Source organism: Carcharhinus amblyrhynchos, chromosome 28 (genome assembly GCF_965287045.1).
Source record: "Carcharhinus amblyrhynchos chromosome 28, sCarAmb.v2.hapA, whole genome shotgun sequence".
NCBI lineage: Eukaryota > Metazoa > Chordata > Chondrichthyes > Carcharhiniformes > Carcharhinidae > Carcharhinus > Carcharhinus amblyrhynchos.
In genome coordinates, this window is record NC_137351.1 from 476,485 (window position 1) to 548,573 (window position 72,089).

At 42.6% G+C, this 72,089-nt stretch overlaps 1 protein-coding gene across 4 annotated transcripts; it reads right to left on the reverse strand.

Annotated features, from left to right (window-relative positions):
* Window positions 1-17,853: 17,853 nt before the first annotated feature.
* On the reverse strand, window positions 17,854-48,452 carry mapk6 (mitogen-activated protein kinase 6). Of its 4 annotated transcripts, none has more exons than XM_080214204.1 (6): window positions 48,021-48,452; window positions 36,076-37,276; window positions 23,052-23,196; window positions 22,295-22,459; window positions 21,668-21,869; window positions 17,854-20,373 (listed from the first exon to the last, which is right to left on the reverse strand). In XM_080214204.1, the coding sequence occupies exons 2-6, from the start codon at window positions 36,628-36,630 to the stop codon at window positions 19,239-19,241; spliced, it is 2,202 nt and encodes a 733-aa protein (XP_080070330.1). In that variant the 5' UTR covers window positions 36,631-37,276; window positions 48,021-48,452; the 3' UTR covers window positions 17,854-19,238. The 4 variants fall into 4 exon arrangements, with proteins under 4 accessions (XP_080070330.1, XP_080070331.1, XP_080070333.1 ...); XM_080214205.1 differs by lacking the exon at window positions 48,021-48,452 and adding an exon at window positions 44,445-44,556; XM_080214207.1 differs by lacking the exon at window positions 48,021-48,452 and adding an exon at window positions 42,759-42,777.
* Window positions 48,453-72,089: the final 23,637 nt, after the last annotated feature.

Genomic DNA, 72,089 nt, shown 5'->3' on the forward strand with positions numbered 1-72,089 from the left:
ATTGGCACTAACTCAAAGGAGGAGAAATTAGGATAGATGGCTAAAAGCTTGGTCAAAGAAGTAGCATCTTAAAATAAAGAAGAGTTAGAGATGGTGAAATTTAGGGTTGAAATTACAGAGCTTAGGACCTAGCTGCTGGATGGCATAGCAATCAATGGGGAGGGGCAAGGTTGGGATGCGCAAGAAGCCAGGGTTGGAGGAATGTTGTAGGGTGGGCGAAGGCTACAGAGAAAAGGAAGAAGAATAAACTCTTGTCTGATTCTAAGAGAGGTGCTCCATGAATTGCATTCAATATATAATGCGTGTTTCAATTGCACCATTAATTTTCAGTTTTTAAATTGCCAATGCCTCCTTGCGTGCATCAATCTGATGGGCTGGACTTTAGGGTCAGTGGGGAAGCAGCAATGCTCACTGCTGCCTTCAAAGAAAGTTGCAAAGGTCTCGGGATCTGTATAGCATGGATTTTCCTGACACCAGAACAGGCCAACTGAAACCAGTGTCTGGGACGGGAATCTATCTTTAGGATTGAACAATTATGCAATTTTGACATTACATAAATGGTTAGCATTGCTGCCTCACAGCGTCAGGGACCCGGGTTCAATTCTGGCCTCAGGAGATTGTCTATGTGGAGTTTGCACATTTTCGCCATGTCTGCTTGGTTTCCTCAGGTTTTGTCCCACGGTCCAAAGATGTGTGGGTAAGATTAATTGGACATGTTAAATTGCCCTTTAGTTTCAGGGGGAATTAGTCGGATAAATACATGGGATTAAGGGGATTGTGCCAGGGTGGGATTGTTGTCAGTGCAGGCTCGATGGACCGAATGGCTTCATTCTGCAGTATATGGATCCTACGATTCTATGGTCAACATACTCAAACCAGACCATGTTAATTTTGCTTACAGGGAGGTTTACCAGCGCTGCAGTAAAGAGACCTTAACTTTGAATTTAAAATTCATGCACTTAACCATATGCAAGCTGCTGTGAGTTTTTTCCTGTGTGTTTACTGCGTATCTCATTTACCAATGGCAATATCAGGTGCAAACCTGTTGTAGATTAGACAATGTATCTGTAAACTGTAGCATCTGGCTGTGAGTCATCTGATGCTTTGACCGAATTACGTCATCATCTCCCTGATAAGAGATTGCAAACTTTTCTCTGTGTGCGCAATGAGCGGCTATTTGTTGATTTGATCGGGCTGTCAGCCAAGTAAAATGGTAAATTAACAACCATGAAAATTGAGAAGAATTGAAAAGTAAACCTAAACTTTAAAGATAAGGCAGGGGTGCTGCTTGTTCAATTATTAGGAAAGCCAAAATCAATGAAATCTTTTCACTGCTGATAACCACTGAATAGGTGTTTGACATTAAGTTTCCATTTAAATAAATAGTAAACGTCAAGGCCATCACACAAAAGCATTATCAAAAGTCTGATAAAACATATCTTCGTGTACATCCAGTAATTTCATATTTTATATTGAAAGAATGCTTTAACTGAGGGAGAGTGAGTGTATGTTTTAGAACATAGAAAAACTACAGCACAAACAGGCCCTTCGGCCCACAACTTGTGCTGAACATATCCCTACCTACTAGACTTATCTATAACCCTCTATCTTACTAACTCCCATGTACTTATCCAAAAGTCTTTTAAAAGATCCTATTGAATCTGCCTCTACCACCGCCGGCAGTTGATTCCATGCACCCACCACCCTCTGAGTGAAAAACTTACCCTTGACATCCGTCTGTACCTACTCCCCAGCATCCTAAACCTGTGTCCTCTTGTGGCAGCTATTTCAGCCCTGGGAAATAGCCTCTGAGAATCCACCCGATCTACATCTCTCAACATCTTATAAACCTCTATCAGGTCACCTCTCATCCTTCGTCTCTCTAAGGAGAGAAGACCGAGCTCCCTCAACCTATCCTCATAAGGCAGGCCACCCAATCCAGGCAACATCCTTGTAAATCTCCTCTGCACCCTTTCTATGGCTTCTACATCCTTCCTGTAATGAGGTAACCAAAACTGTGCACACTACTCCGAGTGGGGTCTGACCAGGGTCTTATAAAGCTGCAGCATTATCTCCCAACTCCTAAACTCAATCCCTCAATTAATGAAGGCCAGTACACCATAAGCCTTCTTAAGTGCTTCAGGCGTGATAGGGGTGGGTCGCTGAGAGGTGGGGGAGTGGCGTTGTTAGTTAAGGATTGCATCATAGCAGTGCAGAGGGAGGGAGGTATAGAGGATATAGGAATCGAGTCACTTTGGGTGGAGTTGAGGAATAGGAAGGGAGATGTTACTATGTTGGGTGTGTACTACAGACCGCCCAACAGCCTGAGGGCTGTGGAAGAAGGGATAAGCAGGGACATTCTAGATAAGTGCAGGAAGAATAGGGTGGTGGTAGTGGGAGATTTTAATCTCCCCGGGGTAGATTGGAAGGTGCCGAGATCAGAGGGTGCTGACGGGGAGGAATTTGTACAGTGTGTAATGGAAGGATCCCTGGAGCAGTATGTGGATAGCCCGACCAGAGAGGGGGCTATACTGGACTTGGTTCTGGGGAATGAGCCTGGGCAGGTGGTTGACGTTGAAGTAGGAGAGCAGGTGGCTAACAGTGACCACAACTCTGTCTGGTTTAAGATATTAATGGATAAAGATGAAGCCTGTCCTAAGGGGAGGGTGTTAAACTGGGGGAGGGCTAAATACAACCGGATTAGGCAGGATCTTAAAGATACAGACTGGGGTAAGCTGTTTGATGGCAGGTCGACGCTGGGTATGTGGGAGTCTCTCAAGGGAAAACGAAAATCTTTGCAGGAAAGACATGTGCCGGTCAAGAGGAAGGATGGGAAGGGTAGGATTAGAGAGCCGTGGGTAACTAGGGATATTGAGGACCTGGTCAGGAGGAAGAGGGAGGCGTACATTAGATCTAGGCATTTGAGGACAGAGATAGCGTTAGAAGAATACAGAGAATGTAGGAGAGAACTTAAAAGGGGCATCAGAAAGGCAAAAAGGGGCCACGAAATGGCTTTGGCGGGTAGGATTAAAGAAAATCCTAAGGCATTTTACTCCTATGTTAGAAATAAAAGGATGGTTAGAGGGAAGATTGGTCCTCTCAGGGACAGAGGAGGGGAACTATGCTTGGAGCCTGGGGGAATGGGGGAGATCCTGAGTGAATACTTTGCGTCGGTATTCACGCAGGAGAGGGGCCTGATGTCTGGTGCTGTGCTTGAGGAGTTTGAGGATCCGTTGAGGGAAATAGTCATCACGAGGGAAGAGGTGTTGGGACTTTTAGACAGTATAAAGACGGATAAATCTCCGGGGCCTGATGGCATCTATCCCAGGCTGCTAAGGGAGGTGAGGGATGAAATTGCTGGGCCTCTGGCGCAAATGTTTGTCTCTTCTTTGGACACAGGTGAGGTCCCAGAGGATTGGCGGATTGCAAATGTAGTACCGTTGTTTAAGAAGGGTCAGAGGGATAACCCAGGGAATTATAGGCCGGTGAGCTTGACTTCAGTTATAGGCAAGCTAATGGAGAGGATCCTCAAGGATAGGATGTATGAACATCTGGAGCGCTGCAATCTGATCAGGGATACGCAGCATGGCTTCGTTACAGGGAGGTCGTGCCTTACGAATCTAGTGGAATTTTTTGAAGAGGTGACAAAAACGGTTGACGAAGGACAAGCCGTTGATGTCGTCTATATGGATTTCAGTAAGGCGTTTGACAAGGTCCCTCATGGTAGGCTGATAGAAAAGGTGAAGGCTCATGGGATACAAGGCCAGGTATGTAGATGGGTGGAGAACTGGCTTGGGAGGAGGAGACAGCGAGTAGTAGTGGAAGGCTCCTTTTCCAATTGGAGGTCTGTCACCAGTGGTGTGCCGCAGGGCTCGGTACTAGGACCTCTTCTATTTGTGGTATATATTAATGACTTGGAAGAGGGGGTAGGTGGTGTGATCAGCAAATTTGCTGATGACACTAAGATGGTTGGATTGGTGGGTACTGAGGAGCAGTGCCTGGCAATGCAACAGGACATAGACAGGCTGGTAGATTGGGCAGATAGATGGCAAATGGAATTTAATCCGGAGAAATGCGAGGTGATGCACTTTGAACATAGAACATAGAACACTACAGCACAAACAGGCCCTTCGGCCCACAAGTTGCGCCGATCACATCACCTACCAACCTACAGACCTATCTATAACCCTCAATCTCATTAAACCCCATATACTCATCCAGAAGTCTTTTAAAAGACCCCAGCGAGTTCGCCTCCACCACCACTGACGGCAGCCGATTCCATTCACTCACCACCCTCTGAGTGAAAAACTTACCCCTAACATCACTTCTGAACCTCCCTCCTTGCACCTTAAATCTGTGTCCTCTCGTAGCAACCATCTCAACCTGGGGAAATAGCCTCTGAGAGTCCACCCTATCTATTCCTCTCAACATTTTGTAAACTTCTATCAGATCGCCTCTCAACCTTCGTCTCTCCAGGGAAAAGAGTCCCAGCTCCCTCAACCTAACTTCATAAGGCATGCCTCCCAGTCCAGGCAACATCCTTGTAAATCTCCTCTGCACCCTTTCAATAGCTTCTACATCTTTCCTATAGTGAGGCGACCAGAACTGCGCACAATACTCCAAATGAGGCCTGACAAGGGTCTTATAAAGTTGCAGCATTACCTCCCGACTCCTAAACTCAATCCCTCGATTAATGAAGGCCAGTACACCATACGCCTTCTTGACCACCTCCTCCACCTGCGAGGCCGATTTAAGAGTCCTGTGGACCCGGACCCCAAGATCCTTCTGCTCCTCAACACTACTCAGACTTCTGCCCTTGATAGTGTACTCGTTCATCCCATTGGTTCTGCCAAAATGGACGACTACACATTTATCCGCGTTGAAGTCCATCTGCCACTTCTCCGCCCAGTCCTGCATCCTATCTATGTCCTGCTGCAACTTTTGCCATCCTTCCAGATCATCCACAACACCACCGACCTTCGTGTCATCAGCGAACTTACTTACCCATCCCTCCACTTCCTCATCCAGGTCATTTATGAAAATGACAAACAACAAGGGTCCCAGAACAGATCCTTGAGGCACTCCGCTGGTGACTGACCTCCATTCAGAAAAAGCCCCATCCACAACCACTCTCTGCCTTCTGCAGGCAAGCCAGTTCTGGATCCACAAGGCCAAAGGCCCTTGGATCCCATGCCCTCTCACCTTCTCAAGAAGTCTTGCATGGGGGACCTTATCAAACGCCTTGCTGAAGTCCATGTACACTACGTCCACGGCACTTCCTTCGTCAATGTGTTCAGTCACATTATCGAAGAACTCAACTAGGCTTGTAAGGCACGACCTGCCCTTGACAAATCCATGCTGACTATTCCTGATCATGTCAAACCTCTCCAAATGTTCGTAAATCTTGTCCCTCAGAAGCCTCTCCATCAGCTTACCAACCACTGAGGTCAGACTCACCGGTCGGTAATTTCCCGGGCTATCTCTGTTCCCTTTCTTAAAAATAGGAACTACATCTGCAATCCTCCAATCCTCTGGAACCTCTCCCGTCTCCATTGACGACGCAAAGATCATCGCCAGGGGCTCTGCAATCTCTTCCCTCGCCTCCCACAGTATCCTGGGGTACATCCCATCTGGTCCCGGCGACTTATCTACCTTGATAGAATTCAAAAGTTCCAACACATCCTCCTCCTTAATATTCACGTACTCAATCCTTTCCATCTGCTGCAAATCCATAACAAAATCTCCCAGATCGGCTTCCACTGTGAATACTGAGGCGAAGTACTCGTTAAGCACCTCCGCCATTTCTTCTGGTTCCGCACAAACCTTTCCCCCCTCACCTTTTATAGGTCCTATCCCTTCTCTTCTTATCCTTTTACCTTTCACATATTTATAGAAGGCCTTGGGATTCTCCTTAATCTTACCCACCAAGGTCTTCTCATGACCCCTTCTGGCTCTCCTAATTTCCCTTTTAAGTTCCCTCCTACAGTCCTTATACTCCTCAAGATCTTTAACATCTCCTAATTCCCTGAACCTCTTGTACACCTTCCTTTTCTTCCTGACTAGGTTCAACACATCCTTTGTGCACCACGGTTCCCTCGACCCACCAAAACCCCCTCGTCTCATCGGAACGTTGTCATTCAGAGCTCCAGACACACATTCCTTGAATATCTGCCACCTCCCTTCGGTACTTTTCCCTAAGAACGCCTCCTTCCAGTTTATTTGTCCAAGTAACTTCCTGACTTCTTCGTATCTCCCCTTACCCCAGACAAACACCTTCCTAGCCTGCCTGATCCTATCTCGTTCCAACGCAATTGTGAAGGAGATAGAATTATGGTCACCATATCCAAGATGCTCTCCTACCGAAAGATCCATCACCTGCCCTGGTTCATTCGCCAGTACCAGGTCAAGTACAGCCTCTCCCCTCGTAGGCTTGTCCACATACTGCGTCAGGAAACCCTCCTGAACACACCTAACAAACTCCTCCCCATCTATACCCCTTACCTTAGGGATATTCCAGTCGATGTTTGGGAAATTGAAGTCTCCCATCACGACAACTCTGTTATTAAAACATCTCTCCAGAATCTGTTTGGCCGGAATAATGTGGAGGGGAGTTATACGATAAAAGGTAGAACTATCCGGAGTATAGATACGCAGAGAGACCTGGGGGTGCAAGTGCACAAGTCCCTGAAGGTGTCGGTGCAGGTGCAGAATGTGATGAGGAAAGCGTATGGTATGTTAGCCTTCATAGGAAGAGGTATAGAATATAAGAGTAGGAGTGTGATGTTGCAGTTGTATAGAACGTTGGTTAGGCCTCACTTGGAGTACTGCGTCCAGTTCTGGTCGCCGTACTACCGGAAGGATGTAGAGATCCTGGAGAGAGTGCAGAGGAGATTTACCAGGATGCTGCCTGGTATGGAAGGGCTGTCTTACGAGGAAAGATTGAACGAACTTGGGCTGTTTTCCCTTGAGAGACGTCGGCTGAGGGGGGATCTAATAGAGGTTTATAAGATTATGAAGGGGATAGATAGAGTAAATGGTGGTAAGCTTTTTCCGCTATTAGAAATGGATAGAACGAGGGGTCACGGGCTTAGGGTGAGGGGGGCTAGGTATAAGACAAATATTAGAGGGCAGTTTTTCATGCAAAGGGTAGTGGGGGTGTGGAATGCACTGCCGAGTAAGGTGGTGGAAGCAGGCACGCTAGGGTTGTTTAAGAGTCACTTAGACAGCCATATGAGCGGGCTACATATAGGGGGATATAGTAGGCCTTACTAAACATTGTAGGCTTGGGAATATGTTTTGCCTCAGGGATGTTACAGTCTTTGCCTGTTTAATAATGAATTTTTTTGTCTCCACAGGCATTTAAGTCCAGCAAGGGGCATGCATGCGGCAGGTTGTAGTGGGTTGCTCTTGGACATTGCTTCGGGAGTTGCCTATTGCTTCATGTCGTTAGTGTGCTTAAACTGGACCATCTCGAGGGCAACATGACAGCTCAGAGACTATCTCTGTTGCTGTGCGGACACATGGATTTGGGCCTGTGTCTGTGGGAGTTTGCACGTTCTCCCCGTGGTTGCGTGGGTTTCCTCCGGGTGCTCCGGTTTCCTCCCACATCCCCAAAGATGTGCTTTTAGGCTGATTGATTGGGTACTAAATTGTCCCTAAATTGGACCTCCCTGATCCTCGCACATTAGGCGTAGACTAAAATCATGAATAGGTCACTGAGACAGTGGGACGGCGGCGCGGGCTCGTTGGGCCGAAGGGCCTGTTTCCCGTGCTGTGTTGTTCTTTGTTCTTAACCACACCCTCTACCTGTAAAGCTGATTTGAGCGTCTTATGAACCCAGATCCCAAGATCCTTCTGATCTTCCACACTGCTAAGAGTCTTACCCTTAATATTATATTCCGTCATCCCATTTGACCTGCCAAAATGAACCACCACACACTTGACTGGGTTGAAGTCCAGCTGCCACTTCTCCGCCCAGTCTTGCATCCTATCAATGTCTTGTTGCAACTTCTGACATCCCTCCAAACTATCCACAACACCTCCAACCTTTGTGTCATCGGAAAACTTACTAACCCATCCCTCCACTTCCTCATCCAGGTCATTTATAAAAATCACAAACAGCAAGGTCCTAGAACAGATCTCTGGGGCACTCCACTGATGACTGACCTCCATGCAGAAAAAGACCCATCTACAACCACTCTCTGCCTTCCGTGGGCAAGCCAGTTCTGGATCCACAAAGCAATGTCCTCTTGGATCCCATGCCCCCTCACTTTCTCAATAAGCCTTGCATGGGGGACCTTATCGAACGCCTTGCTGAAGTCCATATAAACCACATCTATCACTCTTTCTTCATCAATATGTTTAGTCACATCTTCAAAAAACTCAACCAGGCTCATAAGGCATGATCTGCCTTTGACAAAGCCGTGCTTTTTTTGATCATACTATACTCCAAATATTCATAAATCCTGTCTCTCAGGCTCTTCTCCATCAACTTACCAATCACTGAGGTTAGACTCACCGGTCAATAATTTCCTGGACCATCTCTTCTCCCTTTCTTGAACATAGGAACCACATCCGCAATCATCCGGAACCTCTCCCATCTCCATTGATAATGCAAAGATCATCGCCAGAGGCTCAGCAATCTCTTCCCGCGCCTTCCACAGTAACCTGGGGTACATCACATCCGGTCCTGGTGACTTATCAATCTTGATGCTTTTCAAAAGCTCCAATACATCCTCTTTCTTAACGTCAACACACTCAAGCTTTTCAGTCCACTGCGAGTCTGCACTACAACCACCAAGACCCTTTTTCACCGTGAATACTGAAGTGAAGTATTTAGTGAGCACCTTTGCTATTTCTACCAGTTCTATACAAACTTTCGTCACATTTGATAGGTCCTATTCCCTCACATCTCATCCTTTTGCTCTTCACATACTTGTAGAACGCCCTGGGGGTTTTCCTTAATCTTACCTGCCAAGGCCTTCTGACTCTCCTAATTTCCTTAAGTTCCTTCCTGCAAATCGTATACTCCTCTAAATCCCTAACATTACCTAGCTCCCTGAACCTTTTGTATGCTTTTCTTTTCTTCTTGACTAAATTCATTACAACTTTTGTGCACCACGGTTCCTGTAACCGACCAAAACTTCCCCGTCTCATCGGAATGTTGTCGTGCAGAATTCCAGTCAAACATTCCTTGAAAATCTGCCACATTACTACTGTACATTTCCCTGAGAAAAGTTCCTTCCAATTTATGCCTCTAATTTCCTGCCTAATGGCTTCATACTTCCCCTTACTCCAGATAAACATTCTCCTAGCTTGTCTGATCCTATCCCTTTCCAATGCTAGTGTAAAGGAGATAGAATTATGATCACTATCCCCAAAATGCTCTGAGAGATCCGACACTTGTCCAGGTTCATTACCTAATACCAAATCAAGTATAGCCTCTCCTCATCGGCTTATCCACATACTGTGTCAGGAAACCCTCCTGAACACACTTAACAAACTCCTCCCCATCTAAACCCCTTACCCTAGGGAGATTCCAATCGATATTTGGGAAATTAAAATCTCCTATCATGACAACTCTGTTATTATTACATCTCGTGATGTGGAGATGCCGGCGTTGGAATGCGGTAAACACAGTAAGAAGTCTGACAACACCAGGTTTAAGTCCAACAGGTTTATTTGATAGTAAACTCACAAGCTTTCGAGGTTTCACAGATTGGGGGATTGAGTATAAAAGTAGGGAGGTCTTGCTGCAACTGTACAGGGCACTGGTGAGGCTGCAGCTGGAGTACTGTGTACAGTTTTGGTTGCTGCGCTTGCGCAAGGATATTTTGGCCTTGGAGGGAGTGCAGAGGAGGTTCACTAGGCTGATACTGGAGTTGAGGGGGTTGAGCTATGAGGAGAGGCTGAATAGACTAGGCTTGTACTCGTTAGAGTTTAGAAGGATGAGGGGGGATCTCATTGAGACGTATCAGATGATGAAAGGGATGGATGGGGTAGAGGTGGAGAGGTTGTTCCCACTCAGAAAGGACAGCAGGACTAGAGGGCACAGCCTCAAGTTAAGAGGGGGGCAGTTTAGAACAGAGTTGAGGAGGAACTTCTTCACTCAAAGGGTGGTGAATCTCTGGAATTCTCTGCCCGTTGAAGTGGTGGAGGCTACCTTGCTAAATAGATTTAAGACGCGGGTAGATAGGTTTTTGGTAGGCAAGGGGATTAAGGGGTATGGGGAGAAAGCAGGAAAATGGAACTGAGCCACTTCAGATCGGCCATGATCTTATTGAATGGCGGGGCAGGCTCGAAGGGCTAGATGGCCTACTCCTGCTCCTATTTCTTATGTTCTTATGCTTGCCTCTTCGTCAGGTGAATAGAGAGTTCTGGCCTCAGACAGAGCATATAACAGCACAGACAGTTTACAGATTACTGATTAGAATGCAAGTCTTTACAACTAACCCGCTATTCAAGTCTTAACGAGGCTGACGTGAGTGGAAAGAGCATTATGTCTCCAATACACATCTCTTTAACCTGTGCATAATACTCTTTCCACTCACATTGTCGGCCTCATTAAGACCGACAACCAATTTATTTGATAGTAAACTCACAAGCTTTCGAGGTTTGTCTCTTCGTCAGGTGAATGGAGAGTTCACCACATCACATTCCCAAGTAGCAATCCACGCTCTAAGCTCATCCACGTTGTTAACAACACTTCTAGCATTAAAATAGACACATCTCAAATCTTCAGCCTGAGCGCTCCCCTTCTCCATCGCCCGTCTATCCTCCCTCTCACACTGTCGACAATCCCTCTCTATTTGTGAGCTAACCTTCTCTCTCCCAGTCACTTCATTTTGATTCCCTCCCCCCCAACCATTCTAGTTTAAAGTCTCCCCAGTAGCCTTAGCTAAGCGAGTGTATGATTTGATTGGGGGAAATAGGTATATGCTCTAATTGGTGAAAAATGAGTGTTTGCTTTAACTGCGGGTGAGTGTGCGTATGCTGTGGTAAGTGACCTTATGCTTTAATTGGGGGTAAGTGAGTGTTTGCTTTAACTAGGGCTAAGTACGCGCATGCTATGGTAAGTAAGTGACTGTATGCTTTAACTGGGGGTAAGTGAGTGTATGCTTTGACTGGGAGAAAGTGATGTTTTAACAGTGGAAGTGAGCGTATGCTTGCATACTGTCATTTTAGTCATAGATTGAATTCAGCACAAGCTGGTTAAAGTGACTGTGTTCCATCTCTTATTGTGATTCCTGCATGAAATGGATGGTTGGAGCCCAGATTCATTTGAGCACAAGCCCATACATACTTCACACTGTATCTCAGGTACATGTGACAATAATAAATCAAATCAAAATCAAACAAATCAGGCCATAGTCCGGCACAACACTGTGATCTCTGAGTTGAAAATTTGATTATTTCAATGTGGCAAAGTCAGGAACTCTTTGAAGTTGGGGGTTAACGAACATTACTAATGAAAGGATGAGGGAGCTTTCTTCTGCAATCTAGTTCTTTGAGAAAGTGACCAAAGACGTGGATGAGGGTAAAGCAGTTGATGTGGTATATATGGATTTCAGTAAAGCGTTTGATAAGGTTCCCCACGATAAGCTGTTGCAGAAGATATGGAGGCATGGGATTGAGGGTGATTTAGCAGTTTGGATCAGAAATTGGCTAGCTGTAAGAAGACAGAGGGTGGTGGATGATGGGAAATGTTCATCTTGGAGTTCAGTTACTAGTGGTGTACCGCAAGGATCTGTTTTGGGGCCATTGCTGTTTTGTCATTTTTATAAATGACCTGGACGAGGGCGTAGAAGAATGGGTTAGTAAATTTGCTGATGGCACTAAAGTCGGTGGAGTTGTGGACAGTGCGGAAGGATGTTGCAGGTTACAGCAGGATATAGATAAGCTGCAGAGCAGGACTGATGGGTGGCAAATAGAGTTTAACGCGGAAAAGTGTGAAGTGATTCATTTTGGAAGGAGTAACAGGAATACATAGTACTGGGCTAATGGTAAGATACTTGGTAGTGTGGATGAACAGAGGGATCTTGGTGTCAATGTGCATAGATCCCTGAAAGTTGGCACCCAGGTTGACAGGGTTGTTAAGAAGGCGCACGGTGTGTTAGCTTTTATTGGTAGAGGGATTGAGTTTTGGAGCCGTGAGCTCATGCTGCGGCCGCACTTGGAGTATTGCGTACAGTTCTGGTCGCCGCATTATAGGAAGGATGTGGAAAGCATTGGAAAGGGTGCAGAGGAGACTTACCAGGATGTTGCCTGGTATAGTGGGGAGGTCTTATGAGGAAAGGCTGAGGGCAGCATAGTAGCAGTGGTTAGCACCTCCGCTTCACAGCTCTCCGGTTTCCTCCCACAGTCCAAAGATGTGCGGGTTAGGTTGATTGGTTATGCTAAGAAATTGCCCCTTCATGTCTAGGGATGTTTAGGTTAGAGGGATTAGTGGGTAAAATATGTAGGGATATTAGAGTAGAGCCTGGGTGGGATTGTGTTCGGAGCAGACTCGATTGGGCCGAAGGCCCTCTTTCTGCACTGTAGTGTTCTACGATTCTATGACTTGAGGCTGTTTTCGTTAGAGAGAAGAAGGTTAACAGATGACTTAATAGAGGCACATAAAAGGATCAGAGGATTAGATAGGGTGGATAGTGAGAGCCTTTTTCCTCGGATGGAGATAGCTACCATGAGGAGACATAGCTTTAAATTGAGGGGTGATAGATAGATGACAGGGGTAGGTTCTTTACTCAGAGGGTAGTAAGGGCGTGGAATGACCTGCCTGCAACCGTAGTGGACTCACCAACGTTAAGGGCATTTAAATGGTCATTGAATAAACATACGGATGATATTGGAATAGTGTAGGTTAGATGGGCTTTAGATTGGTTTCACAGGTCGGTGCAACATCCAGAGCCGAAGGGCCTGCACTGCGCTGTAATGTTCTAATTAAAGTTTAAAATTTATTTATTAGTCACAAGTAAAGCTTACATTAACACTGTAATGAAGTTACTGTGAAATTCCCCTTGTCGCCACGCTCCGGTGCCTATTCGAGTCAATGCACCTAACCAGTATGTCTTACAGGCTGTGGGAAAAAACTGGAGCACCCGGAGGAAACCTACGCAGACACAGGGAGAACATGCAAACTCCGCTCAGACAGTAACCCAAAACCAGGAGTCAAACTCAGGTCCCTGGCACTGCAAGGCAGCAGTGCTAACCACTATGCCACCCTGTACACTTGGTGCTGTGTATACTAAGTGGATAAGCATCCCAATCTAATTTTTATTTATTTATAAGAAATCTCAAATTTCAATGCATTTTATTTTCCCTCGAAGATAACTTAAAGGAGCCATTTTGAATGGTAAAATTTGAGAGATTTATATCCCATCTTTCAGAGCCGCTGGAAAAGAACACCACAAATTCACAAAATCAAATTAAGTTACGGAGCAGAAATGTGTCAGTTAGTTGAAGACTGCGCCAGTGTTTTTATTTAAACTGCAACATGTACCCAATCTAATTCTGCTCATTGCCAGCCTTCAAATAACATTCCTCTTTCCAAGAAACTATCTAATTCTGTTTAAAAATAGTCATTGGCTCAGCTTCAGAAATTGATTATGGTAGAAAATTCCACACCCTAACCACCTACTGTATCAAGCTTTTCTTTAAGAAACCTCTCCTTCAGTGCTGTTGGTGATTATTTTAAACTTGGTTCTCGATTAAAAAAAGGCATCACCATTAGGCTTATAATACTTGATAACCTTGGAAACAAGGTTACCCCTCAAATGTATTTGGCTTTAATGTGAAAGGCCTTAACTTTTCACTAGAATTATCACTGAATGCCAAATGGGCATGCTGGGGGTGTGCTTTACATGCCAGGATTGGTCAGGGGTAGACATACTACTGTTAATCATAGTGGCGTGATGTATGCTATACGACCTTTCTTTATAAAGAGACGTCTTTATAAAAGTGCCAGGGGACAAGTTACTGTTAGAAACAAAGGCAGCAAGTCGACAAAGTAGGAGACAACCAACTGCAGCTGCAAGTGTTATCAACGTCAATCTGCTATGACAGACTTCCTCTGCAACATCTGGCTCCTACATCAATGGTGCCCACATCTTCATCCTTCCCCCACAGAGATACCACACACACTTCCACCTCATTGAAACCTCAAAACTTTACCGAAAATGATTTTGGTGTCACCTTTATTTTATTCTGTTTACATTTTCTTTCAAGTTTAAAAGTTTATTTATTAGTGTCACAGTTAGGTTTAAATTAACACTGCAATGAAGTTAGTTAAAATCTCCTAATCACTACACACCGAGAACTGTTCGGGTGCACTGAGGGAGAATTTAGCATGGTCAATGTATCCATCCAGCACATCTTTTGGACTGTGGGAGGGAACTGAAGCACCCAGAGGAAATCCACGCAGACACAGGGAGAACGTGCAGACTCCGCAGTGACCCAAACCAGCAATTGAACCCAGATTCCTGGCGCTGAGACAGCTGTGCAAACCACTGTGCCACCCTGAGGCCTTTGAATTTATCCCTCAATTTGTTGATTTAGTTCATCTGATGCCTAAAAGTACACTTGGTGCTTCTCATCACACTGTTTCCACCTCAGTTAACTGAGAGCATTCCTGGGTCTGACCCGATAATGAGGGGAACAGACTGCGTCAGGGAGAAACATCGTGGATCTGAAATGGCCCTTGTCTCATGGCAATTAGATTGTGAGATGGACTTGCTGCAGATGTTACCCTTGAGGCACATGTTCAATCGACCAAATATGCAAGCATTTGAGGGAACTGCCAGGAGAGCATGCATAAGCTTTCATTCTTAAAGAGTGAATGTCTTCATGTTCTGTCACCAACAGTAGCTCTGCATGGTCACAGATCATGGAGAAACAGATTTAAGTCTGAGACTCAACAACTCAGTGACAGTTTCCACCCTAGAGGTCCATACCCTCCATGTTGTTCTCTGTCCCATTGAGTATGCAGCTGGTGGACCCCAACTGAGTTGCCATCTACAGTACGTTGTCCAATTCATCGTCCGTCGCTTTCCCTTTTCTGGCATTTAAAAATTCATTCATGAGCTGTTCAGCTTAGGGGCAATACATCTGGACTCCTTTTGCCACAAGGTATGTCTTCTCCCCTGTCTCTCACATTACAACAGGGGTTAGTACAGAAGAAGTGTAAAATCTCTGGGCTGGTGCAAAAGAGGGATGGAATAATTAAGAATGCATGCTGCAGAAAGTCAGCACTGCTGAGGAACCGGCTTAACCAGTCATCTGAGTAAAGTTCACATAACACATTGCTGAGAGTCACAACATAATTCTGAGATACGGGAGTGGATTGAGAGATCCTGGCTTCACAGCACCAGTGCTGCTGCCATATAAGTTGACCTCCCCCTCTAATGCAAGGTCAACTCAAAACAACTAATAGAACTCAGGCAATTGCACAGGAATCATCACAAATCAGTACATCAGGCACCAAACATAGCGTCCCTACAGTGCAGGAGACCGCCATTTGGCCCACTGAGTCTGCACCAACAACAATCCAACCCAGGCCTGATCCCCATAACCCCATGCATTTACCTAACTAGTCCCTCTTTAACGAAGTAGTAATTTAGCATGGCCAATCCACCTAACCTGCACATCTTTGGACTGTGGGAGGAAAACAGAGCATCCAGAGGAAATCCACACAGACACAGGGGAAAATGTAACTCCATACAGTGACCCAAGCCGGGAAGCGAACCTGAGTCCTGGCGCTGTGAGGCAGCAGTGCTAACCACTGTGCCACCATGCCCACCCTCCCACTCAACCATTGCTGCTGTTGTTGAAAAGTCAGGTAATGGGCAGTTTATTTACAACTAGTTACCACTCTGGCTGACAAGCAACGCACTTCAAAAATAGAATGTTTTGCAATACCGCATAGATATAAAAAAAAATATAATTCCGAGATCATTCCTATAACATAAAAGGTAGAAGAAACAGTACTTTCACACGGTCTCTAATTTCATCTTCAATAGTCATACGTGCCTAGGTTCCCAACATTTTCTCATATTTGGCAAGTGGTTCTTCCCCTCCCCCATGTTTTGCCAAAGTTCTCTCAACTGGCTGAAATTGTCTAAAAATAAAAAACGCACAAGCTCTCAAAAAACTACGACACAGGAGGATTGCCTGTGTTCCACACAGGGGAGGCTGATGGCAGAGCAGCAAAATTCAGACAGTATATTTATTTTATTTCAGTGCGATTTATCAAGGAGAAAACTGTGAAACTGCACTTGCTAATCTTTCTAAAAGTCAAATTGGGAACATGCTGGTGGGGATGCATCCTTGAGTTTCAACTAAAGCATTCAGTGCAGCATATTATCACTCCACAGCTAAATGAAGACTTCTAGGGGAAGATCAGGGTATAAAAAGCATGCAAACTGACTTTCAAGAAGTGAGGGAAGATTGACTGCAAGTGGCCAGTGTATGGTGTAGACTATTTTGATTTAGCTTATTCTTTCCTTACCTAGTAAGGTCATTGGATGGAATTTTCCAGCCCTGCTTGCCCCAAGATCGGAAAATAATGCCCAAGGTAAATGGACCTTTGCATGGTCTATATCCCAGCCACTACGATTCCCAAGGCGGGCGGGACAAGAAAATTCCATCCATTAAGTTTCTTCCTGCACTGAGGGATTCTGGAACTGACTTTAACCCTGATCACTTAGAAATCTCTATCATAGAATCCCTACAATGCAGAAGGGGCCATTCAGCCCATTGAGTCTACACCTACTACAATGCCACCCAGCTCCTATCCCCATAACCCTATTAACCCTCCAACCTCCTCACACTAAGGGGCAATTTAGCATGGCCAATCAACCTAAACAGCACATCTTCCCTCCAGTCATCCAGAGGTGTACTTCTTGAGGCTCTCCAGCTGATCAAAAAGCAGCTGACCTCCTACAGGAGCATGCCAATGTCAGTAAATCTAAAGGCTTTCTATCCTGCTGCATCTCACCTACTCGTGCTTTCCCACCTGTGGTGGAGCTTTTCAATTGGTATGGAAAACTCAGAGCAGCTGTTCTTTGCTACGCCCTAACACCAAAGGAGCTGAGAGATATTTCCACTATCCACAGCTCATTTACATCATGCAAATCACCGTTTTGGAAACAAGATTAGTCAGGCTGACAGCTTACAACCTAGGACTGTGTTCTGTAAAAAGAAAGAAAACTGCAATGAGCTAAGTTTGGAACTTGACGACATAAGGAACAAACCAAGTTAAAGCACAAAGTGAGTGATAAACATGCAATGCACTATGTAGTGCAGCTAAAATGGAGTAGGCAGGGCAGGGCGAATAGGAAGAAGGGGAAAACAAGTACACAAAGATTGGCTACTAATCCTTTTCCTGGGATTTGGGGAAATATCAAATGAAAAATTCATTAGAAGGCACAGTCCATTGTACCAACTTAACTGTGTATTTAATACATTGAGTCAAATTTTACTTTGCAATGCATATTCTTGCTCAGATAATTTATACTGAGCAAAACAAATTGCATGTGGGATTCAAATTGCTGGCCATCAAATGTCAAGTCAAATGCTCCACTCCACTTTTGCTAGTTGTGCAATAAGATTAAAAATTTATTTTTAGAAATAGGCTGGGTATAAACGTTCAGCCTTCCTTTCATGGGGATCGTGGCATAGGAATCTTGAGCCTAGCGAGTGTGTTCCAATTGTTCTTCATCTCAGCTGCTGGTATCATGCATTAGTGGAGCCATTTGTTCCATTTACAACAAATGCCCAACTCGAAGGAATTTTTTTGGATTTTAGAATTTCTGGGTAGAAATCCCATTACACTTCAGGGAACACAGCAAGTCACAAGCATTTAGGTTCCGTTTATTTTATTTGTTTCTTTTTGGATTTTTTTTAAGGGGGAGGGAAGAGGGTGAGAACCAATAATACAGAAACTTAGTATCTAAATTGGTAAATGCAAATAAATTTCCAGAAATAATTCTACATGCTATATTCTGAACCTATGGAAATCATGCTGACTTGAGAAATTACAAATGTAATAAAAATGTACAATAAAAATAGATGAAAATTCAACATTCATCTTATTGTCTATAGTTTTAACTTTTACAGTAATGTTTGTAATTCAGTTATTTCCATGCAGAGAATTCTAATCTTAAATTTTAACAAATTAAACACAGAATTTAAGACTTCTTGGAGCATTTCCAAGATCAGCTTTGAAATAAATTCTTAAGGTGTATTTAGTGGGAGGTCAAGCATCACTAAAATGTACCAATTCCTATATATATAGTGGATGCTTTTTTCAAAACAAGCCAATTCTAAAGGCAGGAAATTGGGGAAAGCATTAGGACAAGGTGGTTTTCATTTCGTACAATTAACCATAGTGCTAAACACAAAGTTAGCTTCAAAATGCCCCAAATTTGTTTTTTTAAAGTCACAATGAAACTATAAAATTAAAATAAATACAGAAAAAATCTTACATCTGCTAAAATAAATAATGTATCTGAACACTTTACTATGGAAAATGCATACCAGGAAGTTACAAGTACTGACAGCTTTTCAAACAGGGAACAACTGCAAGTACAGTGATGCTGGCTAAATTCACGTGCATGCTGTGAAGCACTGTAGGTGGCTCAAGGTCAGCCACACATTGCCGTTACCTTGAGGTAGATAACACATGCGTACCATGTTCTGCATTCATTTGCTGGTTTTTGCTGGCATCACATGTTTTAAGAAACATTTAAGCTATCAGAAAATGTCTAATATACTGCTGGGGAAAAACAAATGCACTTTACTGCTTGGACTTTAAACACTTTTAATTTGTTTTCAAATGAATTTAAAAAAATCTCATGCAAGTATATTTCAATTGTGTATTTGTCAAAATGGAAACTGCTCCATTTGAAAAGCAAGTAGACTGTGCTTGGTGCTCTTTTTCCCCATTTCACCAATAAAATATGTCCACTTGGCTTAGTGCATTTTCTCACCACCGTTTCATTGTCACAATTTTCTGCATTAGTCATTTTTTTTTGCAATGTACATTATTTTAAACTGTGTGCAAATGACATAAGTTTACAAAAATTAAAATGCAATGTCAAAATAATTTGACTTGTAAAAATGGTAAACCATTCAAACCAAAAGGAGCAAATGTTGAAATTACAAAAATAAGATTCCAGACTTAAGAAAACAAGACAAATGCACATAGTAAAGTATACAAAACAAGTGTCTGCTGAGTGTTCTATTCAGTTCAAATGTTTCAAGATGCTACTATATGTCTTAGGCGGAATCTGAGGAGACAGTTTTGCAGCTGCAGGTGCTAAAGTGGTCTGAATCGCTCTAGATTTCAGTGGTGAACTGACAGGATTGTCAAATTGGGAAATACTGATGGAATCCAACTGCTTACTGAATGGGATCTCCCCATTCCTACTCACCTCTTTCACACTTTCTTCACTAATTCTTTCCCCCAGTTTCCTGTCACTCGCCGGCTCAGGTTCTGCTGTTTCTACATCGTCTTTTTTGTTGAATAATCTGTCTAAGTAACTAGTGAATGTACTTTTTTCTAGCTGCTCATCCTTTCTGTTGTCCCAACAAGCTTCTTCATCTAGGTGAATTAGAAAGCTTTCGTCCCCACCATCGCTTCCATCAATTGCAAGTGGGCATTCCCACGGATTCTGACTTCGATACTCTAATTGAGCCAAATTGGCCATCCCCTTCTCTTCCTTCTCCTGACTGACAGACTTGCAATTTGACATTGAACTTTTCAGGTCCAACTGTGACACCGAACTGTTCAAGTCATTCAGCTTGTCTATATCACAAGACTCTGGCTGCAAACTAAGCTTGATGGTATTCGCCATGAAAGAATCAAAGTCAAACCCCCGAATCTTCTCTTTGTCCTTCTCAACAATCTGGTGGGTTGCTTCTACCAGAGCCAACTGTGCTTTCACCAGTCCATTCTTCTCACACTTCGATTTGCCTTTTTTATCTGGCTTCTCTCTGCTCTGCTCTTTCCAGTTAGATATATCTATAATAAGTTTGGGCTCATAGTAATGGTTCACTTCACTCTCCCTCCACACCAAGTTATCCAAGAAAGATGGTGACCCCACTTTATAATTACAGGTATGGCCACATTCCAGATCACAGTATTTGTTTTCATGGTGATCTGGATGTGGCCAAGAATGTTCAGTGGAAAAGTTCAAGTCAAATGCAGGATCCTCCAAATACTTTTCACGTTCTCCATCTAAATACTTGCGAGGGTCCACTTGTACCTCATCTTCTTCAGTCATGTCAGACATTGCTCGTGGATCACGTTGAACATCATCTGCCTCAAAGTTACTGTGCAAAGGCCAGTCATGGTCTGACAATTCGCTTTCATGGTATCTGAAACAAACAATTTAAGCAATGGGAAAATCTGGATATCATAGAAACCCTACAGGACAGGAGGCGGCCATTAGGTCCATTGAGCCTGCACTGACAACAATCCCACCCAGGCCAGCTCCCTGTAACTCCATGTACGTACCCTGCTAATCCCCTGACACTAAGGGGCAACATAGCATGGCCAATCAACTTAACCTGCACATCTTTGGACTGCAGGAGGAAACCAAAGCATCCAGAGGAAATTTATGCAAACACAGGGAGAATGTGCAAACTCCACTCAGTCTCCCAAGGCCGGAATTGAACCCGGGTCCCTGGAGCTGAGAGGCACCACTGTGCCACCCCAAACTGGCATAATGCCCACAGCTTGAACGATTCCAAAATTGAAATATCACCTTGCCGAAATACTACAAACCATTTTGATGTACAGCAAGTAATTCACTAGCATACATTTGATCTTTTGTTCTCTAATCAAAAACACAAGCAAGTCACTTAGGGAGGTAACTTCATCTTTGGGTCTAACTCTCCCTGGACTGAAGGAACAAAGTGTTCTTTTTTGATACCTGTCAAAATTAGGAAGTCTCAATTCAGCTGAACTCAGAACTAGCTGTCCAAGATTTAACACTAGTTGATCAATTTTGAAGAACACATTTAATTCCACAGGAGCAGTGAGCTGAGGCAATTGTGTTATCACAGTGAAGTAGAGGGAGGATCTTTATGCCATCTTAAAACAGTACAAATCTACCATGTACTAAATCCACATTACACATGACAAAAACAAACTTAATTACCAAGGTATGCAACTCGCTGGCATAAAGACAATATGCAGACGTATTGGTCTTTAGAATTCTTGTCTCCTGTGAGCAATGGAGGCCATGTCACGAAATATAGTCCAGGCTGGGTTAGATAGGTTTTGAATTCATAAGGGAATCAAGGGTTACAGGCAGGAGGGTGGAGTGCACTATCAGATAAGCCATGATTGTACTGAATGCAGTAGGCACAAGGGGCTGAGTGGCCACCTCCTGCTCCTATATTATGTTCCATAAACATAAAAGGAGGGGCAAATACTTTATAATATTGCGCAAAGGTTACACTGTGCAACAATGCACTCTAAAAATGTAAATGGAACAATCCTCTAAAATAAATCTCCAGACGATAAAGCTACTCCTTTCAGTTATGCCCAAAAGTAACTCCCTTTTGCTATAATTATTAAATTTGATTTAAGCAAAATTTGAGCAACAATATTCTACCCAGCAGAAAGTAAACAAAGTTCTTAGAAGTGAATTAGGAATTGTATTACCTGTCCCAGTTGTAAATGTGGCTGTGACTCTCATCCATTAGCAAAATATCATCAACTTCATCCTCAATGTGAAAGGGGTGGGTAGATGTTGGCTCATCCAAAGGGAAGGAATAAATACTCATATATGGATGCGCCAAAGCTTCAGCTGCTGTCAGTCTGTCCATTGGACTGAAGGTCAAAATTTGTTCCAGAAAATCCAATGCTAAGTTCAAAAAGAGAAATACATTATTAACAGAACCTCAGCTTTCCCTTTCACATAGTCTTCAATTCCTCAAGTGACTTCTTGTATCTGAACATCAACAGTTAATTAATTGCAAGGTCAATAATTCCTAACGCAAAGAGAGAGGAAGGCAATCTGTCCCTGAACTCTACGAATCTCACTCAAAATCGATGTTACAATGCAGGGGCCTGGATTTACTCTTCAGGTTTCTCCTCCCTTCTGTTTCTGTCCAGTGGTGCTGCCAAAATTAGGAAACCATCTAGGGGATTACCTTTCCCGGTCATTTAAAAAAAAATGTAATTTGAGATTTAAAAAATGATTACAATCAGGATAAACAAATATCTGAAATAAATTTGAAATTGCTCCAGAATACAAATTCTAGACAAGAAATTACGTGTTATAAGTACCTTCTGCACAGATTCCGGGGAGAAGCTGTGGTAATGGGTTGTGCGGTTCTGTCATGTCATTTTGTATATAAACTGGGATCACACCCAGTAACTCCTGAAGGTCTTCTTCATGGATTACAGGGATGGAATTAAGAATCAACTGCATTTGTTCCAGCTCATGAGCACCTAGACAAAGTTTAAAACAAAAATTGAACATCTGAAGGGATAACATATAAACCATAACATTAATTCCACATTGGGAACATAGAAGCAGGAGTAGGCCATTCAGCCCCTCAAACCTGTTCTGCCATCCAAGGGATTCATAGGTAATCTCCCATGCAATCCCATATCTCTTGATGCCACTAGTATCCTGAAATATATTGATTTTGGTCATAAACGTGCTCACAACTGAGTTTCCTCAGCCCTGGGGAAGAGAATTGAAAGATTCACCACCCTCACAGAGAAGAAATTCCTCATCTCAGTCCTAAATGGTTTCTCCCTTATTCTGACACTTGCGCACCCTGCTTCTTGATGAACACCCTCCCCTTCACCTCACAGGGGCTCAAAGAACAAAGTGATGCATTAAACTCAATACGAGTGCTTAAAATGCTAACACAAGCATTTTGGAGAAATTCCACTGAAATATTGATACATAAATTTATGTTTTATGAGCAAAGTAATTGCTTAGTTTTTTTAAAAAAAAAAGCAGTTTCATGCAGGCTAAATTACTGTACAGTAACACAGTCATGCTAATTCATTTTGCTCTAGTAACACTGACCTGCAAAAAGTGTTTTCCCAGTCAGCATTTCAGCAAAGATGCAGCCAGCAGCCCACATGTCAATAGCTTTGGTGTAGTTGTTAGGAGAGAGGAGGAGACGTGGAGATCTGTACCACTTCGTAACCAATCCTTCTGACAGATAGCCCTGGAAAAGTAAGTTGTATACATTTTCTCTCCAAATGGCCATTGTATGTCAAGTCAACTTATATGCAAAAATAGGAAAATAATCCATGCACACTCCATTTAAATACATTGGCTGGTATACCAATCTTCTGTATTATCCGCTCCTGTAAAATATATTAGTTAAGATATTCAACGCTGGAATTTAAATTTCTGAAGCTTTGGAAACTGCTTATATTTTACAAGAGAATATGGAATCTGATCAGAAACTGTGCATTAATAATTCACTTCCCCACCCACAAACTGTCATTTGTTGGTAATATGCTTGTTATTGGTCTATCATGCAAATATTTAAGAAGTGTTCATTTGCCAGTAAGCATCCCACTTTTACTCACAGTAGTGAATAAAAAAAAGTCAGTGGTGCCAGAGTCTCTTCTGTAAACACTACAATATGAAAAGTGTCATCCAATCCTGAGACATATATATAATGCTTCATCATAAACTGAGCTTAAGAATTCAAATTTTTAGCTACTTTTCTATTTAGGTTCACTTACTAGGTTGTGTGTGAATTCTTGTTACATTCAGGGTCAGTGAACAAAAATGCAAGTGGCCAGAAAGTTAATGCTGGACACCATTCCAATACTATTGCTAATATTTTATAATTCAAATTAAAAAGCAGACAACTTAAAAATAGGCCAGTGAAAGTTGTAAAAGACAATACAGTATTAGCGTTCTATCCTATTGACATTTAAAATTTTACATGGATTTTGGGCAGCACAGTATTTAGCACTGCTGCCTCACAGGGCCAGGGGTCCAGCTTCGTTTCCAGCCTTCAGTGACCATGTGGAGTTTGCACTTTCTCCCTTCGTCTGTGTGGGTTTCCTCCGGGTGCTCCAGTTTCCTCCCAGAGTCCAAAGATGTGCAGGTTAGGTGGATTAGCCATGGTAAAATGAATGGAGTTACGGGTATAGGGCAGGGTTTTTTTTTGTTTTTATTCCAATTCAATCAAATCAAGACAATCCAGAGTCTCAACAAGTCGAGACATTCCCGATCCAAGCTGACAAGACAGGGCTCCCACTTCCTGTCTTGGGCCTGAGTCAGTGCAGACTCAGTGGGCTGAATGGTCTCCTTCTGCACTCTGGGGATTCTATGATACTGTACAAGGAAACTTGTTGTTAAAATCAACTTTAAGTGGACATCTAAAAAAGTACATTTGCACATGCTGACTGCAATTTTAATCAACGCTATTACACAAGTTCTCAACATAAGCCAAAGTTAAATGTGCTTCGCCATGCAACATTAGCATTTTGACAAACGCTGCAGGTTATCTACTGTTTATATGAAATCCACATCGTGTAATACATCTTTCAGACTGTTCGCTTCAAATTCAGCTCATTTGCATATTCCCACTGTGAACTTCCTTCCTAGCTAAGACCTAAAGAATCCAGGGAAATTTGGTTGTTCAGCAATCTACACGTTAATATCTGGGTAGATGCAATAGTTTCCATCCACAAGTCTGAGCTATTGAGAAGGGCAATACTATTCCTCCTCCTCTGGACAGTTTTTAAGACAACTGTAAACACCAACTTTTATCCTGCAAACTGAAAAATTATACTCAAGATATTATGAAGCTATTAGAAATAAAAAGACAACTTAACAGCTTTGCAGCAAGGTTACAGGGGTGTGGGGCAAAGGCTGAAGGAATGTTGGAGGGCAACGTCCCTGCTTCTAATTCAATAATGGAATTTTGTCATTTTTGATAAATTAGCCTTGAAACACAATTATGGAACTATCAAGAAGGTGGACTGATTCATTACTGCATCCCAATCACGCATCATCCACACAACCACTCTACAGTAACATGCTATCAATTGTAGGGATATATACTCAGACCAGAATATGCTTCCCTGTGTTGCCTTCCCTCCCAAATAGCCTAGGCATTTGCATGGAGGGCTCCTGACTCCTGACCTCCACCAGTCTCTTAATCAAACACAAGGTGATGCAAGGAACGACATAGCCAAAGCCTATGAGATTATTCCCAAATTTCTATTTGTTACAGCAGAGATCAGAATCTGACTGCACTGGGGAATCAAATCAGGACACATTGGCTTTAGTACTGAGCACTCATGTGCCAATACTCCACTGGCTGCTATGCCTCCAGACTGCATTAACCACAAATACAGGGTGTTCTTATTTTGGTTCAAATGTAGCTGAATGGCTTTGCTCATAGTACAGACACAACTATTGCTCCAAGCCATACAGCAAAAGATATAATTAAATGAGCATAAAAAACTGCATGTGCTGGAAATCAAATAAAAACAGAAATATCTGAAAAACGCTCAGCAAGTCAAATCAGCAATTGTTGCTTCAAGTGAACGTCAAATGAAAAAAAGGCAGGGCTTGGCTGTGAATAGCAGAATGAGCACTCACCATCCAGGTTCACACATGAAGAATGGCCATTTCAGAACTACTGCAGGGCCACTGCTTGTGGAACCATATCCTGGCACAAATTGCTGCCTTCAGGAGAGGGAGGGAGAGGTCTGGAGAAAACAAAGGGACCCTTGTACGTGGAATGTTTAGGAAACAAAATTAGCCACATGGAAAATTTGTGCATTACCAACATTGAAATGAAAACCTTACTTTTCAGGTGCATATTTAAATAGTAACAGCATATTAAAATCACTACACCTAATTGAATGGTATCAAGTATGCCAGGAAACGCCCAACATTATTTTGAGTTTATCATGCGTGCCAAAAAGCTACTGGCACCTTCAGGAACAAGAGTAATTGAAAACTGGCAATTTAAGAAAATAGATTTCTCAATGAAGCCAGTAAAATATTTGATTAAAATCAGTATACTCAACCAGTGGCTCAATGAGGTTATCTAAAAAGTCAGGAGATGTCTCCCCCAATCTGTGCTGTTAGCTAATCACAGCAGTCAGAATGCTACAATTTTAGAGAAGTGTCCTGATCCCTGGATTGGGCAAAAGTAAATGAAAACGCCATTGTTACCACCCCAGATTGCTATCCTTACTGTGACTGCTGGCAAGCAAGGATCATTGGACTCAACAGGGATCTCTTCACTTCCTACCAAGGCTCAAACCAGTAATGGTCACTCTCAGGATACATCAGTACCCCAGTGCAACAAGCTGGCCAAAGAAAAAGTTAGGAACTATTTAGCATTGTGGATAGCACAATTATTGCTAATGATAGCAATGATATATCACAATGATAGCACAACAGATTGCCCATTTTATAGCAAATTAGTGACTGAAGATATTTCAATGATATGTTTTTGGTTAGACAAGTGTTTAAACAAGTACTGAGCAAGCGCAGCTGCCAAATTAATACCAGAGCCCAAATGACTCTGGGTACGGAGTTCAAAATTAGATGGGCAGCTTTGCATCCAATAATGACTTGTTACATAGGTAAAAATCTGAAGCAAATTAATAGAAATATAAAACTTTCCATTGCAAGAAAGGACACTGGCAGTAAAACCGTTTCTTATGGTGACTAGTATTTAGTATTCCAAACTACTAGAATTAACAATCAATAGGTTAAACTGAAGATCAGATAGACCCACAATGTACAAATCTGCTTTCATTACCATGAATAGGAGCTGTTAATTCTACCTCACAAATACATTTCACAGTACAAATAACAGATGGATGTGGAAAGATTAATTGAACCAACAATGAAATAACCCAGCAACTTTTTTAATTCGCAAAACAGGAAAACTGGTTATATAAGCCAAATACAGTCTAGTGTGAGACTAAGTAAGAATGTAAACAATTTCTCCATCTTTCTCCTCAAAAAAATGCTTCACATAAATTCCAACCAATATAAGTAAATGTAAACCTAGCCTGAATACAGGGGCAAGCTTGCAAAGACCACCATTACATTTGAAACAAATACCCTCCATTATTTGTGGTACTCAAACCACTTGATTAAAAATACAACTATTCTTGCTTCCCTAATATTGTTTGAAGACCTGTCAATCTTTGTTTACAGCAAGGTTATAATATCAAAATTATGAACAGATCTTCCATCTTTTGATTAAAAAAATAGAGGATTTAAAACCATACTCCCAAGGTTACTGCACAAGACCAAAACTACAAAATGAATCCAGCAAAGCTTCAATAACTCCTTGTGCAAAATTAAGTTAGAGAGAAATTAACACAGTTCCTGGGCTCCAGACTTCTTTATGGAATAGGCTCGTAATTGTATACACCAAAAGAAAATCTCAAATTTAACATTGAATCACCAGCAGAAAATGTGATCTCTCTCAAACATCACCCCATGACAACTTCTAAACTGCAAATAGTTATTTATTTTTAATCAAAACTTCAAAAAAAACAGATATATGCAGCTGTAAATCAAACTGAATGCTGGTTTGTGTGTGTGATACTAGTGTTACTTCAGTGTTTGCATTCCATTTTTAATGTTATATCTAGTTTTCAGTGTTCAAGGGAGAAGCAGATTTATTTTTGCAAAGTGGCAGTGGATCAGTAAATGTAAGGACTTAGTTAGGTCTTGATTTATTAGGTCTCATAACAATACCATACTCTGGGTAGCATTAAAAACAGTAAAAAGTCTGACAACACCAGGTTTTAGTCCAACCTATTTATTTGATAATATTCTCACTAGCTTTCGAGGGGACAGCCTCTTCGTCAGGTGAATGGAGAACTCTCCATTCACCTGACGAAGAGGCTGTCCCCTCGAAAGCTAGTGAGAATATTATCAAATAAATAGGTTGGACTAAAACCTGGTGTTGTCAGACTTTTTACTGTGTTTACGCCAGTCCAACGCCGGCATACCCACATCATAGCATTAAAAAAGCAGGAAAGATAGGAAACGTTAAAAATACACAGGTCAGCCAGGTTATGATGTATTTTATATGTTGTTCTAACGAAGCGTACACAGCCAAAACTTACTTTTTCTACAGATGCTACCTGATCTGATCCATTTCCAGCATTTTTTTTGTTACTATTTTATATTTTAAGTTTCAACAGTTTGAAAAGAATATAAACTGCAAGAGAAAAGAATTATTTATGCAACCTATTGGTAACCTTAAAAGGTTTTAATATTCAAGACGCCACCAATACCCAAGCATTAACTTTCTGGATGCCTGACAAAGTTATTCAGGGATAAGGAATCATTTGCAAAGTGAAAAGTTGTGAGAACCTTTATTTTTACAATAATGTTTCCAAACATTCACCTTTCTGTATGTGACTATGACAGACAAAGGGAAGACACTTGGTTTTAATTAAAACCTGGTAAGGTCTTTAAAATTGAATATCAGAGAGCTGTTTTTGGTACCCTACCCCCCCCTTCATTACTCATATCTAAGAAAAAAAGCCACTCAAAATTAACAAGATAAAGCCCATCTTCTAACAATTTGCAAAGAAAATGCTCAGTTAAAAGATAAATCTCAGTTTTTAAAAGATGCAAACTATAAAATTTGAGCTAGATTGCAGATTATTTATTTGAGCCAAGTGTGCATAACTAAAATTTGATCTTCAAATGTAGAACAGGATTAATTTTTCAGAACAATGTATAAAATCTCTCAGCTACAAGAATGACGTCAGAAGTGACAGCAGGAAGTCTGGTCATATTTCTGGGTAACTGAACATTTTATGCAAAAACTAAGTTAGAACAGAGTTCCTAATTAAGAAGCAGACATTTTCTCCATTGAAAAACATCTGCAGTGAATATCATCTGTGTGCAAATGTTTTATTTTCACATTGTGTGAAAGGCAAAAGTGTCAAGAATTTAGATAATTCACTAGCAGTGGAAGAAACTGGATTCTTTTTAAAAAAATGACAATGCACGCAACTCAAAAACCAGCTTCAAATTAGGCTGCGCAGCACAATCTAAAATTAAACCCCGGACAACTAAATACTAAAGGGCATGACCCACATCATTGTAGCTTTATGTACCAGTGAAGCCATTCATTTATGGAATCAATCTCTGCAGCACTATTTCAGTTTAGTATTTGACAACATATGGCATTTGCTTCTCCTCAAATTCAAATAGGCAACTTACATTTACATAGTGAGCAGGAGGAATAATATTTGCTGCACCTTGCTGCTTTACTGATTTATAGTGGTGCACACTTCGCTGAGGGAAAGTGAACCCTTTGAGGAATAACCAAGTTATTTCTAGGTGCATGTTTTCCTCAAGATGGACCATTCAGAAGACTTTCAGGATATTTAGTGATCTGCTGTTTGACATTCACTCAAGTTAGAACATGGCTCCTTAGTTTGTCTCAAATCCAGCTATGCGAAAAGCAGCATTGTCTGAAAAATAGTCATTTTCTAAGCCAACGTGCGTTAATTTACTCGTCAACTACCAGCTCGTTCAGCTAGCTGCTGCAGTGGCGTGGTCGCTTGCCGACTAGTTATTGGCTTTGCGCACCTGCCTTTCCATGCACTCTGAGCAACCCTTGACTCACCCAACTCAGCCTGAATAGTTTAAGTTGAAAACTAGCAAGGTTTGAAATCTGGCATCAAGTCAGTCCTGAGGTTCCTATTGCTTATTATGTATCTGTACTATTTACTGTACTGAGATCATTACATGCAGTGATCCTTCTACATTCACTCAAAATGAGGCTAGAGCACTGAACAGCAAGACCTCACTCAATGCTACATCAGGCACTGAACTGAAATATACAGACCTTCCAACAGATGTTGCATAACTTTAATTCAGCATTTGGCTCACTGAGCTCCTGGAATAAGCTCAAATATGATTTTTGCATTCTCTCTGCCAGGCATCCTTCTCACGACTGTAACTGCCTCCTTACATACATAATCACAGAAAACCAGGAGGAGTTTATAATAAAAAAAACCCCAACAGCTTGAAATTATTTACCCCATGAGCATCACACTCGCAGCACAACATGCACATTATTTCTACTTAGTCCAGCTGCCCATCCTAAGCATCTTCTATTTGTTGGGTGAGAAGCTTAAACCAATCTTAATTAAAGTAATCATTTAGGATTTGTAACAGTAAACGAAGCAGCAATGAAATTGGATATGATCAAAATTGATGAACAGGATGTTCTCAATGGCTGGTAGCCCTAAAAGCTAAAGGCTATCTGGTCCAGATCTGAATCTTGTTAAGCTACTGAGGGAAGATAGAAATAGTCGATGCTGGTCATAACACTCCTTGGATATGGGGCTGGTATCAGAGAACTGGTGAACTGCAAAGGTGATACCCTTTTCAACAAAAGGGATAAATGTGGCAGCTAGACATAAAGACACTGGACAAAAATAAACTATGCGTTTCCAAATAACAGTTAAATAAATGAACGTCAGCATGAATTTATTGAAGAAAGATCACGTTTGACAGAAGAGAGTGAATTCCTTGATGAAGTAACAGAAGGTTGCAAAGGGTAGTGTAGTCATTGTTGTGTACATGAATGCTCAAAAAAACTACCACATAATAAGGCCCAAGGGATTAAAAGGCCAATGGCAGCTTGGATACAAAACTGGTTATGGCACAAATTTTATAAGAAATGTAAGAGGAGACATGTGAGATGGCAAACACACAAATCTTTAATAATTACAGGATAAAATGAGAAGAACATATAAATGAACAATTAGCAAGATGACAATTGGCCCCCTCAAGCCTGCTCAGCCATTCAGATTATGACTAATCTGATTTTAAACAACTCCACATTCCCATCTACTCCTCCTGATAGCCTTTCACCCCCTTGCTCATTAACAATCTATCTGGCTCTGCTGTAAAAAAGAGGGTCTGTTTCCACCACCTTGAAAGGAAGTGTGTTCAAAAGGCTCACTGCCCTCAGAAAATAATGCTCCATATCTATCTTAAATGGGCAACGCCTTATTTTTTTAAACAGTGACCCCTTAGTTCTAGATTCCCCACAAGGGGAAACATTGTTTCCCCATCTACCCTGTCAGTTCTTGGAATGCTGTCGGGATTAGTTTCCTTGAACAGTGTCTGATGGAACCAACGAGGGAGCGAGCTATCTTAGATCTGGTGTGACTTAACGAGGCAGGAAGAATTAGGGATCTTATTGTGAGGGATCCTCTTGGGACGAGCGATCATTGTACAGTTGAGTTTTTGATGCCGATGGAGGATGAGAAAGTAGGGTCCCGAACCTGTGTCCTCTGTTTGAACAGAGGGGAGTACGATAGGATGAGAGAGGAATTGGCAAATGTAGATTGGGGGGGGGGGGGGGGGGGGGGGGGGGCGCAGATTGGTTGGTAGGACTGCTGAGGAACAGTGGAGGATCTTTAAGGAGATCTTTTACAGTACTCAGCAGAAATATATTTCGATGGTAAAGAAGGAATGTAGGGGAAGGGATAACCAGCCGTGGTTATCGAAGGAAATAAAGAAAAGTATTAAATTAAAAGCTAATGCGTTTAGAGTGGCTAAAAGTAGTGGGCGATTAGAAGATTGGGAAAGGTTTAAAAATCAAAGAATGACCAAGTAGTTGATAAAGAAAGGAAGAATTGACTATGAAGCTAAACTGGCACTAAATATAAAAAAGGACAGTAAGAGTTTTTACAAATATATAAAGAGGAGGAGGTTGGCTAGAGTGAATGTTGGACCCTTAGAGGATGAGAGGGGGGATTTAGTGGTGGGAGATGAGGAAATGACGGAGGCCTTAAATAAGTTTTTGCCTGGGTCTTCACGGAGGAGGATGCGAATAGTTTGCCGGATATTAAAGATAGAAGGATGGTAGGAGTTGAGGGCCTGAATGCAATTACTGTCACTAGAGAGGTAGTGCTTGATAGACTAACGGACTGATGGTGGACAAGTCCCCAGGGCTGGATGGAACACATCCCAGGGTTCTGAAGGAAATGGCAGAGGTGATAGTGGATGCCTTAGTGATTATTTACCAAAATTCGCTGGATTCTGGGGAAGTGCCAGAAGATTGGAAAACGGCTAATGTTACGCCGCTGTTTAAAAAAGGAAGCAGACAAAAGGCAGGGAATTATAGGCCGGTTAGTTTAACATCTGTGGTTGGAAAAATGCTTGAATCTGTCAAAGAAGAAATAGCGAGACACCTGGAAAGGAATGGTTTGATAGAGCAGACGCAGCACGGATTCATTAAGGGGAAGTCATGTTTGACAAATTTATTGGATTTCTATGAGGATGTGACTAGTGTGGTAGACAGAGGGGAATCGGTGGATGTGGTGTTTCTCGATTTTCAAAAGGCGTTTGATAAGGTGCCACACAAAAGGTTGCTTCAGAGGGTTAGGGTGCATGGAGTTGGGGGTAAGGTGTTGGCATGGATAGGGGATTGGTTGTCTAATAGGAGGCAGAGAGTTGGTATCAATGGGTTGTATTCTGATTGGCGGTTGGTGACTAGTGGAGTGCCCCAGGGATCAGTGCTGGGGCCTCAGCTATTTACCATTTATATAGGTGATCTGGAGGAGGGGGCTGAGTGTAGGGTAACAAAATTTGCTGATGACACGAAGATGAGTGGAAAAGCAAATTGTGCGGATGGTGTGGAAAGTCTGCAGAGGGATATGGATAGGCTGAGCGAGTGGGCGAGGACCTGGCAGATGGAGTACAATGTTAGCAAGAGTGAGGTTATCCACTTTGGCAGAAATAATAGTAGGAGGGATTACTATTTAAAGGGCGAAAAGTTGCAGCACGCTACGGTGCAGAGGGACCTGGGGGTCCTTGTGCATGAGTCGCAAAAACCCAGTCTGCAGGTGCAGCAGATGGTCAAGAAGACGAATAGAATGCTGGCCTTTATAGCGAGGGGGATAGAATATAAAAGCAGGGAGGTCTTGCTGCAACTGTACAGGGTACTGGTGAGGCCGCAGCTGGAGTACTGTGTGCAGTTTTGGTCGTCGCACTTGCGCAAGGATATTTTGGTCTTGGAGGGAGTGCAGAGGAGGCTCACTCGGCTGATACCGGAGACGAGGGGGTTGGAATATGAAGAGAGACTAAATAGACTGGGTCTGTACTCACTGGAGTTTAGAAGGATGAGGGGATATCTTATAGAGACGTATAAGATAATGAAAGGGATGGATAGGGTAGAGGTAGAGAGATTCTTCCTGCTTAGAAAGGATAGCAGGACTAGAGGGCACAGCCTCAAGATAGGGATTGGGGGGGGGGGGGGGGGGTGCAGTTTAGAACGGAGTTGAAGAGGAACTTCTTCACTCAAAGGGTGGTGAATCTCTGGAATTCTCTGCCAGTTGAAGTGGTGGAGGCTACCTCGCTAAATATATTTAAGTCACGGGTAGATAGGTTTTTCATAGACAAGGGAATTAAGGGTTATGGGGAGAAAGCAGGAAAGTGGAACTGATCCACTTCAGATCAGCCATGATCTTACCGAATGGCGGGGCAGGCTCGAAGGGCTAGATGGCCTACTCCAGCTCCTATTTCTTATGTTCTTAGGATTCGGTACATTTTAAAGCAAGTAGGTTCTTACTCTCCTACAACTCTTACAAATACAAACCTGGCCTGTCCAATCTTTCCTCATAAGACAACATTCCCATTTCAGTTAAAAAAAGCTGGTTTTAAAAAAAAACTTTTGGCTTTATTCAGAGAGTCAAGTTAATTCTTGAAACAACACTAGATAGGCCTCAGGTATTGTATTTGATTCTGGGCACCATGTTTGAGGAAAGATGCCAAAGCCTTAGGAGAAGATGCAGAAGCAATTTTCTTGGGATGTGGGATTTCAGGTGTACAGAGAGACCGGAGAAACTGAGTTACTCTTAAGGCAGAGTACGTTAAGAGAAGATTTGATTGAGATGTCCAAAACCATGAGGGGTTTTGATAGAATAAAGGAGTCAGTAACAAGAGAATGCAGATTTAAAGTAACTAACGAGCAAGAGGCAACCTGAAGAAACTTTTTAAAAGTATTGTTATAACCTGGAGTGCACTACGTGAAAGAGAAAATAGAATCAATGCTAGCTTTCAAAGAGAATTAGATACTTGAAAGGGGAAAAAGAAAATGCCATGGGAAGAATAGGACTCTGGTACAGCTATGCTGTTTCATTCTTTATTTTCTCTGAACTCTGTCCACTATAACTGAAAAGAGATTATGCCGCCTGTCTAAAGATCTTACTGCCATCAGGCTGGTTTACATTTCTTATGGAGTATCCACTGTAGGGATATGCCACTCCCTAATAAAACGTAATGCATGAATAGAAGCTTCCAGACATTTAATCAGCACACATGGAACAGATGCTAACCTTGTGAAAGATGTCAACATTTTAATGCCTTAATTTCCAAAGGGACTACAAAATGGGATGCCAGCAAGGTCACTCCAACTCAGTATTATTGCACACTACCCTTATCACATGCTGCCATTATAAAATTCTGCCAAAACATAACCCATGAGCTACACTATGGAATAAAGTCAGCAGTGAAAACAAAGATCTAGAAAGGTTATCCATCTGTAGTTTTGAGTGAATGGTTGAATAGCACAGTAAGAATGTCAGGATCCTATAATTCCTTGAATTTGGGTTTTGAACACACTCAAGTTTGTTTAAGTTTAATCTGATTGGCCTCAACAATCTCCTGAAAGTAATGGTCTATTCATAATCATGGAGTTTTACAGCACAGGAATAGGCCCACTGTGTCTGCACCATCCATCAAACACTTAATTCTAATCCCATTTTCCAGCACTCGTATTGCTACGGAATTGTAAATGCTCATCTGAATGGTTCTTGAATGTTGCAAGGGTTCCCATCTCAACCACCCTTCCAGATTCCTATCACCCTCTTGGTAAAAATATTTTTCCCCAAACCCTCTCACCGTAAATCTATGCCCACTGAATACTGACCCATCTCCTAAGGGGCCAAGTTTATCTCATGATTGTGTACAATTATGATTTAGAAACCTTATATACTGCAGATTTACTTACATTGATTTATTCAAGTGTGTTATTTGATTAAGCAGTTACTTTATTTTACTTCAGTCAGAATTTCAATTCCACATGAATACTATTTTAGAATAGGCAATTGATAGAAGAGCATGCTATTTATTTCTAACACTTAGAATAACCCTGCAAGTTTGAAATCCTAATTCAATTACCGCTACAATTTCCATTAAACATAGCTTCTCACACAGGCAATAAGAATGGCTTGTCTGAAAAGCAGAAATATAATCTTCTCAATTGGTCTAAAAACTTTGGAATTGATAGAAAGTGGTGTGGCAGAGAAAGCAAGAGCCTCGTACTTCTAGGTCAAAGAAAATGATAATGTGTGGGCACAGCAATTAAGGGCAATTTATATGCTAGCAAAAAAATCTGATAAAATGCAGCCTTATCTATCTGCTTACGATATGGAAATTACACAAGTAACAGCGGTAAAAGGAAAGCACTCATCTGACATTCAGCGTGAGGCAGATCTTCCTGCAGCTAGTTGACATAATGACCGAGTTTATGCAGACACAGAGCATTAAAAGTGAAAATGTTTTATTTTTTAGCATTGCTATTTCCTTGTTAAAAATGCACGCCAGTCCATGCTAAACCATAAGCACTGCATTACATTAGAGCTATGATGTACATTATGCACACCAATATGTAAAGACAAGCTGTTATCTAAAATTTACAAGACCATATGTCCAACAGAATACAACTCAGCTATAATTTCTGGAATGTGACATTTATTCTTCCATTCAAAAACCCACTGCTTTAAAACTATTTTTATTTTTTATTAAAAGGTTGCAAAAATTATGATTAAATATCATTTGGTGTAATGTTAAGCAATTTAGTTTACTCAATAAACCATATGAAAATTTTTCATTACAAATTGCTTGCATACATACTCCTCAGACAAATGAGGCACTACTCAATCCTCTTTAGACTATATTGTGCTCTTGCTAAATGTTACAGGAAAAGATCTGAAACAAATGACAGCCAGCACTAACAACTACCTTATTTGTTCATGGGTAAGAAATTAAAACTTACTTTGTGAGAGTAATGGGGATCCATGATGCGTGCCAGACCAAAATCCCCTATTTTCAGCACCAGATCCTCAGTGTTAATGAAGAGATTAGCCGGTTTGAGATCCCTGTGCAGAACATTAGCTGAATGGATGTATTTTAGCCCACGAAGCAGCTGGTACATGAAGAGCCTAGCATGCTCCTCTGAGAATGGACCCTGTTCCAACAACTTCGCTAGATCGGTCTCCATGTACTCTTGAACAATGTACACTGCATTCAGTTCTGTGATGGCACCCACATCATCAGACATCGGTATCCCACTTGGACCCAAAATCTCAAACACCTTCACTATGTTATCATTGTCAAGTCGTCGGATGATTTTGATCTCTCGCAAGGCATGTTTGACACTCTGTGGGTCACTCAGGACAATTTTCTTGACAGCCACTCGCTTGTCACAGTCATTGTCCACAGCAGAGAAAACCAGGCCATTGCCACCATACCCGAGTGGCTTCAAGTCCATATACCGAGCACCCAAATCAAAACCATGAATGTTCATTAAACTTCCAAACTTTTCTGCCATGTTGATAACCCTCAAGCTTTCCTCTTCTATCAGATGGCCAATCCTATGTCAAAACTAAGCTATTGAAAAATCAGCTTCGGCAACAAAGAGCAAGCCAACCTTAACCTTTACTTAACTTCAAGATATTTTCTCTTTGAAACGTATGCGCCATCTATCCTAGTGAAACAAGGTCAGCTCTGCCCCAGTTCAATCTTTCCTTTCAAGAATGAACAGCTTCAAAGAATAGAAATTCGGATCTGACCTAGGTCAGTAAACGTTAGGCTAATTCAAAAAAGGGCATCCCTGCAGACATTAAAAATTAAACTAAAGTTTGATTGCAACGGAATGAACTTTGACAGACAGATGCATCCAAACTACTGTTGTAAACAGGCTAACATTTAACAGGGTGTGTGACAATACATATATGTGTTATAAACCTCTACTGACATCCTCCTCATAGTGCAGATACATTCAGTGTAAGACTGGTCCTGAGCAGCATCATTCTACAGTGCTGATGAGCACTTTCTTTCCTTTTAACTAGAGCCTGGACAAGCAGTGAACTTGTGGCAGCTTTCTATCTCTAAAAGATGGCTCCCATTAATGATCAGGTGGCTCGAGCTCACCGCAGTCACAATCAAAGCTATCATCCATTTTATACTTGGACAACCTATAAAACAAAGAAAAAAAGAAACGTTAAGTAATAGATCCATAGACTTGGTATCAAACAATTGTATTCAAAGAACAAAATCTGTTTTTTTTTTGAAGAGAGAAAAACAAACCAGCTAGTAGCTTTGTAAGTGACGATTCTTTCAACTTAAAATACAGGATATTGAAGATGTGTTGCAGAAACTGCAAGTTTAAAAGGTGCTAATCTGCTAAATATTTTCTTGAGCAGCGTGCCTCTCCCCTGCTTATCTGGCTTTACAACCCAGTAATATAAACAGTGACAGGAATTTTCTTGGAGTGTCAGCACTGTTGTACTCTGTAGCCTCTTCTATTTCAAGATCTGAGTATTGCATTACAAACTTTGAGATTAGGGAGGAGGTTCAATAAATGGGGAGGATGAAAAGAGAACGTAACTAAAAACAAACTATGGTTACAGTACATATGGAAATGATCAAATTGCAGCTAGTTGATGATTTAGTTGATTTGAGCTTAAACTATTCAGTTCCAATTTGTAACAGACAAGGGCAGTTTGCGCACCCGTATATTCAACGTAATATTTCCCTATAACCAACCTGCATGTTTAATTTACTTTCATATCAAGATATTTACAGATGCTTGCAACAAAAATTGAGTTGAACAAAAACACAAGATTGCATCGAAACATAAGTAACACTAAACAGTCTCCTGTTTTATAACATATTTATTGAATACTTGACAGGCCTTTGGACATCAAGTCAGTGGATTCAGAGTTTTAATCTTTGTGGACACAAAGTATTTAAAATGGGAATTTGGGATTTTAAAATATTCATTGTTACTACTTAATTAGCAAGCAAATTTGCACCATTTCTCCAGAACACCTATCCAGTAACCAAAGATGATATCATTATTCTATATGCTTTGAGATGCTTACAGCACTAGTTCACCACTGACAGTTTGGAAACAACAGGAAGTCTGAAGTAAAACAATTATGTGACGAAGTAAAAATAAAAGTGATGCTATTTCAGTAAAGTTTGATATTTAATTACTGTTCCGAGTTTCAAGAAAGTTGTCATGAACATCGGGACACAAGACTGATTCCCACGCATGCCATAGATGCATTCTAACTGCATATGAATTACATTTTAAAAATTCTGTTTGAATTAGAAGCCACAAGCATCGATACCCAAGTTGAACATTGCATATCTCTGTTTGGACGAAACAAAGTGATCAATAAAATGCCTAAACTCCAGGAGTGTTTTTACACTGTGCACAAATGGCTAAAATAACGTAAGTCATTTTGTAGTTATGACAATGTTAGTCAGGTCAAACCACTCCCCAACCCCATTATCAGGCATACAATCTTGATGGAATAAACTTAATTGAGTACAAAATAAATCTTGCAGCTCCTGTGGCTTAAATATTAAGCATGGTAAGCGCTCAATTTACCCAAATCTCTCCATCTGCATTTAATACAGACAGAACAGATGGTTCTTAGAAAGGGATAAGTAAACATGTCCAACATTTGCATTTCATTTTTGAAGCAAAATTTAGATTTCAAACACGTTCTCTCATCTCTACTCATGAATGTGCCCATCATATCAGTTTAATGAACTGCTACACACAATGACCATCCTGTATGTATTTTAATCTGGTTTCAGGAGTTTATAAAACTTGTGCACATACTTGAATTACTTAATCAACAAATAGAACACCGAAAATGAAATTTTCCTTAGAAGGACAAGAAGACTCAAAGGACAATTTATGGTTGATTTTCTTTATCCAAACTTTGCACGGATATAGGGAGAAAAGACATATGAGCCTGGAATTTGTTTCACTTTTACAACCCCAAAGTTATAAAATTTGGTCAACGTCGCACCCGCTTTTGTCAAAAAGAAAAAAAACTAAAGAGTTTTTCCAATCTAATCAGAATATGCTGGAATGCTAAATGTTTTAACTTTTGTGCAATGAATAAAGATAAAATTGATTAAGCAACTCAAGCTCTTTAACGCCCTATGCTTTTTGGTTCCTTGGTTGTCATTATTACATGCATTCATTCAGGTTATGTGAAATCAATATCCTAGGGGCATACCATATGGACCAGCCATATCAATATTGTGGCTCCAACAGGTCAGAGGCTGAGAATTCTGAGGTGACTCTCCTGAATTTCCCCACCATTTACAAGGCACAAGTTAGCAGTGTGATGGAACATTTCCCAATGTTGCTCTCGCAACACTTAAGAAGCTGGACACCATCCAGGACAAAGCAGTTCCCTTGATCTGCACCGCATCACCTTAAAGACGATCAACACTCCTACAGTGTCACTTGGTCAAAATCATGGAACACTCTCCATAGCAACATTTTGCAGTCTATGTGATGTAGATACATGCAACAGTTCAAGAAGCTGGCTCAGCACCACCTTCAAGGGCAATTAGAAATGGGTAATAAACGTTAGCCATGCTACTGATGCTCACATCTCATGAACGAGGGTGACAAGGTGGCACAGTGGTTAGCACTGCTGCCTCACAGTGATTGGCAACCAGGTTCAATTCCTAGCTTAGGTCACTGTCTGTGTGGAGTCCGCATGCTCTGCCCCTGTCTGCATGGGCTTCCTCTGGGTGCTCTGGTTTCCTCCCACAGTCCAAAGATGGGTTAGGCGGATTGGCCGTTCTAAATTGACCCTTAATGTCAGGGGGCTAGCTAGGTTAAATGCATAGGGTTATGGGGATAGGGCATGGGTGGGATTGTGGTCAGTGCAGACTCGATGGGCCTCCTTCTGCACTGTATGATTCCGTGAAAAAAAAGTGACACAATTTGGGTGGCTTTGAATGGACCAACAGATGGCTACATCTCCCAATCCAACAAAAAAAAATAGAATTTTGTACAGAATGACATTGGGGATGGGGGGGGGGGGGGGGGGGGGGGGGGCGGTGATTATATGGAAAACAATTAATCCATAAGTTTCCCACCAGATACTTTATTTCATATAGGAAACATCATTGCGATGGGCCTTCATGTTTATCATATTCTAATTACTTTTCATATTTTGCATAGATCAAAACAATGATGCATTTCACACTGTTTACAGACCATAAGTTTACAAATTATTGCCTCTTAAGATGTAATTTGAAAGGCAAATGTGCACCACGGTCAATATAAATGTAATACTCCAGAGTGGGAAGATTTCAATTTAAAACTCAGACCTCCTCATTTGGAACTCCCAATCTCTGCCGTACTATTGGAGAGGTAGTAACCACCTGTTTCCCAAAAAAGGGAGAAATTGCGTAATCAAAAGCTGTTCAAGATGCTGCTGATTAAGCAGCGAATGCTGCAAGACACTCACCTTCTGCACTAAAGCTTGGAATTTTAAGATGACAGAGCAGCAGATTAGTTTTGTAAATCCAGTTTTCTTAAAATGCTCAATATTTAACCCAAAACAGTGTACAGGACAAAACAAGATACTCTGCAAGAGTCCCAACACCGATTCTAATTAAATGCTCAAACTGAGGCTGGAGAAAGGGTCAAAGTGAAGAAAAAAAAGGTAATTGGGTTAAATGCCACAATTGAATCAGAAAGTTGAGTTGAAGCATTCCCATTGTTAACTTAATGCACAATATTAGTTTTAAAGTTGCTCCAGAGCTACTTAAACTTAGTACAAGTCAAACTTCCGCACACATCTTAGCTTCCTACTGTAAACAGTCTGCAAGTACTCAACAGGGAGGGTGGGGTGTGTGTGTGTGTGTGTGTGTGTGTGTGTGTGTGTGTGTGTGTGTGTGTGAGAGAGAGAGAGAGAGAGAGAGAGAGACTGAGACCACCAGCAGCACCTAATGGTAAAGTCTCAACAATAACAAACGGACCACATTTTTGTAATACTTCAATTTCATTTGGTCAGGATTATTATTTAAAGACAGCACTAAGCCGGATTATGATTATAGAACATGCTGGAAATACTCAGATCAGGCAGCATCCGTGGAGCGAGAAACAGAGCTAACATTTCAGGTTGACCTTTCATTGACCTGCTGAATTTTTCCAACATTTTCTATGTTTCTATTTCGTATTTCCAGTGTCTGCTGTATTTCTGATTTTTAGTTATTGTAATCATTGTCTGGAATTTAAAAATTTACAACACATTTTTAGAGAAAGGGCAGGGAAACTTCCAATAAAGTATGCAAACATTCTGGCTCATGCTGAAAATGCTCCCCACCATACAACCAGAACAAAAGCATCCTCTAGGATTTGACAAAAGTAACTTAGTACATCATCATCACACCATTAATAAATGCATTAAAACGTATTTTCTTAGAGGCCCTCAAGAACTCAGCGTCCTTGTATGTTGACAGAATACCTAATTTAACATGGCAGATAAATAAATCACATCCCGAGGATCCTTGATTAGTGGCTCATGGTGTATCCTTAACCAACACTTACTGATTCTATTCATATTTTCCTCATACTCAGTCATTCAGAACTTAGTTGCGCTAACTTACAATGTCATCCCAGTAACTTCCACTGCAAATATTTCATTTAACATAACCATGCCCACTTTATATAACACACACACACCTTACATTTTGGACTAAATTCTGGGGACTAATTGAGCGACCTCATGTTCCCTCACCACTCCCCCCCACCCCGCCCAAAAAAAACTTTTGGCTTTGCAGCAGGTCAAAGTGATCAATGCTTAAAAACTTCAAGACAGCTTAGCTTTATTTATTTGCATTTCCTGTTACGACTTTTATTAATTTGGTTCAAATGATTAAGTTAAATGAAATTTACTGGAATGAAAAGCTCTCAGTTGCTCAAAATGTTTCCACAATTTTAAACCATCAATTGAAGCACTCATCTGTCATATTTAAGGTGGAGTCATAAACCCTAGTCATGATATAGTTACAAAATGGAATTTCCTATCCCATATCTGACAACATGGTACTTGAAAAAAGTGTTACGTCACAGTTTTGACACAGAAACAGGACTGTAGCCTCTAGCCTTACTTTCCTCTACCCCCAACTACAATCTTCCCAATGAAAATAAAATCTGAACATTTAATTCAATATCTGATTAAAAGCTACAATACAAGCTTCTCTCACACTGTTGCCTCCTTGCACATTTTCAAAAAGTCCTCCAAACCATTGCCACCAGAACTAAAAATCATCTTCTCGTAATAGCGACAGAAACATAAGCAACGTGCTCGCCACAACACCACCTGTAAATTATGTACGAAACTGCGCTGATAAAAAAACAACTTCTTAAAAATTATCGTGTTCAATTATCAAACTTCAAAACCTTCGCTGCTCTATTCCATATTAAACTGTACATGGCACACTGGCCACACTGTCAAACACTGACATTTACCTGATTTGTCACAAGTATACAGTGAAAAGCATTGTTTGTTGCATGCTGTAGACAAAACATACTGTTCATAGGTAAGGAAAGGAGAAAGTTCTTAATATAGTGTTCAGAAACATAGAACAGGAGTAAAAGATACAATTAGAAGGTATGCTGCTCACAGTTAGCAACAAAGTCGTAGGAATGAATCGAAATTAGTTAACTCAAAAAAAAGGAAAGCCCGTTTAGTAATGTCCACAGTTGGAAAGTAATTTTTAGCAAAGAATTACCCTCGGGCAGAGAAAAAAAATCCCCAGCAGAGAAAGTCATCACGTGGTGGAGTAATCCAGCATTGATCTCATTTCAATGGAGTGTTACTGAGGTAATGACATAGGTAATCTAAAACTCGATTATAATTCCGCCAATTGTATCCAAGGTAAATTAAAAAGCAGCCCAGTGTCCGCGAACTTTAGAGAGGACCACTGTGAACCGCTACTTCGATCACGGCCACGATTTTTAAGGCTAGGACTTGAAAGAGATCAGGCTTCACAAATTAATACGGTTTCGATCAGGTTAGTAAAACAGAGGCGTGGAACATCACCCAACCGAGTCACATTCGCTTGGGACGGTCATTCAAACCCGCCATTGCCGTCACAGGAAAATAACCCGCAACTTCTTGTTAAGAGAAAAAAAACCCACATGAGTCACATGAAAATGAGCCACGTCGTCTCCTACGAGCAAGCCGAGTCGTTGACGTTTCGTATTACCCTAGAAATATTACTCACTGTCTCGAGGCTTCAATTTTACTCGTATGGGATGGTGGGATTACGGAAAGAACCTCATCGTTCACAATAAAAAGAGAAGGATTGAGAGAGACTTCCTGCGGTCAGTTCTTGCGCAAAGTCGAATCACCTTGTCGTTTTGATGTAGAAACAGACGGTGGAGGAAACATTGGGGGGGGGGGCAGGGAAGGAATGTCTTCAAAATGTATTCACGTGGGTTGCATTAAAATTCCATTGTTGCACTTTATAAAAGGATTGTTTAAATCCAAAGTAGCTTCAAAGGGGGATAAAGAGTAAATTTTTCTTAAGTAGCTCCAAAAGGGGAAAAAAGTGGGGATTTGGGGGGGGGGGGGGGGGGAAGACAAAATGAAACACCTTATTGGAGCCTCACCGCGTGTTGTTGAAACAATGAGGAGAGACTCAGTGATCCAGAGCCTCTGTGGCCGGAGACACACACAATGCACTTTATCTCTATGGGGGCTGTGACAACTTCATTTAAAACTCAGCTCTGCTCACTACCAGGATTGTAATCTCGGTGATTTAGTTGGGTGCCCGCACAGTGTGTGTGTGAGCTAACTTTTTAAAACGACGTCTTCACCACCAACAAAAACCCCCACTCCCAACCATTGAGAAAGAAAGAAGCCGTACCGGTCCACCAACACTTAATGGAGGGGGGGGGGGGGCAAACTTGATGGCTGCCGGAAATGTCCCGCCCCCTTTCGGCGACTGCCGCTCACTGATTGGCGGATTGCGCCCGCCCATCGAAGCCGGCTCCGTCGCTGATTGGGCCGCGCGGCTGTCAGTCACAAACTCGGCAGCTCTTAGCTTCTTCAAACCGAGTTATTTTATATTAAAAAAGAAAAAGAAGCCGGTTCACGGGGAGAGTGATTAACCTTGACGGGGATGAGAGGAGCGGGGTGGGGGTGAGAGTGAAGGAGGCGCGGTGTCTCCCTCTCTTCCTCCCCCCCCAGGGCCGGCCTCCCTCTCAGACAAAGGAGACTCGGCGACAGAGACTTTCCTCTCACACACACACTTCCAATCGAATTAAATTAAACCCCCTCCCCACCGGCCCCGCTAACTACTCACTCGGCGTCCCAAAAGCATGAGGAGAAGCTCTGAGTGTGGCGCCGCCGCTCAGTCCCAGCCCGGCCGCCCTCCCGCTGCCGGTCTCGCCGCCGCTGCCGCCGGGAGAAGGCGCAGCAACCCAGACCCAGCATGCAGCGCGCGGCCCCTACCCGACAGACCCCGCGCCACCCGGCCCGGCGGGAAATTCAAACCCAGCATAGCCCAGCCCTACACTCACCCACACTCCTGTAACAATCCCCATACACCACCCTGCAGCAGCATGGCCCAGCCCTACACTCACCCACACTCCTGTAACAATCCCCATACACCACCCTGCAGCAGCATGGCCCAGCCCTACACTCACCCACACTCCTGTAACAATCCCCATACACCACCCTGCAGCAGCATGGCCCAGCCCTACACTCACCCACACTCCTGTAACAATCCCCATACACCACCCTGCAGCAGCATGGCCCAGCCCTACACTCACCCACACTCCTGTAACAATCCCCATACACCACCCTGCAGCAGCATGGCCCAGCCCTACACTCACCCACACTCCTGTAACAATCCCCATACACCACCCTGCAGCAGCATGGCCCAGCCCTACACTCACCCACACTCCTGTAACAATCCCCATACACCACCCTGCAGCAGCATGGCCCAGCCCTACACTCACCCACACTCCTGTAACAATCCCCATACACCACCCTGCAGCAGCATGGCCCAGCCCTACACTCACCCACACTCCTGTAACAATCCCCATACACCACCCTGCAGCAGCATAGCCCATTCTCACTATTCCCATATACCATCCTGCACTCACACACTTACCACTTCAACAATCCCCATACGTCACCTGCTGTCATCTTCTTGCAGCAGCATAGACCACCCAAAAACTCCACAGACACTCAAACATACAACAGCACCAATCCCCGTACATCATCCTGCCACCTCCTGGCAGCAGCAGCATAGCCCAACCCCACCTATCCCATACACTCACAAATAGTATTGCAACAATCCCCATACATCACCCTGTAGCAGCGTGGCCCATTCTCACCATTCCCATATACCACTTGCACTCACACGTACTTCAAGAGTCCCCATATACCACCCAGCACTCACACATACTACTTCAACAATCCCCATATACCACGCTGCACTCACATATACCTCTTCAACAATTCCCATGTACCTCCTGCACACACACATACCACTGCAACAAAAAAAGGTGTGCATTCAAAATGGTGCAGGAGAGAAATATGTGTATTTAGGAGCAGGAAATCACAATTCATAACTTAGTTATTAACTAGTATAAAGTATGATCATAGGTGGTACAGTGGTTAGCCCTGCTGCTTCACAGCGCCAGGGACCCAGGGGCGATTCCTCGCTTGGATCATTGTGCAGAGTCTACACATTCTCCTTGTCTCTGTGGGTTTCCTCCGGGTGCTCTGGTTTCCTCCCACAATCCAAAGGATGAGCTGGTTAGGTGCATTGGCCATGTTAAATTCTCCCTCTGTTTACCTGAACAGGTGCCGGAGTGTGGCGACTAGAGGATTTTCACAGTAACTTAATTGCAGTGTTAATGTAAGCCTACTTCTGATATTAATAAATGAACTTTAAAACATTCTCATCATCCCCGTGTACCATCATGCACTCACACATACCAATTAAATAACATTTAGAAAAGGTGTGCATTCAAAAAGACAAGCAGGAAACAAGCATGCATTCAGGAGCAGGAAATCACAATTCATGATCTAGTTATTAACTAGTTTAAATTATGATCAACACTCCCTATCCGGGTTAGATATTGTACACCCCTGACAGAGTCTGAACCAATTTTTAAAAATCTCCCCAGATTAAATGTTTCCATTGCAGAACAAAGATCTGTGGCACAATGGTTAGGACTGTTGCCTCACAGGACCAGGAACATGGGTTCGATTCCTGGCTTGGGTCATTGTCTGTACGGAGTTGCACGTTCTTCCTGTGTCTGTGTGGGTTTCTCCGGTTGCTTCGGTTTCCTCCCAGTCTGAAAGACGTGCTGGTTAGGGGCATTGGCCATGCTAAACTCTCCCTCAGTGTACCCGAATAAGTGCTGGAGTGTGGCGACTAGGGGAATTTCACAGTAACTCCATTGTAGTGTTAATGTAAGCCTTACTTGTGACACGAATAAATAAACTTTTTTCAGTTTCCAATGCGACTTTAAATTTCTTTTCTCTGCAGCCAGATCTAAACATTCGCCTTTTTTGTTGCTCAATTATAAATGTATCTGCCTCTCACCTTCTGTGGGTGCTGTCGCAACTATAACTTGGCCTGACAGGCGCATATGTTCAAGTTGTGCTTTTATTCCTCGCTTAATCTATAAAAGTTCAGGGAAAATCCACAGTTGGAAGCAACTTTTATGATGCGCCCCCGGTGCCTGATTCATATGACACGACAATGATGAAATAACATGGATTACCATAGTAACCAGAAATACAATGAAATGACCAAACAATCAATTTAATGGGTCTTGTTTTTTTGAAGTTTTACAGTAAACTGTGTAACGTTACCCGTGGTAGGTTTTGCCATTTGCTTTAACCATTGCTATTCTAGGAACAGCAGCGGACCGGAAAGACACATCGAGGTTCAGGAGCACCTGTGTAACTACCGCCTCCAAGCGTTGTTTCTTATTTTGTTTTATTTTCTTGGGAAATCGGGTCGCCGGATTTGTCAGGTAATGTTCTGCAATGTCCGAGCCAATGCGGTTATATTTCAAGCGTGGCTCTGGATTAAATAGGGAAAGCCCTATGCTGTATGAAACAGATACAAGGGAACATACTCCCTAGGATGTAAAACAAAAGACAGAAAAATGCTGGAGAATCTCAGCAGATCTGACAGTATCAGGAAATAAAGCTAACGTTTCTGGATGACCCTCCAACGGAGCTTCCAGACTCGAAATGTTGGCCTTATTTTCTCACCACAGATGCTGTCGGACCTGATGAGATTTTCCAGCATTTTCTGTGCCTATATCAAATAGATGTTGCTTGTAATCCTCCATTCCACATTAGGGGCATTTTGTAACCCTTGGGCTAATTAGCAACACAAAGACAATTCTAATATATACATAATGTTGTGTCTGGTTTTGGAAAATGGATGAGCGGCAATGGATATCTGAATAAATGCAAACAGGCCAGATAAATCCAATAATGGTGTAAATTAAATGCGGGAGAAACCGGTTTATTCTTGCCGCTGCACAGTTGATATTGAAGTTTCCAGTTATAACTGTGAACGAAGCGGAGTTGCAAAATGAAACGCTTTGAGCGATATCACCGCTTCTAACTGGGCAGGACGCCGATTGTACATCACACCAAGTCAACAGCGAACAAAAACAGTAACATTTCACCCCAACTGACTTCTGAACGACAATAGCCGCTTTCAACAGACGAGCTAAATGTAGCTATTCCAATGAGTGCAAAGCTAAACACGTAAATACAAGAGACAGCTGCCGATAGCAATTAATATTAGCCAGGACAGAGCGGGTGGGAGCCCCAAAATCCAGCCTCAAACATGCACTAATCACTTAGAAAGTGGCAAGTTTCTTGCGAAGCAGCTTACCATTTTTTTCTGTCTGTTGGTGTTTGGCAGCGGTTAATTCAAGGACTGCCGCTCCATTCACTAAACTTTGATGACACAAAAGCGGGCGAATAGACTCCACGTTCTCGAGAAGCGAGCACTAATTCTGTTTTTTGTTATTATTAAATGTTTAAGCTGCTGTTACTGTAGCATTCCATTTGCTACAAGTCTAAAAAGCCAGGGGCGAGTGGCTGGCTGCGTGTCAGACGAATTGAAATTGCAGGAGTTTGTTGCTGCTTTGAGAGTATCGGAGGCGGCTCCTTGTATCAGTTTCAAAGGCAATGTCATTGTCAGTGTCAAAGCTGCAGTGACGCATCGAGCTCGTAAACAGAAAGCCAGCCCACATCTCCTCGTCTTGCACAATCACCATTGCCCGCAGCACCCAGATAAACACACTTGTACTTTCCCTCTCCCAGGCTAAACCCATGAAGGGGGATTTTGGGGGGGAGGGGTGGTCTGCAGGGACAACATTCATCCCTAGGGATCACATACAAAAAAACCCGCTAGTCGAAACTGACCTCCGCAGACATTTTCCAGCAAATCAGGAAATGTTCGGAAGGGTCTAGCAGCTTCTGTGAAGATAGACGCCAGAATTAAGGTTTCTTTTTCAGAGTCGATGAACCTTTGGGTCAGAATTTCTATTTGTGGGTCGAAAGTGCTGGAAAATCTCAGCATCTAGGAGGAGGGAATACAGCCTGTCTAGATGACCATTCCTCAGAGCAGTGGGTCAGGTGCCCCCCTCCCCCGCCGCAACTCAATCTGCGGAATTACTCACTCGTCCTGATCAGATTTCAAGTTTGGTGGTGGGGGGGCGGGGGGGAACTTCTGGTCACTTCTTAAATCATGTGCCGCTGTAAAGCAACAGACTGTATTACAATTGGCTGGATATAAATAACGTGAAGCAAATGTTGTGGGAGCACTTTTTACCCTCTCTGTAGGCTATAACCCCCCTCGACTGCATTCCATTGTCCTGATTATTATTGATGGTGCAGTAAGGGTTTTTGTTTCCCCTGTTGAGTGGTTTGGAAGGCAGGACAAGGTTACCCACTTCAATAGTGACAACACAGGAGGAGGCTATTCGGCCCATCTTGTCTGTGCTGCCTGTCTGCAGTTCAGGACCACTCCCTCACCATTTCCCCAGAGTCCTGCAAAATTTTTGATATTGATCCGATTGCTTTTTGGAAGCTGCGGTTGAACCTGTCACCACCATGCTCTCAGCCAGTACATTCCAAGTCCTCACCCAGTCATTGTGTAAACATGGATTCCTGCCCCCTCTCATTGTCCCGCATTACTTCTTTTGCAAATGACCTTCAACCTGTGCCCTCTAGTTCCCAAGGACAATTTCTCTCATACCTACTCTGTCTGGGCCCCTCATGATTTTGAACACCTTACAGCATGCCAGATCTCTGGAAAACTATGGCACAGTTCCACTACTTTGCAATCTAGCCCTCTCCGTCTAACTTATAGAATCCCTACAGTGCAGAAAGAGGTCATTCAGTCCATCAAGTCTGCACTGACTCTCCAGAAAAACATTTTTACCATAGCTAATCCACATTCTAAACATCTTGGGACACTAAGGGGCAAGTCGCAAAACCCCAGCTTACAGGTGCAGCAGGTGGTCAGGAAGGCGAATGGGATGCTGGCCTTCATCGCAAGGGGGATTGAGTATAAAAGTAGGGAGGTCTTGCTGCGGCTGTACAGGGCACTGGTGAGGCCGCAGCTGGAGTACTGTGTGCAGTTTTGGTCACCGCACTTACGCAAGGATATTTTGGCCTTGGAGGGAGTGCAGAGGAGGTTTACTAGGCTGATGCCGGAGTTGAGGGGGTTGAGCTATGAGGAGAAGCTGAATAAATTAGGCTTGTACTCGTTAGAGTTTAGAAGAATGAGGGGAGATCTCATTGAGACGTATGAGATGATGAATGGGTTGGATAGGATAGAGGTGGAGAGACTCTTCCCGCTCAGAAAGGATAGTAGGACTAGGGGGCACAGCCTCAAGATAAAGGGGGGTCCGTTTAGAACGGAGTTGAGGAGGAACTTCTTCACTCAAAGGACAGTGAATCTCTGGAATTCTCTGCCCGTTGAAATGGTGGAGGCTGCCTCGCTAAATATTTTTAAAATGCGGGTTGATGGGTTTTTGATAAGAGAGGGGACTAAGGGTTATGGGGAGAGGGCGGGAATGTGGAACTGAGCCACGACAGATCAGCCATGATCTTATTGAATGGTGGGGCAGGCTCGAAGGGCTAGATGGCCTACTCCTGCTCCTATTTCTTATGTTCTTACGTTCTTAACCTGCACACCTTCGGACTGTGGGAGGAAACCAGAGAATCTGGAGGAAACCCACACAGACATGGGGAGAACATGCAAACTCCACACAGTCACCCAAAGCTGGAGTTGAACTGGGGTCCCTGGTGCTTGGGGCAGCAATGCTAACTACTATGTCACTATGTGGCATGAAGGCTAATAATAGTCATAGAATGGTTACCACAAAGTAAGAGGCTATTTTGTCCATTGTGTTCAGAACAGTTCTCCATAAGAACAGCTCATAAGTCTCACTCTCCCACCTTTTCCTCTAGCCTTACAATTTTGTCTGATTTTCTTTTGAAGGCCTCAATTGAATCTATCTCCATTCCGCCCCCAGATCCTAACCACCCTTGTGTGTGTAGGAACGCTTTTGCTCATGTTGGCATTGCTTTTCTGCCAATCACCTTAAATCAGCGCCCTCTGAATCTCTATACTTAGATCATAAGACCATAAGACACAGGAGCAGAATTAGGCCACTCGGCCCATCGAGTCTGCTCCAGCATTCAATCATGGCTGATATTTTTCTGATCCCCATTCTCCTGCCTTTTCTCCATAACCTCGATCCCTTTATTAATCAAGAACCTATCTATCTCTATGTTAAAGACACTCAATGACCTGGACTTCACAGCCTTCTGCAGCAACAAGTTCCGCAGATTCATCACTCTCCGACTGAAGAAATTCCTCCTCACCTTTGTTTTAAAGGGTTGTCCCTTTAGTTTGAGGTTATGCCCTCTGGTTCTAGTTTTTCCTACTAGTGGAAGTATCCTCTCCACATCCACTCTATCCAGGCCTTGCAGTATCCTATAAGTTTCAGTTGTGCTTCTGCCAATAGTTTGTTCCAACCTACTTTGTCCAGACCCATCTATCATATCTCTTCTCAACCTTCTCTTCTCCACAGAGAACAGCCCTGGCTTCTCCAATTATCTACGTTGCTGAGATTCCTCTTCCCTGGAACTGATCTCATGAATTATTTCTGCATCCTCTCCAATGCCTTCCTGAAGTGCCCCACAATTGGACACAATACTGCAGTTAAGGCCAACGCAGTGTTTCATAAAAGTTACATTGCTACCTGTCTTATCGCATGCCCTCACCAAGGATGCGTTGGGGGCTGTTGTAAAGGATTGTCCCAGAATATCCTATCTGTACATATCTCTGGCAAAATTAGCAGCATTCCCTTCAGAGAGAGAGTACATTGTTGACAAGCTCAGCTGTGCATTTAATCCACTCAACTATTGGACACTTCACTCTAAATTTTCTGACATTTTTTGACATCCATGGCCACTCATTTTGGGTAAATAAAAGCAGGAAGGGTTAGAAATACTGAGCAGGTCAGGCTGCAACTGTTGAGCAATTGTCATCAACCTGTTATTTTCTCTCTCCGGACGCTGTCTAACCTGTTATGTATTTCCAGCGTTCTCTGTTTACATTTCAGATTTCCAACATCGGCAGTATTTTGCTTCTGTTTTTCATTTTGTCTAAAATCTGGTGTTAATAGAAAAAAATGAATGGAACATTTAGATTTTGGTAAGCAGGGATACATGCTAGCGTGTGTTCACATGTACATGTTTTCCCCAACTCAAGAAGGTATTTCAATGAAATTTGAATGGAAACATGTGAATGCAAATAACAAGGCCAAACGTGTTTATATCCAATTTATCATGGGGACTAGAGAAATGGCAGAGAGAAGTAAAATGATTACTTTGTGCCTGTTTTTGCTGAGGAAGATACACAAAATTCCCAGTATTAGAGATCTAAGGGACTAAGGAGAATGGGGGTGAAGGAAATTAGTACTAACATGAAGTTTGTATTGGAGAAATACATGGGATTGAATGTTAATAAGTCCCTAAGCCCTGATATTCAACATTTCAGAATGTTCAAAGAATTAACTATGGAGCTCGCGGAAACATTGGCTTCCAAAATTCTATAGATTCTGGAATGGTTCCTGCAGATTGAAAGGTCGTAAATGTCACCCCATTATTTAAGAAGGGAGGGAGAGAGAAAATGGGGAACTACAGAACTGTTAACCTTAGATCACTAATAGGGAACATGTTAGAATCTATTCTAAAGCACATGATAAATGGACACTTGGACAATGATGATCTGATTGGATATAGTCAACATGGATTTATAAATGGGACATCATGTTTGACAAACTTCCTGAAGAAATGCTATACCATCCAGGACAAAGCAACCAGCTTGATTAACACTCCATCTACCACCTTAAACATTCACTTCCTCCATCCCTGGCATACAATAGCAGCAGTGTGTACCAACTACAAAATGAATTGCAGGAACTCACCAAGGCTGTTTTAACAGCACCTCCCAAACCTGCAACCTTTATCTGTGACCTTTACACAGCAGATGTATGGGAACACCACCAGCTTCAAGTTTCCATCCAAGTCACAGACCACCTTGACTTACATTGCTGTTCTTTCATTGTCAGTGGGTCAAAAATCCTAGAACTCCTTCCCGGACAACACTGTGGATGTATCTGCATCTGATTCCGAAAGGTGACACATCAACATCTTCTGAAGGGCAAATGGGGATAGGTAATAAATGCCAGCCTTGCCAGCCAGGCCCATAACCCATGAATGAATATTAAAAAAAGATACAAGCATCTTCCATCTTAATTGGTGATTCATTTCAATACTGGGACTGTATTGGTAGTCTGTTATGGAGTGTCCTGAGGCAATCAGACTTTTAGTTTTTTGTCAATGTCAAAGCTCAGACGTGGGTTAAACTTGCGATTTATCTGATATACAGTAGATCCAAACAATTCGCTTCCATCACACAAAAATATTAAATGTGCAATTGATGGACTCTGTTTCAGATTCTGATAGAACTAGGATCTGTCCTGCTTTAAGTAACACTTGAACATTTATCTCCATTTATATGAAGTTTTCCTGCTCCACAGTTGACAGATTTAAATTAATCTCTGTTCACAATTTATCCTGTCTTTGAGCGGGTGGGTGTGCTTTGACCAAACACACACAATTTCTGTTTGTGGACAGCATGCTTAATTTTAAAAAATCAACTGATTTTTCTTTGCTGCTATTTCTGTTAATGTTTGCTTTGGTCCTTTCATCTTGATGAGTCTGCAAATAAAAGCAAACACTCTGAAGTGTGGGTGCCAACTTCAAAAGATGACCTGTCTGTCAGGGCTAAACTGGTTTGTCCATAAACAAGTCTTGTAAATTTGCCAGATATTGACCTTCTCTCTAATAGCCAACCAATCCTGAGGGTTAGAACCATAGAATCCCCGATAGTGCAGAAAGAGGTCTTTCTCATCAAGTCTGTATCAAGCCCATCAAGTCTGCACTGATTGTCCAAAACAGCATCTTATCCAGGGGCATCTGTAACCCCACGCATTTACCATGACCAATCCACCTAACCTAGACATTGAATCATAGAATCCCGACAGTGCAGAAGGAGGCCATTTGGCCCTTTGGGTCTGCGCTGATCACAAACCCACTCAGGCCCTATCCCCATAACCCTACATGTTTACCCTGCTAATCCCTCTGACACTAAGGGGCAAGTTAGCATGGGCAATGAACCTAACCCCCACACCTTTGGACTGTGGGAGGAAACCCACGGTCCCTGGGTTTGATTTAAATTTAAATATACATCTTGTAAAATTACACTTAGCACATCAGATATACAAGTTTCAAGTATCATTTCAAACATTATACAAATTGAAAGGTATCCCAATGCTAAACACTGTGCTGACATCTTGATGGGGAGGCAGTGATGTAGTAGTATTGTCACTGGACTAGTAACCCAGAGACCCAGAACAAGATCTGAGGACCTGGGTTCAAATCCCACCATTGCAGATGGTTGAACTTTGAATTCAATTAAAAATAAAATTTGACCATTAAAACCATTGCTGATTGGTGTAAAAACCCATGCCCTTTAGGAAATCTGCCATCCTTACCTGGTCTGGTACACATGTGACTCCAGATCCACAGCAATGTGGTTGACTCTCAAATGCCCTCTGAAGTGGAGGACAGGGATGGGCAAAAAATGCTGGCAACATTCCAGCTTGGGCTGACAAGTGGCAATTAAATTCCTGCCAGTGAGAGTCTAAAGTTTCCTTGTTAGTATAGTGGTTAGCATCCCCACCTGTCACGTGGGGGAACTGGGGTTCAATTCCCCGATGGGGAGCTGAGAAGTTGTTCAGAAATGCACTGGCATGCAAGGCATGTTGTGATTCGGGGCTAAAGAGGTTAAAGGATCTGGAAGGAAGCTGGGATCGGGTTACTGAATTTGATGATCGGCCATGATCAAAATAAATGGCAGAGCAGGGTTGAATGGCCTCCTCCTGCTTTCTGGGGAGGCACTGTGGCACAGAGGTTAAAATTGGTGCCTCACAGTGTCAGGTAACCGGGATCAATTTCTACCTTGGGTGACTGCCTGTTTGGAGTTTGCATGTTCACCCCATGTCTACACGGGTTTCCTCCAGATGCTCCAGTTTCCACTCACACTCCAAAGATGTGTGGGTTGGGTTGATTAAACAGAAAATCTGTTTAATTAATTTTCTCCTGTGTTTATTTTTTAAGGATAAACAATTTGTAGTTTAAAATATATCATCAGGCACCCATTGCAGGGAGATGCCAGCAGAATAGGGAAGAAAATCACTGCTTCTACTAAACATACAGGATTCGTAGCGTACATCTTAACAGCACAAAGTTTTATTGCAAAGGTGACAATATAACTATCCTGCTTGAAGTATCATAAACAAGGCAATAAATTCCCACTATAAATCCAACAAATCTGAATGCACTACACTCAGAGGTGGATTGAAGTTGTGTTAACTCCAGTGTACTACCTTCTTCCCCCACAGACCGGTGCATGTTATGACATTAATATGTCATTATGGTCCTGGAGGCCAATATCAATCCCAATTTACTGGTAGGTTTGGCCTTTTTGACGATGTGCCAGTAGTTATATGTTATAATTTTCTTACTGCCAGGCATTTTACATTCCTCTGAAAATAAGATCACCAATGTGTACTGTCCAGATATAATGGTAAATGCGACACCGGATTAAATTTAAATGCCTGCAAATGTGCAGTCTTGTTCCAAGTTCCAGAGGAAGATGGAGATCCTACATTATGTTTTTAGGGCAGTGAGAAGTTGGATTATTCAATTCCTCTAACTCATATTAGGCAATGAAAGACATGAGAGCAGGCACAAATAATCCTGAATGTGATCTGAATTTGAGCTCTTCGGAAGATATAGTAAAGGCTTCCCAGATACAGATTGCATGAACTTGGTGAAATAAAAAGTATTAAATCAATCTGAGCTGAGTGTGCCAGCGAGAAGGGTACTGCTGTGGATAGATGTCAGCAGAACCACTCTCTTTCTGATAGTAGGCAGTCAGATCACACAATGTAATGAATATACATTAAATGCTGGGTTAGAATAATATTCCTTTTGCAGGATGACTGACTCAGTCTTCATTCCAATTCAGATCTTGGCAGAATTTTTGGAGGTCATTGGAGAAGGGAGCTGAGGAAGGCAGGAATGTAATTTTGCATGCCAGCCGACATGCCAAGTTGTTTTCCCCAACTTAATGGGGAGGCGGTGGCCTAGTGGTATTATCACCAGAGTATTAATCTAGAAACTCAACTAATGTTCTGGGGATCCGGGTTTGATTCCCACCACAGCAGATGGTGGAATTTGAATTCAATAAAAAATATCTGGAATTAAGAATCTAGTGATGGCTTTGAAACCATTGTCGATTTTCAGAAAAACCCATCTCGTTCACTAATGTCCTTCACAGAAAGAAATCTGGAGTCCTCACCCGGTCTGGCCTTCATGGGACTCCAGAGCCACCCTCCAAGGGCAACTCAGGATGGGCAATAAATGCCGGCCAGCTACGATGCCCATGTTCCGCAAATGAATAAAAAAAGAAAAAAATAGCTTGTGTCCAAACAATTTTCTTAGAGGCTGGATTGGGGGGCAGAACAACCACTTGCCACAAGTGGCAGGTAGTTTATTGGGATTATTAGAGGGCTAATTAAGGCCACTGAACAGACGCCGACTTGAATTTTCCAATTGGGTTGCAGCCACCCCACCGTGACGTCAGGAGCAGGGAAGTGGCTTGAAAGAGGCCTCCTGGTGGTAGACTTGGGAATCAGGTCTCCAGGAAGACTTTGAGATTCCATCTGCCTATCCGGCTACAGCTGCTCTCCTTTGGATGGGCTCCCATTTCCACGATGGTAATCCAGTAGCTGTGGCCACTTTTTAATTCAAGTGTTAAAAGTGGAGACGCACCCTTTCTTTCTCCTTTGCCCGCAATGGCAAGGTGAAGCACCTCTTCCTATTGGTCCTTCAACTTCAAGAGATCAACCAGTGTCCTTCAATGAATGGAGAGCATGCCCTAAGGCCACCAATTGGCCAATCCAAGCAAAATCAATGTTGGCTAATGTCCGAGAAATGGTGCAGGATCGCGACCTGTATTGACCCAGTCCAAAGATGTGTAGGTTAGGTTGATTGGCCATGCTAAATTGAGCCTAGTGTCAGGAGGTTAGTAGGGTAATTAGAGTTATGGGGTTAGGGCCTGGGTGGGATTATGGTCGGTGCAGACTCGATGGATCGGATGGCCTCCTTTTGCACTGTAGGATTCTAGGATTCTATGACCCTCGACATTGGGGTTCCAAACCGAAAAGGAAAATCCTGTTCCTTGTTTCAGCACCTAACCCTAGTTTCCTCTCAAATAAATTATAGCATTGTCCCCAAATTATAGGATTCAAATTAGATGCATGTAGAATCACATGATATTGTCGTGAACACAATATGTGTGCTCCCCAATAAGTAGGGAAACTGGAACCAGTAAGTCTGTGAAGAGAAAAAAAACTGAAGAACTGACATTATCTTCATTTTTCTTGTTTATTTCTCTTCCTACTTTTCTACCCAAAACAATCGTCACTCTTGGGAGGTGGATGTACATGGACAGGGGTGGGGGGGGCGGTGGTGACAACGGATCCAAGTTAATAAGAGACAGCTTGATGTGGACACAGACCCGTGACATTCATATCAACGCATGACTGCGGATGTTCTCCACAGGAAACTCCACAAATTAGACCAGTGGATGTTCATCACTTCACTTCTACATCATTGAAATGACTATCAGCGTGATATTATGCAAGAAGGTCCCCATTAATATCCATTTCTCAAAAATAACTAATTGGAAAGAGCCACATGCTCTTTTAGAACTGGTCACAGGATGAAAATGTTCTTGCTGTTCCTTTCCTTTAGTGTGGCTGCTTCATGGGATAATTCATTAATATAAGGCAATTTTTTAAAAGTATCTCCTTCAAACCCATGCAACCTTTTTATCCAGAAAGCAGTACATTTTCCAATTCTTTTGTATGTGGCAGACAGCTGCGTTACTTTGCTGTGCTGTTATATATATTTAAACCAGTAAAGCAGTTGTTATGATTTATAGGCTTGTTGTGCAGTGGCAGTTTTCCAGTAATTACCACTTGAGCAATTTGTGGTCATGTGTGCTTCAGTATACTCTCCAGGGTATCAAATGCATCTTCCTGGAAGTTGTCTGTGGTTGGGCATCTCCTTAATATATGCATATGATTTCTATCAACCTAGGCATGGCGCCCTTAAGTACCAGACAGTCAAATACTTTGCCTTAAGAAGGGTCAGACACATTGGCTGTAACACCTCCAATCATAATAATCTTAGCCAAACATTAATACTGGCTTTCCAAACATCAAGAAAGCCTTCATGTCTCCTTATCAACTTTATAACCTAGTTCCATCACCTACTTATCTTGAATATGAAGTAGTTACTTTATTAAATTGGACAGGAATCCAAGATACTAATCTGACACTAGTCTGGTCAAAATTATCTCTGAAGTTTTCCAGAGAAGAAGTAAGTGGCATTCCAGGAAGATGATGAATTATACATTCCTTGTTGACTGGACTTCTGAAATGATTGATCTTTCAAGATCTCAAATTTAAAACTTATGCATAAAATGGTCCTTTTAACAGTGTAGGATTTTTATTCTCTTGTTTCCTGTGCTTTTATTAACTGCACATCTGTTATTTATAAACATAGAAGATAGGAGCAGGAGGAGGCCATTCAGGCCTTCGAGCCTGCTCTGCCGTTTATCATGATCATGGCTGATCATCCATCTCAATAGCCTAACCCTGCTTTCTCCCCATAGCAGGATTAGGCAAATGAGTTGGACAATCAGTTGGACGATTTCTGCTTCCACCTTCTCCCCGTTATTCTCCAAATGTGGGTCTTCAGGCAAGCTTTAAGGCCTGCATTATGTACCGTCTGTTGTGGTGCAGCTCACGGGTTTTTATTAACATGGTGCTTTTTAATCATTGCAACGTTTGTGGAGTAATATCGATCAAACTGGTTCAACTCTTTCACTTCTTCCACTGGGAACAGCTTTAGTTTTTTTGCCAAGACCATAAACAAAGCACAAATCCAAATTCAAATTTGTTTATGGCTATTCTACACCTGATCTAATAGTGCTGGGAATCTGTAAATGAAGTGCACACATGTTGATTGAGGAAATTAGGGACATTAGGCAGCTTGGGGACCCTGGATTGCCACTTATCCTTTTTTCTCAATTTTCCATTGACATCCATCATTGAGCAGAATTATCTCTAAAGCCCCTGAGTTGAAAATTTGATCAAACTGGAAAAGCAGATAATGAAAATGTAGGTCAGGCTGAGGTAAGTCCGTAGGATTTCATTGCCTGAATGTTTCAGCCACATATATTAAATCTTGCAGCTTGCTTGCTACAATTAATCCTTCCCTGATTGATTGAATCATTTGAACAGAAATAGAACACTTTGAGGGTAAACAACTAAGTATTCAACATCTAAAAGAGAAATTAGCATTTTAGATAGAATTCTTCATTTGAATGTGCTATTTTGATGAGAATAATGTTAACTCATTAGGAGTTTCATTATTTTTGACTATCTTCCCTAAATAGTGAGATAGCAAAGTCACCCGTTCGTTTCTTTGTGTATTCATCAAGATGCAGGATTGTAACATTAGGAATAGGGTGGCACGGTGGCACGGTGGGTTAACACTGCTACCTCACAGCGCCAGGGACCCAGATTCAATTCCAGCCTTGAATCACTGTCTGTGTGAAGTTTGCAGATTCTCCCCGTGTCTGCAAGTGTTTCCTCTGGGTGCTCCAGTTTCCTCCCATTGTCCAAATATGTGCGAGTTAGGTGCACTGGCTATGCTAAATTGACCCTAGAGTCAGGGGGGTTAGCAGAGTAAATATGTAGGGTTATGGGAATAGGGCCTGGGTGGGACGGTGGTCACTGCAGACTCTTTGGGCTGAATGGCCTCTTTCTGCATTGTAGGAGTTCTATGATTCTATAATGCACTTCATTTACAGATTCCCAGCGCTGTTAGATCAGGTGTAGAATAGCCATAAGCAACATAAACCTTCCTCTACCCTCTGGTGAGGGTGCATTTGGTTATGCCCCAGCACAGGGCTTCATGCTTCCCCAGTCTGAATTTTTCTACTTGGTGTAACAGACAGCTAATTTGGACAGCCTTTCACTGAAAAATACCAAATTGTGTGCCAATTTCTACCAAAATATAGATCAGTTAGCAACGTAAATCCACAGACAACTTCCAAGAAGATGCATAAGATTCTTCAACTGTATTTCATGTGGGATTTTGGGCTGTTTTGCTACTTCAAAGGTGCTATACAAATGCAAGTTGGTATTATTGTAATTAGCAGGGAAATTTCTCTTCCAATTTGAGAGTCTGTGCCGGTCTCAAACTCATACCAAAGAGATGATTTGTGTCCACCGTTCTGTTAGAACAGAAGCTGTGAGCATTCCACTGTCTACGTCCCTCTATCTGCTGGTTCCAGAGGAAGAAGGATAGCATCTTTAGAATAGGTAGACAGCACATGCATGCTTAGCTACCCAAGATGATTTCCCTGAATGTACCTCATGCAACTTTGTCCTGTAAAAGAGCCAATGTCATTTCTGAAAAAAAACCACCAGGATTTTATCCCCCTCCCCCCACATCTCCACCTGTCGCAGTTCACCCTCTGATTTCAGCTTCTCTGCCAATCACACCCTTTATTCTCTCTGTGGGCTGCCATTAGCAGCCTTTCCCCTGGTTTCTGTGGCTATGACTCATCTTTTATTCCCTCCCCCTGCAGCATAAACATCTTCCACTTTCTGTGCCTTTTAGCTTTGATAAAGGCTCATCTGGACTCGAAATATCAGCTCTTTTCTCTCCTTACAGATGCTGCCAGACCTGCTGAGATTTTCCAACATTTTCTCTTTTGCTACCAGGACTTTTCTGCCTTGCCTGCCCTGAATCAGATCACTCGCAGAATGGAAATCCCTTTTGGTCTTGGGCAGGATCTTATGATCTTGCCTGAACGAGGTTGTAAAATCCCGTGTGTATCTCATCCAGAAGTGAGCCAATAAGTCAACTGATGTGAGGTTGTAACAAAGCAGCGAGCTGTTACAGCATATGTTGGCTGTCTGCTTGGTGTTCACAGACCACGGGACAAACATATTAATGTAGCTGCAACACATGCCTCTGCGTTTGAGAAGTATGTGAACAGTTGCACAGGGCTGTGTATTCTTCCCTGGTGACGTGCTTACTAAGGTTACATGCCGTGAAGTGCTGTAGAGATCCACTGTAAAGCATGAAGACTCAGTATCATCAGTTGAACATTCCTGAAGTTACGTATAGGTTTATTCCTTGCTGGGGTATTAGCTCGATATAATTGAACCTTTTTATGGCAGTTACTGGGGCAGAAGGGTAACTTTGCAAGAAGGGAATGGAAATGTTGTCAGGGACAGCAGACTTCTCACCCAGCCTTACTTCAAATTAACATTTAAATCACCTTTTTCCCACCGATTTTCTTTAAATTGATGAGAGCCTCATGACCTCTTCTCAATCCTAAAAATATCTTACATTTTTATTTTTAAGTTTATTGATTAGAGTTACAAATAGGTTTACAAGTTATTGTGAAAACAGCCACACTCCGGTGCCTGTTTGGGTACACTGAGGGAGAATTTAGCGTGGCCAATGCACCTAACCAGGATGTCTTTCGGACTGTGAGAGGAAACTGGAGCACCCAGAGGAAACCCGGCGAGACACGGTGAGAACATGCAGACTCCACACAGGCAGTAACCCAAGCCGGCAATCAAACGCAGGTACTGGGTGCTGTGAGGCAGCAGCGCTAACCACTGTGCCACCCTTATGTATTGCTTCAAGAGTGCTGCAGATTCAAGAAATACATTCAGAGAAATATGAACTCAACACTGCTTTATTTGCTGGTGTCAGTGCTTTAATTTGTCTGCATAAAGAATGTTGTATCATTAGAAGAAATGGATTAAGTCATGTACATGTTCCAATTAAAAGTGTCCAAGGGTAACCTTCACATTCATATTCATTGCTTTCAAGCAGACATCTTACTGTCTGTACTCAGAGTGTGAGTGCTATGTTAGCATAAGCAGTATAATCAAAGTGATCACCTAATGTTCATTTTGCATTAACTCACAGCTACAGGAGGAAGCAGGAATGCCAATCTCTAATAACTGTCAGTGCCACCAAGGGCAGCACAGTGGCACAGTGGTTAGCACTGCTGATCACAGCACCAGGATCCTGTGTTCGATTCCTGGCTTGGGTCACTGTTTGTGTGGAGTCTGCACATTCTCCCCATGTCTGTGTGGGTTTCCTCCGGTTTCCTCCGAAAGATGTGCTGGTTAGGTGCATTGGCCATGTTAAATTCTCCCTCAGTGTACCACCAGAGTGTAGCAACTAGGGGATTTTCACAATGACTTAACTGCAGTGTTAATGTAAGCCTACTTGTGACACTAATCAATAAACTTTAAACTGTATATTTTGGCCACTGGGCAGAATTTGTCAGGGTATCAGGGTATCAGAATTTGTCAGGGTATCAGGCTCTAAATGACAACAGCTGGATCGGGATCCTCATTTTAATGAATTTCACTAAATTTAAATATGATAAAAGGGCATCTTAGCCAACTGTCGCCCTCTCACTAAACCTTCATACCTCGCCAACGTCACTTCATGTCGACAAAGTTCACAAGCTATTTGAGAAGATGAAGCAGTCAAGGGGTACCCACCAGGGGTGCCAAGATATGTATAGTCCCTAGGGGGAGAGAGGCATTCCTGGACACTGCTCCCTGGCATAGGGTGGCACTACCAATGTGACAAAGAACAAAACAGCCTGGGAAACAGGCCCTTCGGCCCAACAAGCCCGCACCGCCATTTTAACATCACCAGTCCCCCCTCCACTCATGACCCCTGTCTATGCTTATGGCCATCCACATTGAGGGAAACTAATTCAGAGGCAATTTATTACCTCCAATCAGCCGAATAGCACATCTTTGGGGTGTGGGAGGAAACCGGAGCACCCAGAGAAAACCCACGCAAGCACGGGGAGAATGCGCAAACTCCCACAGACACCGGCCCAAATCCATGTATCTGTACAGCAAGCAGTGATAGTCACTGAGCTGTCGTCTTGCCCATAAGCTGGTCCAGTTTAAGCACACACTAACGACGTGAAGTGCTAGGCAACTCTCGAAACATCCAAGAGCAGCCCTCGTATGACCCATCGCGTGTATGCCCCTCGTTGGATAACAAGGCGGACCGAAGCACCTGTGGATGAAAAGAGAAAAACATCAGTATCATCCACATCCTTATACACACATCCAAGGGAATCCCCGAGTGAAACAAGTGAGCCAGAAAATATGTTGGAAGGTCCATAGGAATCAATTGATTCCCAGGGACGTCCCAAGGCTCCTGAACCTTATTTAAACAGTCTCCGATATCCCTCCATCTCCATCCCGCTCATGTGCCTGTCTAAGTAACTCTTAAACAACTCCAGCGTGCCTGCCTCCACCACCTTGCTTGGCAGAGCATTCCATACCCCCACTACCCTCTGTGTGACAAACCTCCCTCTAATATCCGAATTACACCTCGCCCCCCCCTCACCCTAAGCCCGTGGCCCCTCATAATGTGCGTTTCCAACCTAGGAAAAAGCTTACCTCTGTTTACTCTATCTATACCCTTCATAATCTTATATACCTCTATTAGATCTCCCCTCAGTCTCCGTCTTTCAAGGGAAAACAGCCCCAATTTGCCCAATGACACAGCCCACCGGGCGGTACCATCCTGTGCACCTCTCCACGTGCACTGCCGAGTTTTCAGACCAGATCCTGTGCCACTGATAAAACAAATTGAGGGGCATGGTGAACCTGTGGGGCAGACCGATAGAAATGGCAAGGCTGGCTACACTGTGAGTCATGGAGGTTTACAGAGTGGAAACCGGCCCTTCGGCCCAACTTGTCCATGCTACCCAGATTTTACCATTCAGCTAATCCCAATTGCCCGCAACTGGCCCATATCCCTCTATACCAATCTTACCCATGTAACTGTCTAAATGCTTTTTAAAAGACAACATTATACCCACCTCTACTACTATCACTGGCATTACTACCTTGTTCCAGACACCATCCTCTGTGTGAAAAAAATGCCTCTGACCCTTTTGTATCTCTTCTCTCATCTTAAACCTATGCCCTCTAGTTTTAGACTCCCCTATCTTTGGGAAAAGATGTTGACTATCTGCCTTATCGATGCCCCTCATTATTTTGTTAAGGGAGAACAAAATGGGCTTTCTTTTACTCTTTTAAAACTGGCAATAATCTTTTGCTTATAATTGTGAGAATCAGTCAGTGATTTCAGAACAAAGACAAAGTCTGAAGCACTCAGGCTTCTTCTGACTCTGAGGTAAATCACAGCGACTTTGATGTGACATCTGAATTCAAGCATGAAATTTAATTTTCACTGTTATTACCTAAACTTTACACGGGAGGATATATCAGCTCTGTGCTATCTGAGACATGAGCAGTGGAGAAAGTGATACCTATCCGCACATGCTCTTTCTTTCTTTGAAGCCATAATTTTTCCAATGAAGTGACCGTATCTAAAAACACACCACTCATCCTTCATCAAGCAAACTGAAAGAGAATCATTCTTGAGTTCACCAGAGAGCCAATTACACTCAGACCTCCAAACCTAACCTTCATTTCTGGGCTTTCACGAGTGATTGAAACTTGTTGATGCCTCAATGTGAATGTGTGACGACATGAGCAAACTCAAGATCGCATGATACATGTAGTTTGTCACATTTACAGACAACGAAAGTCACCTTTCACACATTCACACATTGAAAATTTCATGAACAAAAATAAAACTGAAATCAACTTACCTTACTATAAAAGGCACACCATCTCCCTGCACTGGCCTAGTGGCATTATAGGAACATAGAAAAACTACAGCACAAACAGGCCCTTCGGCCCACAAGCTGTGCTGATCATATCCCTACCTACTAGGCATACTTATAACCCTCCATCTTACTAAGTTCCATGTACTTATCCAAAAGTCTCTTAAAAGACCCTATTGAATCCGCCTCCACCACCACTGCCGGCAGCCGATTCCACTCACCCCCCACCCTCTGAGTGAAAAATTTACCCCTGACATCTCCTCTGTACCTACTCCCCAGCACCTTAAACCTGTGTCTCTCGTAGCGACCATTTCAGCCCTGGGAGAAATCCACCCGATCTACATCTCTCAACATCTTATAAACCTCTATCAGGTCACCTCTCATCCTTCGTCTCTCCAAGGAGAAAAGACCGAGCTCCCTCAACCTATCCTCATAAGGCATGCCACCCAATCCAGGCAACATCCTTGTAAATCTCCTCTGCACCCTTTCTATGGCTTCCACATCCTTCCTGTAATGGGGCGACCAGAACTGAGCACAGTACTCCAAGTACTGTCTTATAAAGCTGCAAAATTATTTCCCGACTCCTAAACTCAATTCCTTGATTGATGAAGGCCAGTACACCATACACCTTCTTAACCACAGCCTATACCTGCAAAGCTGCTTTCAGTGTCCTATGAACCTGGACCCCAAGATCTTTCTGATCTTCCACACTGCGACATGATTAATCCAGAAACTCAGCTAATGTTCTGAGGACTCAGGTTCAAATCCCGCCATGGCAGGTGGCGGAATTTGAATTCAATAAAAAGAAATCTGGAACTAAGAATCTACTGATGACCATGAAACCATTGTACATTGTTGGAAAAACCCATCAGCTTCACTAATGTCCTTTAGGGAAGGAACTCTGCCGTCATTACCTGGTCTGCCTGCATGTGATTCCAGAGCCACAGCAATGTGGTTGGCTCTCAACTGCCCTCCAAGGGCAACTAGGGATGGGCAATAAATACTGGCCAGCCAGCAATGCCCAAGTCCCATGAATGAATAAAAAAGAATGTCACATTAATGTTACAGTTTGCGATCTGCAGTTTGTCTATGAATTTTCCCAGCTGCTGGGAGCTTCAGCTTGGCAGCTACAGTGCAATTGCACTGACATTGGCATGGGTGGCATTGTGGCAAGCACTGCTGCCTCAAAGCACCAGAGACGGTGTTCGATTCCTGGTTTGGGTCACTGTGCGGATCTGCACATTCTCCCCATGTTTGTGTGGGTTTCCTCTGGCTTCTCCAGTTTCCTCCCATAGTCCGAAAGATGTGCTGGTTAGGATGCATTGGTCGTGCTAAATTCTCCCTCAGTGCATCCAAACAGGTGCTGGAGTTTGGCGATTAGGGGATCTTCACAGTAATCTCATTGCAGTGTTAATGTAAGCCTACTTGTGAAATTAATTAACTTTAAAAAAATTTAAACTGTAAATCACTTCAGGAGCCTCTGTGAAAGAGTGATTCTTAAGCTAGTATGTAAATGTGTCCTGTATGGCACTGGAACTATTACATAGGTCAGAAATATTATAACAACTGTTATATATTGGCTTTTTAAAATAAAACTTCTACCCAACCACAAAGTCGATATTATAGATTCAGAGTGATTTGAGAGCTAATATATGAGGACTGACACATAGGACTTTATTATATACTGTACTTGCAGTTATGATAAGGCCCAAAAATTTGCCTATGTTGGAATATATGGTGATCCCGCAGGACCTGCTCCATGAATCATTCTTACATTTTTTGGAGCTCACTAAGTCAATAGCAATGGGGTTCTGGGATTAAATTACTGCAAATGCTGGAATCTGAAACCAAAAGAGAAAATGCTGGAAAATCTCAGCAGGTCTGGCAGCAGCTTTAAGAAGGAAAAGAGCTGACGTTTTGAGTCTAGATGACCCTTGGACAAAGGGTCATCTGGACTCAAAATGTCAGCTCTTTTCCCTCCTTACAGACGCTGCCAGACCTGCTGAGATTTTCCAACTCGAAATTCTCTGAGGGCATCATGAGGTTTGTAGAAAATATTGCATTAATTTAGTGGCTCTCCACAGTAACTTCACTGCAGTGTTAAGAACATAGAACATTACAGTGCAGTACAGGCCCTTCGGCCCTCAATGTTGCGCGGGCCAGTGGAGCCAATCTAATGACCCTCTAACCTAAACTATTCCAATGTTATCCATATGCCTATCCACTGACCATTTAAATGCCCTTAAAGTTGGCGAGTCCACAACTGTTGCAGGCAGGGCATTCCACGCCCTTACTACCCTCTGAGTAAGGAACCTACCTCTGACATCCGTCCTATAATTACCACCCCTTAATTTAAAGCTATGTCCCCTCGTGTTAGCCATCACCATCCAAGGAAAAAGGCTCTCACTGTCCACCCTATCTAATCCTCTGATCATCTTGTATGCCTCAATTAAGTCATCTCTTAACCTTCTTCTCTCTACTGAAAACAACCTCAAGTCCCTCAGCCTTTCCTCATAAGACCTTCCCTCCATACCAGGCAACATCCTGGTAAATCTCCTCTGCTTTCCAATGCTTCCATATCTTTCTTATAATGCGGCGACCAGAACTGTACGCAATACTCCGAGTGCGGCCGCATCAGAGTTTTGTACAACTGCAACATGACCTCATGGCTCCTAAACTCAATCCCTTTACCAATAAAAGCTAACACACCGTACACCTTCTTAACAACCTTATCAACCTGGGTGCCAACTTTCAGGGATCTCTGCACATGTACCCCGAGATCTCTCTGCTCATCAACACTACTAAGAGTCCTTCCATTAGCCCTATATTCTGTACTCCTGTTACTCTTTCCAAAGTGAATCACCTCACACTTTTCCGTATTAAACTCCATCTGCCACCTCTCGGCCCAGCTCTGCAGCTTATCTATGTCCCTCTGCAAACTGTAACATCCATCCTCACTGTCTACAACTCCTCCAACTTTAGTGTTGTCCGCAAATTTACTAACCCATCCTTCTACACCCTCATCTAGGTCATTTATAAAAATGATAAACAGCAGTGGCCCCAAAACAGATCCCTGAGGTACACCACTAGTAACTGAACTCCAGGGTGAATATTTCCCATCAACCACCACCCTCTGTCTTCTATCAGCTAGCCAATTCCTGATCCAAACTGCTGAATCACCCTCAATCCCATGCATCTGCATTTTCTGCAATAGCCTGCCATGGGGAACCTTATCAAACACCTACTTGTGAATCTAATTAACTTTAAAAAAATTTAAACTGTAAGTCACTTCAGGAGCCCCTGTGAAAGAGTGATTCTTAAGCTGGTATGTAAATGTGTCCTGTAGTGCTATGGCTTGATGCACTCGCTCATGGGCTGCTAAGATTTGAGAAAGTGACTGAGCTAATAAATTAAATAATTCAGGAGAGACTTATCTATCCTGGGAGAGATTAGAATGTGAAACTCACTATTACAAGGAGTAGACTGAATAAATAATATCAACGTATTTACACGGAAGTTCGATAAGGTGCAGCACGGTGGCACAGTGATTAACGCTACTGCCTCACAGAGCCATGGAACTGGGTTCAATTCCAGCCTTGGGTCACAATCTGTATGGAGTCAGCATCTTCACTCCTGTCTGTGTGTGTTTGTTCGTTGTGTTCAGATCTCCTCCCACAATCCAAAGAAGTGCAGGTTAGGTGGATTGGTCATGCTCAATTGCCCCTTAGTGTCCCAAGAAGTGTCGGTTAGGGAGATTAGTGGTGTAAATATGTGGGGTTATGGGGACAAGGTCTGGGTAAGATGTTGTAACGGAGAGAGTCGGTACAGTCTCGCCGAGCCAAATGGCCTGCTTCTGGGCTGTAGGAGGATGGAATAGAAGGATATGCTGACAGAATGAGATGAAGATATTAAGGAATGACATTAAGAAGGTGTGCAATAGTGAGTGCATGGTGACATTTCCACCCTTGTTTGGGAATATTTATTGTGTAGGGGCGATCCAAGTGATTAGAATAATTTAAGACATTCAGGAGTGGCAGCACCAACTGGGGCAGTGGAAGACAAAGTGTTTTGATGACTGAGAAAAGCTGTGAACTCCGGAAAATGCCTCCACCCTTGTTAAGTTTATTTTGTATTCAAATATGTTAGCTTATCTGTGAATCTCAATCCATAATTTAATGAGTTAGTTCAGCTCCTTCCCCATTTGAAATATAACACAGAACTGACTTGAGATACTTCACTAAAAAACCCAAATCACATAATCTGATCCAACATTGGTAGATGCAATTGGGTGGTAGTCAAACCTCAATTTGGTGAGGCACCGAAGTCAATGAGTACTGGATTCAACAGAAGTTGCATTAGTTCCTGCTTTACACGCAGCTCCAGTCAACCTCTATCCTGCTTCCACAATGTGGAAAGGATTTTCTCCGAAATTGGCAATGGCCAATGTCAGGTGGGAAAAGTGGTGTTGAAGCTTCCAATAGCAATGGCAGCTTTCCCTGCCTTATGGTGCAGCACTTAGAGAATAAAACTTGAAGTCACGGATTCCACAACACATTGCTGTTGCGTGGCCCCTGGTTTGCCCACCCCGTCTTCAACTCAGACGTTGGATGATCCGGGCTGCCATTTCTAAAGGCCGCCCCAACACACTGCAAGCAATCTACTTCACCCAAGTATATCCCTGGCAATCCACGCCCCCCTCTTCCCCTCCCACCCCCGACACTTCCTGCATCAACCTAACCTACCGAGGTACAATCGTGTCCCCTCCCTTCCCCAAGCACTGTACTCATCTCTGAGCTCCCTTGTGAGTGCTGCTCACCAGGTGCATGTCCTGGTCTCACAGGCCACGCTGTCACCATCCTGTCACCACACTGTTACAGCTGGATTGTCTGATATGGCGGGGACAATTCCAGTGTTGGGGCCTGATAATTATATGTAAGTTTTCATAATGAGGGCCTTTGATGTTGAATATCAAGAAATGCAGCCTGTATCTGATGGGAGGAGGGAACAATCGCTTCCAGCTTTGAAGTTATCATAAAATACGACTTTGGCTTTCTCACAATATTTTGCGCTCCCATCACTGAATCTGCCTGACAAAAATGGGAGTGGAAATTCTTGGCCTATGCTTAGGGGAATCATATATATATATTAGGCTTACATTAACATTGCAATGAAGTTACTGTGAAAATCCCCTAGTCACCACATTCCGGCGCCTGTTCGGGTAGACCAAGGGAGAATTTAGCATGACCAACGCACCTATCCAACACGTCTTTCAAACTGTGGGAGGAAACCGGAGCATCCGGAGGAAACCCACGCAGACACGGGGAGATCTTGCAGACTCTGCACAGACAGTGACCCAAGCCGGGAATCGAACCTGGGTCCCTGGTGCTGTGAGGCAGCAGTGCTAACCCACTGTGCCACAATGGCCTCAAGTTGAGAACAACTGTTGTCTTATCCTGCAGTGGGTGAAAATTGCACCTTTCAAGCTTTATTTAATGCAGAATGAACCGTAATAATGAATTGAATGCTGTTGGCCAACAAACCTGTTTTTTTTCAGCCTTACTTAGTCTCGTCTTCAGAAGGTGGGTGGTCTGAGTTCCGGTGCTGCCCCTGTTCAAATGTTGCTTTGACTTCATGGCAACAGCAGCTGCCCAGATGTGTGTTAATTGTTCTTGGCTTACAAATCAAAGGGCAGTATTTAAAAACAAATGTTTATTTAAAAAACTTATGAGTGCTGAAAATAAAGAGAAAGCAAAAGCTGCATCATCACTTTGTCTTTTGAAGAGACTTGCTTCCACCACAACTGACAAGGCCAAACTGTCTAGACTATTCAGTTCTCCACCGCATTGATAATTTCACACCACGAACCACTGACAGAAGGTATACATCTGTGGGTGAGAAGGTGCGACCAGATTCCCCTCCCACTCCAACAACACACTGTGTGATGCATCTTGTGAGGTGGCTCAATCACTGGGTAAAGTCAAGGTGGAGATAGAGAGATTCTTGGCTGCTAGGGGAACAAGCAATATGGTTATTGGGGCAGCAAAGTGAAATGGAGGCCCAAGATAAACCATGGGCACATGAAGGAGCTGTCTGGTCTGCTCCTGCTTCTGTTTATTATGTTCTCTTGTTCTTATGTAGCGCAATTGTTCGCTGAAGGAACGGTGTTCACATTGTGACGTTAGTGTACCTTAAAGAGATCTTTTTTAAAATCATAATCTCTGCAGCTCTCACAGTCAGTGTTTCTCAGCTCACAGCCTTAGCCAATGTCATTATGGCACTGGTATGACTGGAGATGTCCTTTTATTGCTGCTTAAATGGGGGTTTGTTTATTTTTACTGGAATGTTTATGATTGCATTGTTAGGAGAAAAGCTGGTTGGAGGTCAGGCGATAGGAGTTTTTTTTAATTTTCAGTTTGGACCTGCAGGTTTGAGATTTAAGTTTTCAAAGGGGCATCAAGCTGAAAAGAGCTCTCTCTCCCTGGTTTTGGAAATTCTGCTGGTTAGCTGAAAGTAAGGTTTTGCCTTTCTGCAGGGAAGAACTGACTATTGGTGGCTTGCCTAGAGTTCCTGGATGTTTTGGGAAGCTGTTTTGACTTTAAACTGTTCTGAGTCTATCCAGAGAACTGCAGACTTCATCCAAAGGTCTCAAGTCCAGTACCACGTGAGCATTAGTCTTTGCTGTTTTCAACCTGTAAAATGAACGTATTGTCTACAGGATTAATTTGGTTGGAACACATCAGATATATTTGTTAAGAGCTATACATTATAGTGGTTGTTTTGTTTCTTGTTTGTAATTGATAAGAGTTCTTGCTAATTTTCTTATAATACATGTTAACTATATTCTTAAATAAACTTTGTTTGATAGAAGCTCCCTAGTGGGTCATTTGAATCATGCATGAAGTGAAACCTATCATGCTTATCCTAGCCAAATTCAAGATGCAAAACTTATGATCCAGGTGGGCCCCATAAAACACTATGGAGTTTCTGACCTGAACCATAACAACATTATAGTGAATCTCACATACAAATGTTTGTATCCTTGTGCTTCATACTGGGGTTTTGTTCAAAAGCAGGTTGATCTTAAACAAGATGAAATATGTTAAAACACTAGAGGAAGGGGTTATGTTTGGTTTCTGATGCTCTATCAATAGCAAAATCCAGTTACTCGTAGGATGTGGAACAGATCAAACTGCACAGGCTCATGGTTGTGGCTTGTAGAATCAACCATGAGTCAGTGGAGGTTGATCTGGAGGTATAGAGGGTGGAAATAGTGGCCATCATGTTTAGTAATGGAGTTCTGGTTGCCACACTATAGGAAGGATGTGATTGCACTATAAAGTGTGCAGAGAAGATTCACCAGAATAGTACCTGGGCTGGAGCATTTTTTTATTTATTCATTCATGGGACATGGGTGTCGCTGGCTGGGCCAGCATCTATTGCCCATCTCTAGTTGCCTTTGGAGGGCAGTTG

Coding starts and splice junctions, on each gene's coding strand:
- mapk6 (XM_080214204.1), bottom strand. CDS start 36,630: ATGGCAGAAAAGTTTGGAAGTTTAATGAACATTCATGGTTTTGATTTG. Junction 21,870..22,294: donor CCCCGGAATCTGTGCAGAAG/GTACTTATAACA, acceptor TTTTGAACTTAG/CATTGGATTTTCTGGAACAA. Junction 20,374..21,667: donor CACATTTACAACTGGGACAG/GTAATACAATTC, acceptor TGTTTGTTTCAG/ATACCATGAAAGCGAATTGT.